The 67,176-nt window shown below is 48.1% G+C and overlaps 8 protein-coding genes and 1 pseudogene across 40 annotated transcripts in view; 4 read left to right on the forward strand and 5 right to left on the reverse strand.

Annotated features, from left to right (window-relative positions):
* Nucleotides 1-105, forward strand: part of LOC120708951 (integrin-linked protein kinase 1-like) — a 3,544-nt gene extending 3,439 nt beyond the window's left edge. For both annotated transcript variants that reach the window (XM_039994404.1, XM_039994405.1), the window contains one exon: nt 1-105. This exon is cut by the window's left edge. The gene's annotated coding sequence lies outside the window, so the exon portion shown is untranslated.
* A 1,684-nt stretch (nt 106-1,789) lies between these two features.
* LOC120708952 (BTB/POZ and TAZ domain-containing protein 3-like) lies at nt 1,790-5,382 on the forward strand. The gene is made up of 6 exons (XM_039994406.1): nt 1,790-1,991; nt 2,625-2,990; nt 3,095-3,225; nt 3,767-4,073; nt 4,480-4,796; nt 4,945-5,382. The coding sequence occupies exons 2-6, from the start codon at nt 2,649-2,651 to the stop codon at nt 5,123-5,125; spliced, it is 1,278 nt and encodes a 425-aa protein (XP_039850340.1). The 5' UTR covers nt 1,790-1,991; nt 2,625-2,648; the 3' UTR covers nt 5,126-5,382.
* A 13,102-nt stretch (nt 5,383-18,484) lies between these two features.
* LOC120708953 lies at nt 18,485-20,531 on the reverse strand. Its single transcript, XM_039994407.1, has 5 exons — nt 19,669-20,531; nt 19,290-19,454; nt 19,062-19,166; nt 18,873-18,945; nt 18,485-18,775 (listed from the first exon to the last, which is right to left on the reverse strand). The coding sequence occupies exons 1-4, from the start codon at nt 19,696-19,698 to the stop codon at nt 18,895-18,897; spliced, it is 351 nt and encodes a 116-aa protein (XP_039850341.1). The 5' UTR covers nt 19,699-20,531; the 3' UTR covers nt 18,485-18,775; nt 18,873-18,894.
* Nucleotides 20,532-21,098: 567 nt separating this feature from the next.
* LOC120710345 (putative metallophosphoesterase At3g03305) lies at nt 21,099-25,201 on the forward strand. Its single transcript, XM_039995971.1, has 4 exons — nt 21,099-21,455; nt 22,561-22,802; nt 22,976-24,559; nt 24,637-25,201. Exons 1-4 carry the CDS (start codon nt 21,194-21,196, stop codon nt 24,751-24,753), a joined length of 2,205 nt encoding a protein of 734 aa, XP_039851905.1. The 5' UTR covers nt 21,099-21,193; the 3' UTR covers nt 24,754-25,201.
* A 2,844-nt stretch (nt 25,202-28,045) lies between these two features.
* On the reverse strand, nt 28,046-30,823 carry LOC120710346 (fructokinase-1-like). Its single transcript, XM_039995972.1, has 4 exons — nt 30,332-30,823; nt 28,986-29,318; nt 28,633-28,749; nt 28,046-28,520 (listed from the first exon to the last, which is right to left on the reverse strand). Exons 1-4 carry the CDS (start codon nt 30,722-30,724, stop codon nt 28,392-28,394), a joined length of 972 nt encoding a protein of 323 aa, XP_039851906.1. The 5' UTR covers nt 30,725-30,823; the 3' UTR covers nt 28,046-28,391.
* Nucleotides 30,824-38,369: 7,546 nt separating this feature from the next.
* Nucleotides 38,370-41,305, forward strand: LOC120710348 (annotated as a pseudogene).
* Nucleotides 41,306-41,426: 121 nt separating this feature from the next.
* On the reverse strand, nt 41,427-47,092 carry LOC120710349. 25 transcript variants are annotated; one of them, XR_005689845.1, is made up of 10 exons: nt 46,858-47,092; nt 46,540-46,600; nt 46,363-46,426; nt 46,144-46,217; nt 44,068-44,153; nt 43,865-43,941; nt 43,050-43,126; nt 42,135-42,194; nt 41,740-42,002; nt 41,427-41,647 (listed from the first exon to the last, which is right to left on the reverse strand). XR_005689845.1 is itself a non-coding variant. In XM_039995974.1 (5 exons), exons 1-4 carry the CDS (start codon nt 47,009-47,011, stop codon nt 43,867-43,869), a joined length of 384 nt encoding a protein of 127 aa, XP_039851908.1. In that variant the 5' UTR covers nt 47,012-47,092; the 3' UTR covers nt 41,427-42,002; nt 42,135-43,866. The 25 variants fall into 25 exon arrangements, 2 of the variants coding, with proteins under 2 accessions (XP_039851908.1, XP_039851907.1); XR_005689862.1 differs by adding an exon at nt 42,573-42,666 and having other exon boundaries at nt 41,427-42,002; XR_005689843.1 differs by having other exon boundaries at nt 41,427-42,002.
* A 2,940-nt stretch (nt 47,093-50,032) lies between these two features.
* Nucleotides 50,033-53,554, reverse strand: LOC120710352. Of its 4 annotated transcripts, none has more exons than XR_005689865.1 (8): nt 53,170-53,554; nt 52,334-52,405; nt 51,928-51,995; nt 51,526-51,676; nt 51,361-51,444; nt 50,867-50,953; nt 50,447-50,523; nt 50,033-50,341 (listed from the first exon to the last, which is right to left on the reverse strand). XR_005689865.1 is itself a non-coding variant. In XM_039995982.1 (7 exons), the coding sequence occupies exons 1-7, from the start codon at nt 53,341-53,343 to the stop codon at nt 50,330-50,332; spliced, it is 648 nt and encodes a 215-aa protein (XP_039851916.1). In that variant the 5' UTR covers nt 53,344-53,552; the 3' UTR covers nt 50,033-50,329. The 4 variants fall into 4 exon arrangements, 2 of the variants coding, with proteins under 2 accessions (XP_039851916.1, XP_039851917.1); XR_005689864.1 differs by having other exon boundaries at nt 50,033-50,347; XM_039995982.1 differs by lacking the exon at nt 50,447-50,523 and having other exon boundaries at nt 53,170-53,552.
* Nucleotides 53,555-55,646: 2,092 nt separating this feature from the next.
* On the reverse strand, nt 55,647-57,665 carry LOC120710351. 5 transcript variants are annotated; one of them, XM_039995976.1, is made up of 8 exons: nt 57,438-57,665; nt 57,280-57,347; nt 57,130-57,197; nt 56,943-57,040; nt 56,741-56,849; nt 56,562-56,575; nt 56,063-56,164; nt 55,647-55,969 (listed from the first exon to the last, which is right to left on the reverse strand). In XM_039995976.1, the coding sequence occupies exons 1-8, from the start codon at nt 57,639-57,641 to the stop codon at nt 55,808-55,810; spliced, it is 825 nt and encodes a 274-aa protein (XP_039851910.1). In that variant the 5' UTR covers nt 57,642-57,665; the 3' UTR covers nt 55,647-55,807. The 5 variants fall into 5 exon arrangements, with proteins under 5 accessions (XP_039851910.1, XP_039851912.1, XP_039851914.1 ...); XM_039995978.1 differs by having other exon boundaries at nt 56,533-56,575; XM_039995980.1 differs by having other exon boundaries at nt 57,467-57,659.
* Nucleotides 57,666-67,176: the final 9,511 nt, after the last annotated feature.

Below are 67,176 nucleotides of genomic sequence, written 5' to 3' on the forward strand. Positions count from 1 at the left end.
CAGTGTCAAACAAGATGCACATGTTGTTGCTAGTCTCGTAGATTCGTAGTATATAAACTCGTCATATAAAGTAATAAGATATCATGAAAGTGCAGCTATCCTTTATACACCAAAATGAAGTAGATATTTTTTATTATTTTTGATGATATTATTATCACCAACTTGACGTCTTGGGCCGTACGGCCGACAGCGCCATCTATGTGGGCCGACAGGCTGGCCACCCTGTCCATCGTCTCCCTCCACGCCCCCGCCGCCTCGTGGTCAAATCGCTTCCTCCGGCCGACAGCGCCGCGGCGTCGAGCTCTCCGCGCTCCGCTCGCCAATTCGCCATGTCAGAAGCCTGTGAACTGTGGAGAGCAGGCTGTCTCCACCTACCGATCGACTGATCGTGTGAAGAGCGCACGAGTTTACTCTGCTGCAGCGCAACTCGTGGTGGAGTGGAGGGCCGCAACGGCGTCGCTGCCGTCGGCCAGACCGCTGTGGTCGGAAAATGAAGTAGCATTACCGACCGCCCCAACGGCCCGGCGCCGGCGTGGCCGGCGAACGGAACGGTGACCGGCTGACCGCATCGCAGCAGGAAGACGCAGGGCGCATCCCTTCTGGTCTCTGCGTTCCGCAATGCCTGTCATCATCAGCCATTGACATGGTAGTTGCCCTCTGAACTAGCAGTATAGTTTTTCAAAAAAGAACTAGCAGTATCAGAACGGTTCAGTTCTCGCCTTCTCGGATGTGGTAGCTGCTCCAGCTCGTGGCACATGAATCGTGGCTCTGAAACTTTTTAGCATCTAGTATTTCTGATGTCTAGTGAACACGATCGATCCTGCCTGTCTGGCTGGACAAATGCGACCTGTTGGTATGGTGCCTACCTTCCGCAACTGTCTTCTGAAAGCTTCTCTTGTGTTTGTGTTTTGTCTTTGCCGGCCTGGACATGAACACCGGGCGTCGTGACAAACCTTCTGTCAAAAGTGCGGTGGAGCTGTAGCGGCCCCATGTCGCGGATGACACCAGCGGCGCCGGGTGCCGCCGCTGTCGTGGTGGAAGATGACAAGGGGAGCGTCGGCACCCTCTTGCATTGCATGGAAGAAACAAAACCAGAGATCTCCAGAACACCAACGGAAAATAAAACGTGAGGTAGGAAATGAAAGCCGCCAAGGTGCGGTGGCAGACACTTCGAGTATTCCATGAAACAATTTTTTTTTTAACCACTGAACGTAGGGTTGAGATAATGCGCAGCGCTGTTTTGACTGGCTCACTTCATCCCCTGCCTCCGGTGCTGCAGAGCATAGCAGAGGATCTTCTTGTGGAAGCACTTCATCCCCTCCACTGAAAGAGGATCTTCATCCCCTTCTCCTGCTGGACACAGGCTCGCGCAGACACAGGCTTGCTGGCCGGCGCCGGCCAGCGCCTCGACACGTGGCGCGCGGCTACTGGCTCGGCGTCGCCTCCTTTCCGCGTGAGGACACGGGAGTCGGCGGCCCAGTCCGGCTACTTGCCGATTCCGCCGCGAGGGACCCCGCCCGCCACTTCTCCGTGGCAGTGGCTCACGTCTCCCCCGGTCTCGCCGAAGCCTTGGGTGGGTGGGTGGCCCCGCAGTCCTGCACCCGCGCCGGCGCCTCGACACGTGGCGCGCGGCTACTGGCTCGGCGTCGCCTCCTTTCCGCGTGAGGACACGGGAGTCGGCGGCCCAGTCCGGCTACTTGCCGATTCCGCCGCGAGGGACCCCGCCCGCCTCTTCTCCGTGGCAGTGGCTCACGTCTCCCCCGGTCTCGCCGAAGCCTTGGGTGGGTGGGTGGCCCCGCAGTCCTGCACCCTCGTTGTTACACGGCACTGACATGTGGGGCATCCCATTGTGGGGAACACTTGTCAGGCGCATTGGCGCAAGGAAAGGCTTTAAAAGCTTCCGAGCACTGACGACTGACGAGGACGCGCCGCGCGGGGGGGAGCTTCGTTTCCTTCTCGTCCTCGCTCTCTTTTCAGAGAAGGCTTTTCAGGTGAGCAAGCTGCTGCGAGCCTGCGACTTCTGAATACGAAGTTTCTCTTCGATAGTTTCTTCCCTATGCTATCGTATTCGAATCTGTTCTGCCGATGGTCCAATCGATTGGATTTCGATAGTTCAAAGCAGAATCCCTCTGATTTTCTTGTTCGCCGGGCTTCCGGTGAAGGTTTTCTGAATGGAATTCTCAGTTTTTTTGAGAAAGAACCTGAATCCCCCACCCACCCCCTAGATGCGATGCGGAGAAAGCATGAACGATATTCTTCTTCAATCTAGCAGAGATTATCACAATCATTTCCTTTAGGCTTGGAGAAAAAAAAAGAAAAATCATATGCTCGCTGATTTGCTGTTGTTTTTTTTTGAAGAAATTGATTTGCTGCTTCTTCTTCTTTTTTGTTGAAGAAATTGATTTGGTTCTTTAAAGAACAGCGCCACAATCAGCACACATGAATACCAAGTATTTAGTGACAAATTGAATTGCCTCTGCCTTTGCTTTCTGTCGCTTGTGGCAGTTATTTATTACTACCTGTTCTCTCTGAACCTGCTTTGAACAATTAAATTACTCCTATCTGCAGTACAGTTTCATTAAGATCAGTAGTAATTTTCAGCTAGCATTTTCCCCCTTCCACAGTCAAAGCAGGGGGGCGCATAGTTCATGGAATGTCTCAAGTTGGATTCCTCAGATTTCTTCGTGGAGGGCGATGCAATCGATAGCCCATTGGATATCCATCTCGAGTCCGATAGCTTGGCAGCCACCAAAGCTGTGCCGGATCATCGCCGGTATGCTCAGCTTCATTGCAGTAATGCCCCGGATCCGCCTCCGCTGCCCGGAACTTCGTATGGCGCGCGGAGGAGTTCTAGGAAGGCGAAGACTTGCAGCCGTGTCCCTGAAGAGGTCCTGGATTCCTGGGACAAGCTATTTTTAGAGGGATACCAGGCTGATCTCCGTGTTTCCATAGATGATGGCACTGAAATTCTGTCGCACTCTTGTGTTCTTGTGAGTACACTTCTCTGAATCTTTTCATGTGACAGGGCCTCGCACACCTGCAGCATATCAGGTTCCGTGCTGTTTAAGAGTTTTATGTGTTTCCTCTTCTGTAGGGTGTCAAATCTCCTGTTCTGAGAGCTATGTTGGAAGACGCTAAACTGAAACATGGTTTTCGGTGCATCCGAATTTCTGGTGCGCCTTCAGATGCAGTCCATGTTTTCATCAGATTTCTTTACTCTTCACGGTATGGAATGTTTCAGATTTGCTTAGGGCGCGTTTAGTTCCCCGTTCAAAAATTTTTGGATGTCAAATCAGCACTTTGACCGGATGTCGGGAGGATTTTTCGGACACTAATTAAAAAACTAATTTCAGAACTCACTTGGAAACCACGAGACGAATCTTTTGAGGCCTTTGACCGCGTCATTAGCACATGTGGGTTACTGTAGCACTTATGGCTAATCATGCACTAATTAGGCTTAAAAGATTCGTCTCGTCATGTACATCCAAACTGTGTAATTAGTTTTGTTATTTAATTACATTTAGTGCTTCATACATGTGTTTAAAGGGGAGGTGAAAATTTTTGGGTGAAAATTTTTGGGAACTAAATGCGCCCTTAGTTAGTTCACTGATCTCTAAAAATCAGCTTTGGGCCCAAACAGTTTTCATTTGCTGAAGCTGATAATAGTGAATGTTGTTGATCCTGATATGTCCCGCTTTTTTCAGTATGATCAGCATTTTTCAGTAAGCAAACAACGTTTTGATTTATGTTGTGTTCTCTGGTGAAGTTTTGAGCAGGAACAGATGAAGAAGCATGTTCTGCACTTGCTTGTACTCTCCCATGTTTTCTCGGTTTCATCTATGAAGACGGTTTGCATCGACCAGCTTGAGAGGAATTTCCTTGCACCTGACAACGTTGTAGACATCCTGCAACTTGCCGGATTATGTGACGCGCCCCGGCTCTCCCTCGTCTGTACCCGTATGATCGTTGGGGATTTCAAGACTGTCTCTCTGACAGATGGGTGGAAAGTAATGAGACGGGTCAACCCGAGCCTGGAACAGGAGTTGCTCGAGTCTCTTGTCGAAGCTGATACAGTGAGTTCTCGGTAACTATCATCTTAGTATGGCTCGATCGTTTCATGCTTTTCCTTGCTAGATCTAATCATTCAGAAACTTAAAAAAACTTATTCATTCAGAGTTTCAGTCTGTTAAGTTCAGAGTTTCACACTGTCGATTTCCATGCAACCCTGTCTGAGTTTTCAGGGTTTTTATATGATGTTCTCAACCCAATTCTTTAGGTGCACATCTTTGATGTTTTGCTGCATTGCATCTACTAATTCTTATTATTTGTCCACGGCTGCTCTCGATGTCTGAACTTGCATAGGCACAAATAATCCAGACATTCGGCACTTGTGCATGTCCACAGTACCACTACTTGCACTACTGGTTTGAATTTTTTCTTCCCCTGTCCCTGATAATCTGAAACTCTGAAATGATGCAGAAAAGGCAGGAAAGAGCTAAAAGGATTGAAGAAAAGAAGGTCTATCTGCAACTGTACGAAGCAATGGAGGCTCTAATCCACATATGCCGAGACGGATGCAGGACGATCGGGCCCCGAGACCAAGCGCTCAAGGGCAGCCGAGCAGCCGTCTGCAAGTTCCCAGCCTGTAAGGGCATCGAGCTGCTCGTGCGCCACTTCTCAACCTGCAGCGTTCGGGTGCCTGGTGGCTGTGCAAACTGCAAGCGCATGTGGCAGCTCCTTGAGCTGCATTCTCGCATGTGTTTCACTCCAGACACCTGCAAGGTTCCCCTCTGCAGGTGAGCACATCCCTTGGCTGTCCTGTCTTGCCAAGCAGTTGCAATTCAATGATACAAAATACTGGAGACAAAATGCCGTAATCTTCCATTGTTGTAAAAGGAAAAAAAAAGAACACTGTTTAAATAACTACTACTTGATACGCCGCAGGCATTTCAAGGAGAAAATGCAGCATCTGGGCCGGAAGGAGGAGACCAAATGGAACCTTTTGGTGTGCAAGGTGCTGGAGAGCAGAGGAACCATGGGTTTTATATCTGCAAGGACAAAGTTCTCAACCCTAAAGCCTGATGGGAGAAGCCACGCGGCTCCTCGCCTTGTGGGACCCGTTTGAGACATAGGAAGAGGTTGTGTGCAGAGGAGTTCAGTTTCAACAGGAACGGGGGATTCTCACTCAGGCCAAAAAGGTAGGGCGCACCAATGCAATTAAGAAGAAACGCAGGTCGCAGAGTTGTAAATTGTAATGTGATAATAAGAACTCTTGACAATTTGAGAGCGTCCATGAAGACTGGCTATGGAACGAGAAGAAAACATCAGACCTGAAACATCAAAGTAACCCTGAATATGTCCAGTACAGCAGTTCTAAACTCAGTACAAGCGAGTCAATCCAAGTTGATACGTCGTCAACTTAGTACAAGAGATTCAATAGGAAACACCCAGCAAGGAGCGCCGTGAACAGCAATGCTACGATAGGCAAAAATATCAGCACCATGATGGGATTTGGAGTCGACTGGAGAGCCATGCTCAGGACGAGCTCGGTTAGCAATATGAACCCGATGGTGATCGCAAAGGCCTGCGAGGCAGATCGAGGTGTGAGCAGGGTTCACCAAACCGGTGGGAACCGGTCCGGTTTGACCGGACCGGTCCGGCCCGGTTTCGGTTTGGTCCGGTACCAAATCGGCCCAAATTTAAAATTCAAATTTGAATTTAAAAAAATAAAAAATTCCTAAAAATACTTTAAGGTGCGACGAATCTAATGGTGTCAAATTTTCTTAAAAATTCGTTCATTTAGTATAGTTTGCGGGGATTTGAAGTTAAACAAAAAAACGTGCATATAAAAGTATACAAATATAATGTAAAAGTAGTACAAAAGAGGGTTGGAGCGTTCATTTAGGTTAAAATATGTTATACAAATATTTATTTAGTATACTTTGCGGGCATTTGAATTTAAATCAAAAAAAAATTTGAATTTGGTCGGTTACCAGTCAAACCGACCGGTAAGCCGGTCCGAACGGATTGCACGGCGACTTTTGAATTCAAATTTGAATTTGACCGGTTCCGACCGGTTTTCGGCCAAACCGGACCGGTATACCGGAACCGGGCGGTTTAGCCGGACCGGTCGGTAAGTTAAACCCTGGGTGTGAGACGCTGCCGGCTGAATTCTCGGAGCGTTAGCATGAAAACACTAGTGAAAAAACACCCATCTGAATTCACTGAACGTAAAATAACGGCAATTATAGAGCATTAAAACCCAAACGTAGGTAAAATACTCTAATGCATGTCACGCTGCTCACCGCTATGAACATAGGGCAGGGGGAGCAGCACCGGGGCGAGGAGTCGTCGAAGCGACGAGGCGCTTGATGCGGTGGCCCATCGACCGGCGGCGGGCTACAACCGAGGTCCGAGGGGCGCCTGCCTCCCGTTGCTGCCGCCGCCGCCGCCGCCTACGATCAGCGGGTAGCCCACGGCCACCGCGTGGCCGCCTTCCTCCATGCCGTCGTTGTCGTGGTCGTCGCTGAGGCCGTGCCGTGGGCTGGGGCCATACATATATACTCCTCGGGGATTTACAGGGTTTTTGTTCGTGATGGATACGGAAACCGAAGCGTACGCGCAATGGAAAGGCTAGCCGTTTAACAACCAGATTTGAACTGACTATGTGATTGAATTGAACAGACTTTAGTTGCAGAGGAAAAAAAGAAGTTGCTGGCGTACAGGAAATTTGGAACGGAGGAGCACGTGCCATGTGATTAGGGTGAATATTTGTCTAAAAAAATTGTGAATACGGTGCAACCTTTGAACTAAAAAAAATTCTGTATAGCAAAAACTAGATGCATAATTTTTTTAAATGAACCAAAAATTGCCGATTATATTAAAAAAAAGAAACAAAGTCCAGACTGGGCACCAGAACAACCAGCACCACCACCGACCAACATGACCACTCTAAACTCGACTCAAACAACAACCAGTTGGATTGGGACATCAACACGGTTGTGCAACTCAACTCGACGCCATACAAAACCACTACACCGCGCCACCACAACCCAAGAAAAAGCCGAGAAGCAGCCCACCTCGCAAGCACCGTCATCCCCGACGATGTCCCACACCAACCAGCCGCTGCCACGTAGAACTGGCCGCCGCAGTCCGCTGCAAGCCAAATAGCCACCACGACTCCCCAACCATGCCGCCATCATCTTCATATCACGGAGACACACGCCGATCTCCCAACTCCGTCCATACGCTGGCAGAAGTCAACAGAGGAGCCCGCCGCACCACACCGAAAGAGCCACCGCCATGCAGGACCCCTCGCCGAAGTATCGTTGTAGTACCAAACATCCTAAACACCGAAAATCTGCACCGGATCCTGGAACTCTGAGACAACCCCTCACCCAAGTCGGATTGGAACATCGACCCAGGCCTCAACTCAACGCGTGGGAGCCTCACCACATCCACCACGACACACGACTCCTCGGACACCACCTTAAAGCGCACGGGGTCTTGCCGCTCCCGCCGCTGGACTGGCCAAGGATCCGGGCTTGCTTCGCCGTCGAGGGTGACATAGTGCCACTGAACCACTTAAAAACCTCACCTTCATCGTGCCGCCGCTGGAAGCTTCGCTGCACCTGCACAGACAGAAAGCCTCCGGAGACATGGCTCAACCCCGCCGCACACCTGCCCGTCAAGTTCATGACCTGGTATCCACCCACTCTGCCACATGCCACGGGGTACCAAGGTTGGAGTATAGCACTGACACGGCCGACGTTAAGCGTCGCCGAACGCCGCCAGACCAACCAGTGAAGCAAGATAACACACTGCACAGAAGGGGAGCTCCATAGGCGGCGTCTTCAGGAAGAGCACGATGCTAGGGTGCGCTGCCGCCGTTCACCCGAAGAGGGGCAAAGGTTTCACCTAGAGATTCCACCATCGAAGCAACGAGGGTGCAATATAACGTCCCCAACAGGAGCACGACGCCCAAGGCGTCGCCGTTGTTGGCTCGGTGAACTGCCAAGCAAGGATTTCTCCCGTGACCCACCTGCCGCAGCCACCCTAAACTCACTGCCAACCATGGCTGCCACCACCACCGACCTCACCTCCCAGAACATTTGCCATTCCCTTGGCGGGCAACGCCGTGCAGCCCACCCACCGCTACCGCGCGGCCATCACCGCGCCTTGCGCGCCACTGTCGAAACGCTGCTCATCCCTGCGCCGCAGCCGTCGGAGCACCTTCACTACTGAAGGTAGCCCAAAGCCGCCAGCCGTGCCACCATGGCGCAGCTGGCACGTTCCACCATGCGACACAACACCTTGCGCGCCTGCAGGACTGCCTTCGGGGCCACAAAGGTCCTCAAGGCCGCTGGCGCATCTCCCGCGCACTTGTTGCCGTCGCCGAAGACTGAGTGCCGCCTCGCCCCATCACCTCCCAGATCTGCACGAGCGCAGCTCACTCGCGAAGAGACCACCCCGCCGCCGCCGTCCTAGCAGGCCAGCAGACTTCCGAGGCGCAGCTCAGGCTGTGACGAGGCCTAGGGGAGGTTGGGGAGGGGCGGTGAAAGCCCTTGTTTGGTTTTGGTAATTGAGTGACAACTTAGGTGGACTAATAAGCGTTTATGTTGAGATACACAGGAGATTAGTCCACACAAAGACACTAGTATGAGCAACGTGTGCCATGGAGGAGAAATGGCTAAAGGTTGATGCTATGCTCATATAGTGTGATCGAGGAGCTCATTGCATATGAGACATGACATGGAGTTATGTGACCAAAGTGGAGAAGATCAAGACAAGGCTTGGCTTGATGGACCGGTTGCAATGGAGAAGGGCAAGTCAAGGCTTTGAAGCGAGGGACCGCGAGGCGGTGAAGCTTGGGCAAGATTTGGCGCCGATGGACCAAGGCAACGGTGAAGAGCGAGCAAGGGCAAGATCGATGGACCAAAGAGGTCATGTAATGATATGGAGTGGATCATATCATTCAAGAAAGATCAAGCCAAGTGTTGACTCATGAAGATGATCAAAAGTCTTGATGGAGTTTGGTGCTTGAGTGGCATCAATATTTGGGAAGATGAAATGGAATGCGCAAGGCAAAGGTATGACTTGTAGGGCATTTCATTTCACCGGTCAAAGGTTGTGTAGAGAAGTGCATGATCGGATTTAGGATAGATGGCCGTACTATCAAGAGGGGCAAACTTGTATGCATATCGGTCATCTAGTGCCACTTGAGCGATCTAACATTGCGATGTTGCTAGGATCGAGTGGCATGGTGAGATCAAATGAAAATCCTTTGGAAATGATTGTGAAATGCTAACACACATGCACATGGTGTTGTTCACGTGGTGGTGTTGGCACATTTGCAAAGGAGAAAGAGTTGGAGTTGATGTTGATCAACTTTGGGAAGCAAGAAAGGTTTTTCGATTTTCTCCGGAAATTAGGTTGTCCCTTGGAGTGGAATACTGCTTTGATCCATTGTGTTTTGGATCAAGTATTCAGTTGGGTTGTGTAGCCCTCTGAATTAGCTTTCCATAGAGTCCAAGATCACCTAATTTGGACATCGGAGCTAAGAGTTATGGCCGTTTTACCGAGGTACATTTCTGCTGAAATTATACCTGCGGACGGTCCGCTCAAAGGGGGCGGACGGTCCGCCGTTATCTCGGATGAGCTCTAACAGAGTCGTTTTTGGCTCTGTTGGTGGTCCAAAATGAACTGCGGACCGTCCGGTCCATGGGGGCGGACGGTCCGCCTTTAAAAGTTGAAACAGGCGCAGAAACTTGGTAGTTCTGTCTTGGGTGTCCAAAATGAACTGCGGACCGTCCGGTCCTTGGGGGCGGACGGTCCGCCTCCTACTGAAAATTCTGGGACAGAAACACTGCGGGTTCTGTGTGTGCTCACCTTTTGAACTGCGGACAGTCCGCCCCTGGGGAGCGGACAGTCCGCCGGTAACTTCCAGATTTAGTCAGAGACGTTTGCAAATCGATTGGTTCGAAGTTTTGAACCGCGGACAGTCCACCCCATGGGCGCGGACAGTCCGCCCGGGGCTCTAACGGTCGACTCTGACACATAATCATTGCAGTTCTAGCCGTTGGTTTTGAATGGCGGACGGTCCGGTTTTTGTGAGGCGGACAGTCCGCGAAAACTCTGTTTTCGTGGGATCTGAGTGTAACGGCTAGTTTGGGGCCTCCCTCTATAAATAGAGGGTGTGGCCGGCCTTTTGTGAGTGCTGAGCACCTTGGGGACTTGGTGTCCATGTGTGAGAGTGCTTGAGAGCCCTCTACTCACTCTAACTTGATAGTAATCATCCGATCGAGTGAGAGAGCGATTCTAGTGCGATTGCTTTGAGAGATTGCATCGAGTGGCACTAGGTGATCGTGTTGCAAGCCGGTGTGCTTGTTACTCTTGGAGGTTGCCACCTCCTAGACGGCTTGGTGGCAAGAGGCTCCGTTGAAGCCCGCAAGAAGATTGTGCGGTGCTCCGGAGAAGAGATTGTGAGGGGTATTGTGCTCACCCCGCGGGAGCCGCGAATAGCAACTCTAGTTGAGCGAGACGTGAAGAGCAACAAGTGGTTCGACCGGATCATGTGTTAGAGCTCGGTGTGAGCACTCCACGTGGGAGAGTGTGACTTGAGAGTCACCACTAGCAAGAGGATCGGCGGCAACCTTGGAGCTTGTCTCAACGGGGATTAGCTTGGTGGCAACCAAGTGAACCTCGGGATAAAAATCACCGTGTCATTTTTGTCTACTCTTCTCGGTGGTTTGCATTCTCCAAATCACAAGCATTGTATTTACATTCATCTATATCTTATGCTTGTGTAGTTGCTTTCTAGTGATTAGTTAGCTTGTGTAGCTTGGTAATCATCTTCTTGCTTGTGTAGCTAGAAGTAGAGATCCTAGTGTAACTAGTTAGCTTGTGTAGCTTAATTAGTTGCTCTTGCTTAGATTGTGTAGCTAAGCAAGTTGAGCTCTTGGATTTGAATTGTGTATCCTTGTCTTTGAGCATCTAGTGAGTTTAGGTTTGGCTTTGTGCTTTTGCTCATTAGAATTGTGTAGGAGCTCCCACGGTTTGTGAAGTACTAGTGCTTAGGCTTGTATGACTTGGCATTAGAATTGTTAGGAGAGCTCTTACTAGCTTGGCACTCCATTTGCTTTGTGTAGAATCTTTTTGGAGGTGCCTTAGAGTCATAGTTAGAGGGGTGAAGTCTTGGCTAAGCGAATAGTTTCAATTCCGCATAAGTTTCGGTTAGCCGGCGCAATTAGTTTTAGAAAGGACTATTCACCCCCCCTCTAGTCCGTCATCTCGACCCTACAGGCGGGCGGCGGCAGGCTTGGGCGCCGCCCGTGTCGCCCTGGGAGGAGAGCGACGCGGGGGCCATTTGCGCGTTGCTATTCTATTGTTGCATAAGATTGTGGATCTCTCCTAGATGTATAATTTTTATTCGTATCTAAACATAATGTTTATCTAGATGCATAGGAAAAATAATGTATCTATATTTGCCAAAACGACCTATAATTTGGAGCGCAGTACGCTCTTTGACTACCACTACTACATAATAATCGACAATGAATCACCAGTACGGGCAGTACAAATCAATGATGCCAGAAAACATGCCTATAGAATGAATGCGTCGCGAATTCCTATGGAATGAATAATCTGATGCCGTAGTGAATTCCTGAAGCAGGCGGCCCGGCCTCCGCGTCGCCCTCCGCACGGGGTGACTCGGCGGCGCCCCTCGCCTCCGCCGCCGCGTAGCCACCATCTCCCCCTCTCTGCTCGCCGCCGTCGGAGGTGTCCACCCGGAAACCCGCGCGACCCCTAGGAAGACGGCGGCGAGGACTTTGCTCAGGCTGGCCACGTGCTCCGCTGTGCGGGGGTGGCGCATGGTCGGCCGGCGCCAAGCCGCGGGGCGCCGGCGGCGTGCCGGATCCGTGGCGCCAGTGGCCAAATCCGAGCCCTCCACGGCCGGATATGGCGGGGAGCGTCGGCGGCGAGGCCAATTGGGCTGCGGTGGCGGAGTCAAGGTGGCGGGAGTCTGCGCGCGGTGGAGGCGGCGACCTCGGCGCAGCCCGCGGTGGCGACCAACGTTACCTGCGGTGGCAGCGACGGTGCGAGGCGCAGGGCCGCGCGCGTTGGTGGCGTCAGCGTGGAGCGAGCTACCCGCGTGGCGTGGGCCATTGCAGCCCTCGCGCAACAACGGCCTCGACATGGGGACGGGTCGGCGGCACGGCGTCCGCACGGTGTGGGCGTGCGGCACGGAGTCTGCGCATTTGCGGACCGGCGACTTGGCAGCGTCCACGAGGATGTGGCCCATCGCGGTGCCCGTGCGGCAGCAGGCTGGCGCCGCGGCGGTCCATGGTGGTCGCAGTGACGTACGACCTGCGCGTGGCCACGGTGAGTTGCGCCCGCAGGGAAGAGCTGATGTGCGGGTGTGGAGCTGCCGACAGGGTGGCGAGGCTGCGGCCAGCGGCGATGTGCGGCGGGCTAGGGGACGTCGGCAATTTGGCCTGCGTCTGCCCGACTGCGGGTGGCGCGGCGCATGCTGGCGTGTGTTCGCCGTGACGCGTGGTGGCTTGGTGGCGTCACCGGCCCCTGGAAGACTTTCGTGGTTTTGCCGGTCGGTGGGCGTGCAGCTAGGGATGGGATTCTCCGGGCGAAAGCCTCACCGGCTTCCTGCTGGTGGCGAAGACGACGATGCCTGAGGGTGTCGTTCTTCCCGTTGGGGGCGTCATCCCTTATGCGCGGTTTTCTCTGGGTGAAAACCCTGTCCACTTGTTGGACGGGCGACGGCGGCGCCATTTGCGTCGTTACCTACTTGGAGGCGTCGCCGATGGAGACCCATCTCGGCCTGACGGTGGAGGTCTTGCCGGTGGCTTGGCGGGGAAGCTTGGTGCTGGTGGCGAGCTGGAAGGGGTTGCCGATCTCGTGCGGCGGCAACCAAAATCATGTTGGTGGCCGGGGGTCATCACACGGATGTTGGTTTTGGCTGCTTGCAGCGGACTGCGTCGGAGGGCGGCGCTTGCGGCACTAACATCGTGGAACGACTTGGCTTGCAGCGGACTGCGGCGGGTTGCTCAGCCTTGCTCGGCGACTCCGGTGTGGTACATCGTCGAATGGCGGCGCAAGCAACAACTTGGCTTGCTAGCATGGCAGCGGTGGCTGCTACGTGGGTGGCGCAACGCGATGCGGTCGCCTGGCGGGCGTGGTTCGGCTGTTTGATGGGGATCTTGGAATACGGGGCAACACCATTAATCGTTCTGACAGCGATATAAGAAATGGATTCGCGACACAGAGTACTGTGGAGGACGTGGTGAGGCCCCGCGTGCGGTGTCTTCTGTGTGGCGACGAGAGCGAGGAGGAGGTCCCACGTTGGGTGTGGCGAGGCCCCCGCGCGTTGTGTCATCGCGGTGGTGACGGCGAAGGCAGCCTGCGAGAGGTCCGGATTCGGTGGTTTCATTCTGTCGGATGGTGTATGGTGGGGCAGCGGCACTATGGCGGCAGGTCCTGCATGGCGGTGGCCTCCTCGGTGTGGTGCAGTCTAGGTTTTCTCGACTTCTTATTGATGCGGGATCGTGTTTCGACGGCGACTTCCTGGGCAGGAGAAGGTTGGTAGCCGCGGCATCTTGGCTTGCTCGGCCGCTGTGGCCTGCAGTCTTTGAGTTTTTATCCGTGTTGATGCCCCAGTCCAACTGGGTGAGAGTTGAGGTGGGTTGTTGTCACACCCTGAAATTTTTGAATTTTAGGATGTGATTAAAATTAAAAAAATTCCACAATTTTCTCATAATTTTAAAATTTTGCCAACATTTACTTTTCTTCACAGGGAATTTAGTAAAAATAAATAATGATTGGTTGTTTTTATAAAAGTAAACGAAGATGTTTTGTTTGTTGTGCACTCATGCCGCTTTTGCATTGTTTTAATGTTTGTGGTTCAATTTGAATTCAAATTCGTTGAGTTTGAATTTGATTTGAATTTGTTTGAATCAGTTTGGAAAAAAAAGAACTCTTTTGGCCTAGTCTTTCAGCCCAACCAGCAGCCCGGCCCGTTTTTCCTTCCCCCTCTCTTTTCCTTTTCACGCGGCCCGCGTCGGCCCAGCAAGCGCGCGCCTCTCCTCCCCTTTCCGGCTCAGCCCGCTCCCGTTTCCCTCTCTCGCGCGCCGCTGACAGGTGGGGCCCACTTGTCAGGTCGTCTTCCACATCCCGCTTGAGCCTCTGCTCGCTGAACCGCCGGCCGCGCCGTGCTCCGCCGCTGCCCGTGGGCCCCCGCTCGACTTGGCTAGCCCCGAGGCCTCCCCTGCAGCCTCGCCCCGTGCGCGCACCGACTGAATCACTGGACCCTCATCCCCCACGAGTGCGTAACCGACCGGGACTCGGACCCGAGTCCGGCCGAGGCACGCCTCCCCGCGGCCGCCCTGGACCCGCACGTCAAGGCAACCTCGCGCCCCTATAAAAGCGCCACCCCCGTGCCCCAGGGACCCCATCGAGCCGCAGCCGCCAATCCCCGCGCTAACCCTAGCTAGCTGCGCGCCACCGCCCCCGAAGCTTCGCCCGCCGCCGCGTAGCTGCTACGCCGCCACTGCTCTGCTGGAATCTCGCCAGTCCAGAGTCCCGCGTTGTGGTGAGTTTTCCTCCCGGGCCGTTTCCCCTGCGTTTTCCCTCTCTGCACCACGGGTAATCACTCACCAGAGCCGTAGTGTGCAGACGCACCGCCGTGCACCGCCGTGCATCCACGCCCGGTTCCCAGCTTGTCTCGCAGAGCCCGCAATCGGTCTCCCCGCGTCGCGCACTGCCTCCCTGTCCAATTCCAGTGTCGAATCGAGCCCGGGAACATGCCTACGCATTTCTCTGGCGAGTCACCGCCGCGGCAACGCAGCACCGCCGCTCGCCGTCGCGCCAGCGCCGCCGCCGCCCGCCCCTTTTCATCTCAGCCGCCTGATCCGTTGCTAACGGTATAGATTAGATCGGTTTCCCGGATCAGCCTCAACCGTTAGATCTAGATCCGACGCTCCTAAACCCTAGATACCGGTTCGCGTGGTTCTTTTGCTAAAGAGACCCTCGGTTTAGTCAAAATCAACCCGCCGTCCTGCTCTCTTCAAAAATAATTCTGTTTAAGTCCTTTTATTTGCAGAAAGAACCCTGTTCTTCTACAAAATTGAACCCGCCGTCCAAAGCTTAGGTTTTTGCTTGCTAGCCCCTGTAGTTTAGGTTTAATTTTGTTTTAGCCCCTGGTTTCTTCAGATCTAGCCCCTGGAAGCTCTGTTTCTTCACAAATAAGCCCCTAGAATCCTGTTTTAGCCATAACTTCTTCGTTTTAGCTCCGTTTTTATCGATTCTCGCGCTCACGTGATCCTTGCAACGTGTGCGATAGCTTTATGACCTTGTTATCCTCTGTGAGCACAGTTTTATGTGTCTTACAAATCTTTTCTGTTAGTCCTTAACCCTTTGGTTAATTGTGACTAATAAATTCCTGACTCACCGTTTAACCCATAGAATCGCCGTTTTAGCTCCGTTTTTCGCGTTTCTTGCGCTCTCGTAACCGTAGCAGTGACCCCTATCCTTTAGTACGCCCTTTTAAATTCTTTCTTTTGTTTTGGTGTATTGTTCTTAGATGCATCTTCTTGTTTGCTTTGTATGTTAGCCCGATGATTGTTCCGAGTAGAAGGATCATTGTTTGAAGATTGAAGATCAAGAGTTCCAAGTGAGCAAAAGCTGAAGAGCAGTAAGAGTAGCTTTTCATTGGAGAAAGACAAGTGACCCTAACCATCTTTCTGTCTATGCTTATTTACAAGAGTATTATGATGATTTAATTGTAACATGGAGAACCACCCAAGAAAACCGTACAACCACAATACTATATAGCTCTGGTCTTGGCTAAGTAATTAGATGAACTATATGTTGTGTTGGGGTTGTTTCGCTTGGTGGTTATGAGTTTGTGTTGTGGAGCGGGTGAAGGAAGCTGTGTCTTCTGAGGGACCGCAATGGCAGGGACCAACACATACATATAGGGATTCTTTGTAAAGGCCTCGTAGCGTCCCTATGCAATCACACCTCGAAAGTGTGGTATTGTGCCTGATCAGCACATATGCGTGGTTGGGTTCAAAGTTCTTCGGAAACTTTTACGCGAATTGTGGTGAAAGTGTACAACCTCTGCAGAGTTAAAACTAACCGGTTAGCCGTGCTCACGGTCAGGAGCGGCTTGGACCCTCACATGATTAATAAACTTAAAGATGGATTGAAATCATATTCTGGTTATTTCTTGTGGCCTTGCTGAGTACCAACCATAAGTGTACTCACCCTTGCTTACTGCTGCTCAGAAGGAGAAGGTGTATAAAGATTTTGAAGATGATGCTGAGTTCTAGGCGTACGCAACCCCCAGTCGATTGCCTGTGAAGTTTGGAGCCTTCGTTCCAGGTTAAGCTGTATAACTCTGATAATCTTCTATTTGTTGTTGTAAGTATCTAGGCCCTCAAGGTATGTTTCGGTGATTAATGACAACCATTATTGTGACTAATGAGTTTGTGCAGCTTAATGAATCATTACCGCTCATTTGGTCATATGTCACAAGAGGCCCCTCATTTTCGTTATTCAAAAAGGCGATCTCGGTAATCAACTCAAATATATAACAAGACTAAGGATCTTTCTAGTCATAAGTGTCGTAAGGTTGAGAAGGATACTTAGGTTAGTATAGGTTTTATAGTTTTGTAGTGATCGCACTATTAAGAGGGGTTAAGGTCAAGTAACTTGAGCATGGACATGATCAATAAAAAATGGATGCACACTATGGTCACTCAGGTTCTAAAGAAGTTCAAATAAGTGGTTTTCAATTTATATCTCAAGAATATTTGAATTTCACTCAAGACTCAAATCAGAAAAGGCAAAATCAGAAAAAGTCTATACACCGGTTTAACCGACGCTTCCATTTTTCTATACGTCGGTTAAACGAAGTCAGCAGAGTCTGGACAAGTCAATACACCGGTTAAACCGACGTGTTTGAATTTAACGTCGGTGCATTAGTCCAGAGTTGGTTTTTCCAGGGTGTTTCAAGGTCTATACACCGGTTAAACCGACGATGTTTGAAATCAAACGTCGGTGCAATTGACCAGTGAGATGGTTTTTCCAAGGATTTCAGAAGTTGTACTCACCGGTTAAACCGACGATAGGTTTGAGTTAACGTCGGTGCAGTTGTCCAGAGACTTGGTTTTTCAGTTGATCAGTGGACAACTACACTCACCGGTTAAACCGATGATACGTCGGTTAATCTGCCCAAGTTGTAACGGCTATTTTTCAGAAGGGGCAGTTTACATTCATCGGTTAAACCGACGCTGGCTATTGGAGGATCGTCGGATTAACCGGCGCTACGCAGTTTTCTGGCAGCTTTTCTCCAACGGCTCTATTCGTGTGAGCTGCCTATATATACCCCTCCAATGGGTCATTTTGCACTCTCTTGACACCAGGCAACATTTAATACACTCATATATTGTTGAGAGCCACCTTGAGCTTCATCATTCACACATTTGTTCATTCAATCATTCAAGAAGCAAGACTAAGGACTTGAGTAGAGAGAAGCTTGTGTGCATCCGTTCTTGGTGATCGGTTCTTGCTCAAGTGAAGACCCTAACTTGTTACTCTTGGTGATTGGCAGCACCTAGGCGATCTTGGTGATTGAAGTTGTTTCTTCCGGAGCTTGCCAAGGATTGTGGGAGCCCGAAGAAGGTTGTACGTGGCTTGAGCTCCACCACGCCGGGATGGTGAACGGAGACTCTTAGTGAGCGCCCAAGTCTCGGTGACATGGGAGGTGACAAGACTCTTAGTGAGTGTCACAACGTGGATTAGGGGTGTGTGCCAACACATCGACACCACGGGAAAAAATCCGGTTGTCTCTTGCCCACTCTTTCTTTTCAAGCACTTACTTTCTTGCAATTATTCATGTGCTTGACCTTAGAGATCATAACTTAGCTCTACCTTGCTTAGTTTGTTATCTGTTTATATCTTTGATAGCTTGTGTAGTTTGCTTAGTTAGCCGGTTGGTGAATTGAGCCTTACTAGTATTGCATAGGTTAAGGTTGCTTTAATTGTTTTAGATTTTTGAAAAGGTCCAATTCACCCTCCCCTCTTGGTCCATCGATCCTTACAGTTGTAGTTCTCTTTTACGTGATACTGTTACTGATTATTCACTTATAATGTCTCTATATGTATGAAACTTGATCATGGCATACATATAGCTATGCATTCGGTTTTCTTCTTAAAACCGGGTGTGACAGTTGTTCCCCGTGTTGATGCCCAATCCAACCGGGGGAGTAGAGTTGCGGAGTTCTCTGTGTTGATGTCACAATCCGACCGGGCGAGCTCTCTTTTTTCGTTTCTTTTTTGTTTTCCTGCCTATGGTCTCACAGGACTGTAGTTTTGTATTTTTCTGCTATATCAATAGAAACCCACACTATCTTGTGTGGTTCGTTAAAAAAAAAAAGAAAACATGCCATGCGCAGCAACGCTACTATAGTTCATCCATGAAATTGCTTTGTGCTCATTTACTGGCGTTGCCTTTGTTAAAGCGTAGAAGTGTGCATGACAGTGTCACCAAGGGTGAAAAGGTAAGCAGGGAGACTCTCGGCCTTGTCCTTGCGCAAGCAAGCAAAAAAAGGGAAAAACAGAGGACGGAAGGAGTTGAGATCCTGCGGTATTCTGCTCAAGTCACATTCCAGCTAACACCTCTGGTCAACAAAAGAGCTCCCCCTGTTGAGTCAGCAATATCCACTCGTATTCGCTGTACACATTTCAGGTCAAGATTTATCTGCAAATTCAGATCATGTGCGAGTATCCTACCATTAGTGATTTAGTGTAAATAAGGAAAATGTTTTGAGTATGAACATTTGGACTGTAACACATACCAGAATCCGAAGTTTCAGCATCTCAGGAGCGTTCCTGTGCTGGCTTCCTCTCAGTCTCACCATAAATCCCGCTCTGCGCCATATAGAATAATCAAAATCCAAGTAATTTAGCGTGCGGCAACTGCGCAATATATAATCATCCAAATCCAAGAAACTGTAGACGAAAAGAAATAAGAAAACTACACTTACCAAAACCCATGAAAGAGCATGACCGATCGTGGCAAAAGCTATCAAGAACACAGTACCCACGGCAGACCAAACGTTAATAGCAACACCATCTTCTCTCCAAAAATTCTGAGGTAGCGATCAGATGATGTGAAAAAGCATCAGAATCGTGATGCCAAACAAAGCCAGCCTCGTGCCATGTTGAGAGAATAGACGATCTAATCTTGTCCTAGCCGACATTGTCACACCAACCGTAATGGATGCCATGGCCCAGATGAAGCCAATGCCGACAAACACGAGCACCTGAAGATTGGGGCAGAAGTCCTTGACTAGTCCTTGTGTGCTCCCGAAGAGTGACACGATCCCGTAAAGTGAGAACCCACACACAGCAACCCTCAACTGAACAACACCATCAGGCTGCAACGAAACCCAGAAATCAAGAAAGAAGTGACTGGCAAGCTAAGGTAGCTAAATGAAGTGACAACTGACACGCAGACACACAATGATACAAGTGTAGAACAATAGGACTTGCGAAAAGAAATTGTGCATTAGGAACTTGTGCGTTGAACTTGTGCATTAGGAAACAGGGGAGTGTTCAGAAAAGCAGAGCAGTTATTGGGTTGAAACTCACCAGTACATCGCCCATGCCGGACTCGTACATTCCTTGAAACTTCGGCCGTTCTCGTGGTTGGGTCGATTTGAAACCGGAAGAAGAGGGTTGTTGCGGCTGCCGACAGCATGTGTGCTCGTATGGGGTTGGTCACGATCCTCCCGTCGGCCTCAGGGCTTGAACCCGCGGCAGGCAGCATCCTCGTCGCCGTCGGGGAGGCGTTGAATCCGTTGGTGGCCGCAGGGTCCCTGGTGCGGCTCCTGCCTCGAAATTGTCTCGGCTAATGTCATGGTCGCCCCCTCCACTCGTCCCCTCTGATTTGCTGCTCGGAACCGCGGTAGGCGCCTGCGGCCGAGAATAGGGCTGCGGCGGAGCTAGCGCCTGGTCCCGGCCGCGGGGCTCCACGCTGTCGCTGAGGTCCCCGGTGGTGCCGGTGCGCCCTCCGCTCTCTTGCTCGACGTTGCTTCTCGTCGACGGAGAAGCGGGCTGCTGTGGCCAGAGCGGGGGCGTGGGCTTGTACCGCGCAGACGCCAGAGGGGGAGAAGGCGACGTCTCCGGCGGGGGCTTGTACCGCGCAGACGCGGGCGGGGGAGAAGGCGACGTCTCCGTCGGCGGCGGGGGCCTGTACGGCGCAGACGCGGGTGGGGGAGAAGGCGACGTCTCCGTCGGCGGCGGGGGCTTGTAGGGCTTGTTTGCTTGGTACCCTGGCAAAGCTGCCTGGCCCAGGCAGCGAGCTCAGACGTCCGATTTTGGTGGCCTGGGTCAGGATCGCTGCCTGGGCGGCGTGCTGCCTGGCAGGGCTGCATCCAAACAAGCCCGTACTGCGCAGACGCGGGCGGGGGAGAAGGCGACGTCTCCGGGCGGCGGGTGCGTGAGCAGCGGCCGCTTGTCGATGGTCTCCGATGAAGGATGAAGACGAAGGTGCACAATAGTTTGATATGAACCGGTAGTCAAAGGATGCTAACCCAGTTGATTAGTCATTCCGATGGCATTCTTCAGCTTTTGAGTTCGATTTTCTGTGGGAGTGAATTTTAAGTTGAGGATAAAAAAATCCCCTCACTGGCTCCGTGTGCCAAAGCACTAGTTGTGAGACGGCCTAGGTCGGCCTGAGGATCCTTACATGGCCCAGGCACAGTTTCCAGGGGTTACGTTTCCTAGTGTCAGGACGGGGTCAGGGTTCGGGGATTTTCTCGGTCGGAAAAGCCAAGACTTCTTCTTAAGTTAATATCGATGGGACGGTCTTTTCTCACCCGACCGAGTTTTTTTTAAGAAGAGCAGGGTTCGAGAGAAATTTTGGGAGGGGCGGGGGATTGGGGGAGATTTGACTCGAGTCGTCGGACCGTGGCGGGTGCTTAAGTCTGCAAACGAATTACGTTTAATGTCTAGGAAACGCGTAAATCTCTGCGTCTCTGTCGAGAAAGCAAAAGACGGATTCGGACGCGTAACTAGTTTAGTGTTGAAAGCGTAAAGTTGAGATGCGTTTTGCCGGGGAGGGGACAACATAATCGTTCACTTCCCGGTCCTGCTCCCGGTCTGCGCCTTCGCCATGGGGACGCGCGGCCCCCGGCTCCTCACCGTCCTCCTGACCCTCGTCGCCGCGGCGGCCGCTCCGTCCGCGGTGTCCCGCGACGAGCGGGAGGTGGTGGAGGTGTCCGGCGCTCCGGATGGGGTGGTGTGGGTGGCCCAGCTCTCGGATCTCCACTTCAGCGTGCACCACCCGGAGCGCGCCTACGACTTCCGGCGGTACGTGGGCCCGGCGCTCGCCATGGTCAACCCGGACCTCGTGCTCATCACCGGGGACCTCACTGGTATGTACTAGATCCCTATCCCTCCCTCCGGGCTCCGGCCATCGTCCCCGTCCTCTGTTTGATTCCCTTCGTTTTATGGAGTGATCCAATGTGAGATGAAATTACTAAGTTGGCGAATGAGCCGGTGTTTTCGGTAGTTCTCGATTTGAGTGGAAATCAGATAGTTCAGAACATTCGTTATGAAATCCACAATAGTAAGGCTGCACAAGCACTTGTAAATCATTGCGTGTAGTTCCGTCTCTGTGATATTGTTGACGCACAGGCACAGGACTATCCATAGTCACAGGATTCGGGGTCGATGCCTCGTCCCTCGACCCGGGAACGTCGTTCCGATTCGAGGGTCGGGGTCGAAGAGGGTCAGTGTCTCATTCAAGGTTGGATCGTGTCCCGGTTTGAAAGGGGTCGCAGCCCCATTGCTAGCAGATTTAATTGGGATAAGGAGGTTAAGGACAGTGGATTGGTGTGGTTTTTGTTAGACAATGAGCTGAGTACGTGTAGCATGGTCTAAATGTACTTTTTTATATGTTTCTTATATGCTTGTGCAGATTAGTTTCTTCATTAGTAGCACATATATAGTTTTTGTCTTTATCGACCCGAAGATATCGACCCCGATGAATCAGGGTCGCGTCCCACATAATAATTTATCGTTCCATAGATGTATACCCCCTTCGTACCACAATTTTATAAAATGACGACCCTCGACCCTCAACCCCGTTCCTCGACCCGGTCGACCCAGGAACTTTGTGACTATGGGACTATCACTCGCTGTACTTGGCGTGTTACTAATAGGCAGGATGTGTTTTCTTCCATTTAAAAATAATTTGATATGAACTGATAGCCAAATCAACAAATTTGAATTTCAGAATCCTACACAAATGCAAAATTGAGCTAAATGAACATACGATCTTCTATTACATGTATCGGCATTGGAAAATGATAGTCACATATAAGTTTTAATATTAATTAGCATCACACGAATTGCTCTAACCAGCACAAAAGAACATAGCTAAAACCCTCTAAGAAACAAGAAAATTTTCATTTTATGAAATATTATTACCAAGGGGATTTATCTCAGTTTTAATTTATATCTTGGTTTTTGTTGCAGATGGGAAAAGCAAAGATCTACTAACAATGAAGCAGAATGAGGTTGAATGGGTAGAATATGAAAGTACTATAAATGATATCATTCAAATCAGCAAGCTTCCAAGAAGAATTTTCTTTGATCTGAGGGGAAACCATGATAGCTTTGGTGTTTCAGCATCTGGTGATGACTATGACTTCTATCAGAAGTACAGCATCAATGCCAAGTTAAGACGCCAAGGGCGTGTCCAAAGCATTACTTTGGAGGTCAGTGGTTTCTCTATATATGATTGACACTTCTTCTGCAGGAAGAAAGATGTGCTGCCTCTTATTTCAATGCCATCTTGTAGTTCAAGTGTATGTCATTTGGTATATATAATTGTGTTTACAATCGCTTTTTTTAGAATGCCCTTGACGTTGTATTTATGAATGCTTTGCAGAATAGCGGTCGGAAGCATCTATTTGTTGGCTTTGATAGCACAATGGAGATTGGTCTTAGGGGCCCAACCAATCTTTTTGGCCATCCAACTGACAAGCAGCTTATCGAATTGGATCAGGCGTTATCGCAGTGGGATACTGACTTTGAAAAGGTTCCATTGACAAAAATTGTATTTGGACACTTCCCTTTGTCTTTCTTAGCATTAACAGAGTCAGGAAAAAGTATCAAGGATGTTTTCCTAAAGCAATCATTGGCGGCATACTTGTGTGGGCATCTTCATACAAGATTTGGGAAGAACTTGAAGCGATACTACCACCGAGCAGTCCAGGAACCATCATTATCAGAACATTATTACCAATTTAACATGCACCAAGGATATGCAATCCAGAGTAATAAGGAAAACTGTTCTGAAGAAGCTGCTCATGTTGAAGAGTTCTGGGAATGGGAAATGGGTGATTGGAGAAAGAGCAGAAGTATGAGGATACTGGCAATCGATGATGGTCATGTCTCCTATACTGATATAGATTTCAGATTAGGCTCAAAGAGCATAATTATACTGCCTACTTTTCCCCTTGATTCAAGATTCATGCAAAGAGCTTCTGCTTCTTGTGATTTCAAGTGTCATACCAAGGGGGCGTCTACTTTTGATACAGTGAGGGCTCTTGTATTCTCTAAACAAGAGATAGTATCTGTTTCTGTAAAGATATATGACTCGAGACCAGGAACTCTTGAAGTAGTTTTGGACTCCGAAATGAAAAGGGTGAATTCCAATGATACTAGGGGACATATGTATTTAGCACCATGGAACTGGAGGGCATTTGAAGATCCCTCTCCCAGCCGATATTGGCTCCAAATTGAAGTGATGGATATAACAGGTGATACAAGTGTCAGCCAGTTGAGGCCATTCTCTATCAATGGCTTGACTGCAAGAGTGAACTGGACATGGAAGGAATTTTTTGTGATTGGTATTCAGTGGGCTTCAATATATCATCCTGCACTGTGGTGTGCTATTTCTCTGATATTTTCATTGCTTCTTGCACCACAAGTTTCAGCTGTGGTATTCAAAGATCAGTTCACATATAAGTCTCTATACACAAATGGTAATCAGAGGACATTGTTAAAGTCTCTAGTTGGTGGTTTTGTCTGGCTCTTTGTTGAACTTGCCAGGGTGATCCCCGTATGGTTTTTGCTCTTGGTGTACACTATTTATTTAGTTTTCTTACCTTGGCTGTTTGGTCACCCTATTACTGAGGATGGTAGCCTCACATACATGACACATAGAGGCTGGATTCTTAAAAGACCCAACAGTGGCAACGAAGTAGTCCATGCTGGGATTCCAGATGTAATGGTCATTGTTCTACCTCACCTTTATTTTGTGTTATTACCCACAATTGTGATTTTAGCTGCCATGGCTGCTGAGAGAACGGCATATAGAGAGCATTATCTTTCTCGATCGGGAAAGAAGAAAGATGATTACTACCAAAAGAGCAGGAGGCAGATAGAACACGAAATTTTTTGGAATGGTCGCTGGATTAGAAAATTTCTGTGTCTATTTTGCCTAGTGGTTCTATGGAAACATTGGAAGGTATAAAAACGACGTGCAAGTTTCTGTGCTTGCAATTGTCTCTGTTTCTAGCAATTCTGACCCTTCTCTTTATGCAGCTTTGCAGAGCTCTTGTGAAGGCTTATGCTATGAACCCTTTGCTCCACTCCCCCGTGCTTTTCTTCTTCATTCCTGCAGTCATGGGGTTTTCCATTTACAAGACATCGGCCATTTAGCTGGTTGGGAGCTCTGAAGCCTGAAGGTGTACTATACTAGATTGTCCTAGAAATGGGTTAAGATGTCCTGGATAGCCATCGCAAATGTTGCTGTTTCTTGTGAAGACTGAAGACTAAAAACTCGCAACTGAAGGTGTGCCACCTCCAATTTCTCTCTCTTTGAGAGAGCAGATTCTTAGGTTCTCTAACATACATAAAGATGTTGTCAGCATTGCGCTGCATATAAATGAGCTACTGAAGGACATTTCATTAGAATGAACAGTTAGGACTAAGCCAAGTTCTTTCGAGAATTTTTTTTCCTTTCTTGACCTGTCATTTTTTTTCATATCATTTATCCTAGTGGGACTGTTCCAGAAAAAAAAATCCTTTGTGAGACTTTGGTGATGCACACCTCTTCAAAATATTAGCATTCTCTTGTGAGGAATGGATATTACACTACCATATGCAATCCTGGCTGCTTTTCATCCTGGAATGACTGGCTTTGTCTTGTCCTGGAGATTCAAGAGTTCTTGTCAGATTTTGAAATGAACTGATAACGATGTTCGAATTTTGAAACGAACAGATAACGATGTCTCGCAGGCTCTTAACACACAACTTTGCTAAAACTGCAACACGACTTCTTGGAGAATGGAGATGGAAGCTGCAATGACCCAAATGCAGATGATGGCTGATCCACATGCCGCTGCGCTCGTCCTCGGTTCACGAATGCAGACGATTGCACGGCTGGCGCGACGCCGACATGCGCGGATATCTGGTGGAGGAAGCGGATATCTGGTGGAGGAAGGCCGGCGTCTCTAGATGGAGTAGAGGGTGCGTGCGGCAGCGGGATATCTGGTGGAGGGGAGAGGAGTTGGTGTCCATTCACCACGACGGCGGAGCCGGAGACAGCGGGGAGGACGTAGGGGGTTGTAAATATTTGCATCTAAATTAGAAGTTTTTTTAAAATATTCATCCAAATATTACATAAAGCCCCCTATTTCGGATCACGATTAATAATCACGAGCCGAAATAGAGGATTTTGTGTAAATTTATGGGGGGCTTTATGAGAAATTCTTGGATCGCGATCAATCCAACTCGGTGAAGGATCGGGAATTGAGGAGGCCACCAAGAATATGTGCTTAGCTGAAGAAGATAGCATTCCCATCAGTGATGAACACACCACTCTATAGTCACCAGAGCTTGCAGATGACCACTCTGTGTCAAATGGTCAGAGTGTCATCTGTGAGAGCAAGAGTAATGGCTGCGCCGGCTGCTGGGGGTAACTAGTGGCGGGCCCTACACATATTTAATGCAGAGCAGCGAGGCTAGCCTATGGGAGCTGCGGTAGGAGCTCTTCGCCCACTCAAGCGAGCGTCTCAGGACTCAGGAGTCGCTGGCATCACTCTCTCTCTCTTACTTTCTCGCTCCGCCACCTAGGATTTTGCCAGCTTCCCACACCCTTATAATACTTGCTCTGAGGCTGGTTGTGCTTAGGTCTGCATTTGAGTTATGCCGGTAACATTAGTGTCCTTGCTAGCTTATTCAAAATTCCTGATTCCTGGTACTTGTAATTCGTTCAGTGAAATTGATAAATTGTCTTTTTTTTTTCTTTCTCAGAAAGTCATAAGGAAGGGAAGGGGCATGGTGTGTGGTGTGTGGATTACCCGTCAGCCATGATAGCAAGCTACCGGAGCATTGCTTGATATCCTCTTTCCTATTTATTACCAAAGAAGTTAGACAGCCCCTTGCACAGATAAGTTTTCCACGTTGGGAGATGATTACTTCCAAAAGATTACAGGAGACAAAAAAACATGAATATTTCTGGTCTCGTCGTTGGATAAGGAAACTAGAAAATTTATATCTACGAACTGCAATAGGAGCTGTGCTGTGCAGACGTGCAGTGCTGGGGAAGAAGACGACGGTGCCAGATGGGCCTGGCCGTTGATGGGCCAAGTGAGGCTTCTGTGTGAGCCCATCAGCCGTATCCGTATTCTGACAAGCGGGCTCCGAGATGAGTTGGGTCCACGGGCGGTCCATCGCGGTGTCGCGTTTTGCTGCGGCAAAATGCCATGGCCCTTTACTCAAAAAAAAAAAGCCATGGCCCACCTGCCTGCCTCACGACAGGAGCTTAAAATTCTCGTCACGAGCCTAACCTAGATGCACAGAAACGGATTCGCGGCCATGGACCCATGGTTCCGGAAAGTGACGTGGACTCCGCGCCGAATGATAAGGCTATCCCCACGGCTCTGGACAGGGATGCTCGCTGACATGTCACTTCTTGCCACTGACGAGACGGCAGCGGCACCGTGCGCACTGCGCTGCATTGCTAACACCCAACGTCCCAACATGTGTCTTGAAAAGAAAGCAGCAGATGATTAGAATTCTACTGATCATTCGCGTGACAGCGACCATTCGGGCTTGCCGATGCTGTACGTGTGTGGTGGTGGATGGATATACACTGACGGAGATGCGGACACCGTCCTGCAGGAATTCCTTTTCTCACTCTGTTCGCTTCATCTCACTCTGTTGGCTTCATGTTTGCTGCATCCAGTCGTATTTCTCTCACATAAAAAATCAACACCAGCTACCAACACCAAACAACCAACAGTATTTTTCTCTCAAAAAATTCAGCACCAGCCATCAGCACCAGCCAGCCGAACACAGTAAATAAACGGGCTTCAGAATGTTTTTAACCTTGGATAAGATCTTTGTGGTGCTAGAAGTAGTTGTCAGCTCCTGTGTCACAAAGGTAGCTCTGCTATTAATATTATTAATCACAAGCGGAGCAAGACTAAGCAGGCTTGGGCGCACTTTTAAGTAATGGCACAACCATCTTCTTCGCTGATACCGACTGAAAGATGCCTAGATGCATGACAATTGGGCGTTTCATCAAACAGAACATCGGAGTATATAAGAGCCATATTTTAACAACGGAAAAGCTACCTCTGCTTGTTGCACATCATAATTTTTTGGCAGATTCTTTAAGCTACGTTTAAGGCTATTTACAGCACACAGTTCGCATAAACAAAATGAGCAAAGCGCAAAGTGGGTTGCCTTGAGCAAACAGCAATCATATGGGACACCCTTGCAAATGCAGGGTATATTCCACAGATGACAGATAGGTCATACCACAACCAAAAAACTCAGGCCTCCAGTTGATCACATGTTATGATAATTTCTAAGCCCCAAAGGCGCACATCAAACAACACGTCAGTTACATACAGATCTATTACAAACAAAGCTGATCAATGAAGCCCCAGCTACATAATAACCATTCGGCAGATGCCAGTGTCCTCTGTCTGAGCTATCTATCTATCAATAAAAATTAAAACATCTCTTTACCGGAGCAGATATCACATTGCACATGGAACCCCGAAGGCAATTCATACACCACTGGAATAAGAATTCAACGAAATTTTGAAGGAAAAAAATTCTACAATTATGAATTGATTACTTGACCGTATCAAATGCACTGAGATATAAAAGGCTCTGCTTATTGCAAGTAGAATTCTAGAAACAAAACACCCTTTCAAGAAGGGAAGTAGGGCAAGCAAAAAGGGCTGGTGTCATGGAGCACCCGCTTTTCTTCCGATCCAGATCAGCATACAATACAATTTGCAGAAGTCGAACCTAGTGAAAACCATAGCAAACAGGGTGATCTATGCCTTCGCTATTAGCTGCAAGACCTCAGTTTCAGTGGGCAGCGACGGGATCGCCCCTTTCTTCGTGGCAGTGATTGCTCCACAAGCATTGGCGAATTTAATCGCCTCCTCAAGCTTCTTCTGATCCTGCACAATCAGCAGGCATCGAAATTTCAGTGACATGGTAAAACTGAAGGACCAACTTGACATGTAGAACCGGCAATCTTTTGGATCAATAAACAAATTTCTGGCAACTTACTTGTAGAGAGGATGGATCTTGGACGATCTTTCGGAGCAGAGCACCAACGAATGCATCACCTGCACCTGTTGTATCAACTTGCTGTACTTTTAAGGAAGGGACAGCTCCACGGAAATCCTGCAGTCAGGTATAGCAAAACTGTCAATATCAGGATTATCAGCACCAGAAGAAATCCTCAAGTCACCATGTGCAAGCTATATACTAACAAAAATGTACACTTTGCCTTTTGGATCTACCTTTGGCAAAGACAGGACATAATGAAGTTGGATGTGAGATTGTGAGAAGTCCATGAATATTCAGCACAAACAACCATTTTCATAGGGTGGTAGCTAGCAGAAAGTTAGAAGGCATACCCTGGCATAGTACTTGCATCCTTGATCTCCAAGAGTCACTAGGAGCAGCTTCATGGTAGGCCGCCACAGCTTCATGACAACATCATCCTCCACTGAGTCTATGCCTGTCAAGAACTCAAGCTCGACCTCGCTGACCTTGACAATGTCCGCCTGGTCCCAGATACTCAAGATCATGGTGCGGGCCTCCTCACGGGATGGCCACAATGCCTCCCTCAGGTTTGGGTCATAAGAGAGCAGTACACCAGCCTCTTTGGCAATCTCCATCGCACGGAGATGTGCTGACCGGCAAGGCTCGGCAATCAAGCTTATTGATCCGTAGTGAAAGACTGCAGCCTGAACAAATTACACCTTATGAGAATTTACCCAAATGGGGGTGAGGAATGGACACTGTGATTATGCAAGTTCGATACAAGTTAAAACTGGGATACTAAGAGTAAGATAGAATGGATGCAGATATTTCCCAGTAAATTCTGCAAAAGGAGCACATTTTTAGCCATATTTGAAATAAGCATGAATGCATTGAACTATCTAACAGCACCTCCTGAATCCTGATACGTGATAGTTCTCCGTTTAATTCAAGCTTGGATAAAAAAAATTGGAATTCTGTTTAGCAAATTGCCATATGAAACAAGCTGTCTGGCAACGTACGCTTCTGCATTTATGTCTTAGTACGATCGCACGATGCACACAAATGTTTTCAAAAGGTTCAATGAATACGGGCAAAAGGTGGAGTACGTGACATCAGTTGGGATGCCCACAATTATTGACCCACTAGAAAGAAACAAAATTCCAAGTAGATTCCATTAATACACGGCAAGGCCGATGATTTCTACAAGGCCAGCTCACGCCGATGGATCCAAGAACCACGGGTTTGACTAGTTTCATAACGGCTCTCCTTTGGGCGGCTACTTAATTGTCTCCCCCAATTTTTAGGATGAATCACAGAAGCCACATGACCAGATCCAGAAAAGAACAATTCGCCAACTAGAACGCACAACAAGATCCGACCAAAACCAGCAAAGAGGGCTCCCACTTTCGCCCAGGAATCTTTGGATTCACCGAGAAGATTCAACATCAAAGCGCCCGAATTAGACGACGGGAAAAAGGGTTTGCCTTTAACGTGATAAGCAAGAAGAGGGTCAGGAAAAATTAGAGGCGCCGCAACCTAAGCCGCACGCGAAATCAGAGCAAGAAACCTATCGGTCGCGTCCCAGATCCGAGGATCGAAATCGAGGAATGGGCGGAAAGATTCAACCATGCTCGACGGGATCGATCAGGTTGTCCGCGGATCACGGAGGGAGCGAAGGCACGGGATCGGCAGGAGAGGAGGGGCGAGGCCAACTCACCCTCTTGATGAGCTCGACGTTGAGCTCGTCGGCGGTGAGGAGCATGTCGGCGCTGGGGTTGCGGTAGAACATGAACTCGCGCTCCCCGTCGGCGCGCAGGGTGACGAAGGCGAGCGCGGTGCGCGCGCCCGCGTCGAAGACGACGCCGCCGGCGTCGACGCCGTTGTCGCGGAGGATGGCCGCGAGCATGCGGCCGAACTCGTCGTCGCCGAGCTTGCCGACGAAGGCGGCCCCGCCGCCGAGGCGCGAGACGGCGATGGCGACGTTGGCGGGCGCGCCGCCGGGGGCCTTGAGGAAGGCCGGCGCCTCCGCCAGCGACACCCCCGCCACCGTCGGCACGAAGTCTATCAGCATCTCCCCGAAACTCACCACCAGCTCCCGCCCGCCCGCCATTGCCCCTGGCAGTTTGGCCCCCCAACACAGCGCACGGACGCAGAAAGAGAGAGAGGAGAGGGCGAGGAGGGTGGGCGCGTGTGGGGAATTTTCTGGTGAGGTGGCGAGGCGGCGTGTTATATAGAGGGAGGGGGGGGGGGGGGTTGGTTGCTCGGCTCGGGGTCGGGGGTGGAGGCGGAACTGGAGAGAGGAGAGGAGATGCTGGTGTGGTTCGCGGCCGCAGCCGTGTTGGGCTCTGCAGGGGTGGTGTCGACGGCTGCTCTGCTTCGATGGCTTAATTTAGGGCTCCTCCCCGGCTTTTCTTGTAAAGTGTAGATGGAGGCCATTCCTTGCCGTAGGAATAGAATGGAATGCTATTTTTTTCTATATATGAAGTATAGGATGGAGTCATGGAGATCCCCGCTCCATATCGAGTCGAGAAGACATCCCAAATAGTATATATGTGACTAAAGCGTGCGAGGTTGATTTTCAATAGTTACATCAAAATCACATCACATTGATATGAAATGCTTTTATGATCGTCTCTATATCTATCACCATATTTTGTGTTTTGATTTGATTCTATGTGTCCCTAACTATATAGCAGTATGATTAGTGATTCAACTATTTCATAATTCATCATCATACAGAACTCTGTACGAAAACAATTATAGGTACCATAGCGTATAAGAGTGTGAAAAATCATGTTTTCATAACCTTACTTTAGTTGGTTTCCATCTTTTGCCGTTTACAAAGCAACTAGGCTCCAGCTCACCGTGGAGTCCAATCTAGCTGGATTTGACGTGTTGCTATCATCGAACTACTAGTGCAAGTCGAAGAGAAAACCTGTGCATCTATGCCCACCCACCGCGACTTAGGACAAAAGATTAGGGGAAACCACCAAGGCCTCGTCACGCCCCCATCCACGAGAGTCTCTTAAGTTGTTTCGCAATAGAAAAAAGTTCAAGTTACTCCCTCCAACTATTGCTGAAGTCTATATAATCCCTGGACAATAAAACCATTTACTTACCCCCGGGTTTCTGAAGCAAGCCTATTTTCACCTTTGGTACCCACAGAAACTGGTTTTGGCTACGTGAATAGTGAATTAGATTGTTTTGACAACAAGGATGGCCTGATGGTTACATCATTAACCATTGTCCACTTATGCCACCAACGCAACACGCTCGCCTTGCTGCACAGATCTAGCCATCCAGGCCAAGGTCGTTCAGAGGTAATATAGTGTTCATATAGCCAAAAAGGGAATAAAGGTGAAAAATGAGTTGGTTTTGAAAAGGGAAAAGTCCAATTTTCACCCTCGAACTATCGCAAAAGTCTTATTTTCAACCTTTAACTATAAAACCGGACAACATAGGCCATCCAACTGTCAAAACCAGACAAATTTGGCCCTTGGGGTGGTTTTGAAGGTGGTTTTGCATTTTCTAAAAAAATTAAATAAATCTAATTAGATCTAAAAAATCAAAACTAATTCATTTTAAATCAGAAAAATATGAAACTAGTACCAAATTTTTTCTAAAAATGTAACATATCTATTATTGCTCCATTTGAATCTTAGTTATTAAAAATAATAGTCATAACTGCAAGCAACTAAATATTATGAACATAAAAAAAATTAGATCTGAATTGCTCACAAGTCATTTGACAATAGATATGTTACATTTTTAGAAAACTTTTGATAACTATTTCATAATTTTTTGACTTAAAATGAATTACTTATAAATTTTTTAGTGTAAAATTGAATATTTTTAATTCTCAAAAAATAGAAAACCACCTTCAAAACCACCCCAGGGGCTAAATTTGCCCGGTTTTGACAGTTGGATGGCCTATATTGTCCGGTTTCGTAGTTGAAGGTTGAAAATCGGACTTTTGCGATAGTTGGAGGGTGTAAACCGGACTTTTCCCTTTGAAAACTCAAGGGGCAAAGTAAACGATTTTATAGTTTAGGGGGTTACGTGAACTTCGGTCATAGTTGGAGGGACTAATTTGGACTTTTTCCTTTTGCAATTGAACCAAGCTGAGGGATTTCAATTAGATCAACTAAAGATGATTCCGTATATATACTCTTTTTTGTCAAGTATGCTTCCACAAAGATACACGCAATATATACGGACTTCTTGGTTTTCCCATTAATGTTGGCATTGCACATACACAGGCCATCTGCAACAACAATGCTGCCTAGCATGAGACCATTAGCCGTTAAACGTTGGATGGATCATCAGCAACCATTGGTTTGGACATGTTAAACATGAGATTATGATGCAAATGAAAAGAAAGCTGGCATACGTAGCTCTAGCTAGATGGTACTACTGTATAATTCAAGTGGATCCGGTGATGTGCTCTGTTTTTATTGAAAATCTAGACATTACCCCCACAGATTACAACGACAACTTTCAGAAAATCTAGAGAAGAAATTCCAATATTCAACTCCGCCCAACTTTGCCTAGCCAGAGGGCCTGTGTCCAGTGGTCGGTGGTCAGTGATTCAACCCTCACAGGCCGTTCAGAACGTGCTCAAAGGCAAGCAGTGGATCCAGCCCCATCCGAGCAAAAGTGCAAAGGGGCAGCCGGTATTACCCTGGCAAAGAGGGAAGAAGCTGCCCTGCATGCATGTGGTGCTGCTTGGCAATCTAGTATGATTCTGTTCTCACCTCGTCACACCCATGGTGCTGCCAATTGTAAAGCAGCATTAGTACCAAGAAACAACAGGCCATTACCGTTTGTTTAAACTGAAGAACGCGGGGGGGGGGGGGGGGGGGGGGGGGGGAGGGGGTGATACGTGAGACCATGTGCAAGTGCCTCTGCGCAGTGAAACACATAAGCTAGTGCCAAATTCACTTTGCGTTTGTCTTCTCTACGCTCTAGCTAAGTGCATATATGTTTTTAGGAAAGCTGTATACTCTCTTTTCTATCCATTCAGAGTTCAGGTTGTGCTCTTCCGCCCGTGCATGGAATGGAACATGCCGTGCTGGGCCAAGCACTGCTGCTTTTCTGCAGGAACTTATCCTTTATTCCCTTGTGGGCGGTGACGCTGACCGCCGAGAGCACGGGTTAGGATTTAGGACTTCCGTTCCAAGCGAGCCAGCCAAGTTGGGCACCCACCGATATATGCAGGAGCTGCTTTTCTATGGTCCATCCACGGATAGGATTATGCCATTCTGGTCATATGGTTCGATTTTATCCGCTCCAGCTTTTTCCAACTAATAGTGAGGTTTCAACTTTCAGAAACTAGGGCTACATCCATATCATGATCGCAGCAGCATCCACCATCTCTTCTGTATATGAAAGGTCAGTTACCTGATCTTTCAGAAAAGAAAGGTCACAGTTACCTGAATCTGACATGCTGTGGTGGGTATGGGCTGAAGCCTGAGAACTGTGAGGACATACAGGCGCCGGCTGCCAAATCGCTGATCCGTCCGATCCTACTGCGAGCCAACTGCTAGGGATTCCGGAGAATAAACATATCATCTGGAAGGATCAAAACGTCGTGTTCAAGGGGGGAGCCGAGCAGGCGTGCATGAACTTGCTTCTTCGTGTTTTCAGCCTGACCGACGGCGGCTTCGTTTCGTCACTTTCTTTGACGAACCGGCGGCGCGCGGGTGACGCTGTTTCCAGGGCTGATTTGCCTGACGACGATACCAGGAAAATAAATTCAAACAGCTAGCGGCGGCTTAAAAAAGTAGCTAGGGCGCTGAATCTTGCGAGGAGAGCTTTAGAGATCTTTGAGCCGGGAACTCTGACTTGGCCTGCATGCACCGACACATGAAAGCGAGAGCTCAAATTCCCTGCTGTTCTAGGGCTACCGTCATCATCATGAGACTGAGATGCAATCACCGGCAATAATCGATGGTCACCCGACATGATTAAACTAATTAAGATGCGTGCGTGCGTAAAGCCACCGCCGACCGGCAATATTTTAGTTCTAGCCGTCCTGCGCCTCGGCTCCTGCATCACCGGCCCGCATGTTCCCCGAAACGGCGGAGTATTTCTGACGGTTTTTTTATTTTTTTATTTTTCAATTTCGTTTTTTATAAAAATATATTTTTGTTTTCGAAATTTACAGAAATATACCCCGGCCGCCCCGCTGCCGGGCGGCAGGGGCTTTTCTGCAAAAAGTTTTGCAGAAAATTTACGCCCGGGTCCCTGGAGGACCGGTCGTCCGCGAAATTTACAGAAATATACCCCGGCCGGCCCGCTGCCGGGCGGTAGAGGTTTTTCTGCAAAAAGTTTCGCAGAAAATTTGCGCCCAGGTCCCTGGAGGACCGGTCGCTCGGCAACGGAGCGGCCGGCCCCCCAGGCCGCCCGGCTGCGGGGCGACCGCCTCCCCTCCACTATATAAGGGTTTGGCTGCCACCCCACCCCTCATTTGCCTCACTAAAAATCCAGAAAAAAAGAAAAAAGAGGAGGGAGGGAGAGGAGGGGTGAGGGAGAGAGGAGAAACGGCGAAGTCCTGCCGGATTTTCAAGCCGGCGATTGCAGGTAACTAAAATTTTCTACACTTTACAAATAGATTATATTGTAATTATTTTTGTTGACACAGTAGATTAGCAATCATTTTAATTATTATTAGGAGTGATTGGTGGTACATTAAGGATTTAGTGGTACTATAGTGGTTAAGGTAAAAATATAGTTTTGAAGTTTAGGTGTAGTTACTTGTAGTGATTAGCGTTGATATAGTACATTAGGAATCTGATTAATTAATGTTAGTAGTGATTAGTATTAGATTAAGGATTTAGTTACGGTTATGTATGAATATGTATTTGAACCAGATGGTAGCATGTAACAATATAATTTTATTATGTATGTATGTGTAATTGAACCAGATGGTAGCATGTAACAATATAATTTTATTATGTATGGACATATAGTGTTGTACGATGGTACTATTTAATTTAGATGTGTGTGATTCTATTGCATTGTTTTGATCTTACGTGGTAGGTATGGCCGGGTTACTCATGCGTTGCTGGACCCAATAATAGACTCGGGTCACCGGTCCTTCCTTGCTGTGGTTCAGCACCAACAACTCAACGTGCTGCGTCCACATCCACCTGCAGAGTTGGTTCCTGTAGACCCACGATGGGTGACTAGGTGATATGTCGTCTATTTTCTATTTTTATCCGTTATACATTTCGTTACATAATGTACTAACGTTTGTGCACTATATGATGCAGACAGAGTGAGGCAGGTCTTCTCACTGTGGCTCGTCTTGCTGAGAGTGACTTGGTGAAGCTAGACAGGTCTCTACTTTCAGCTATCGTTGACAGATGGAGACCTGAGACACACACGTTCCACCTCCCTTGTGGGGAGATGGCACCGACTCTGCAGGACGTTGCGATGCTACTTGGTCTTCCTATCACCGGAGACGCTGTCGGGCCCCGCGTGGTACCTTCTACGTGGCTGGAGGATCTTGAGCAACGTTTTGTAGGTGTTGCCACCACGATTGATCCTGAAGATTTCAATGAGCACCCACAGTCGAAAGGCCCTTCCAAGTCATGGCTCCAACAGTTTCAGGTACAACTTCCTACAAAACGATGTGTTGATGCATTTTATGGCTTTGAAATATCTCATGTGTTTCTTATTCTCAATGTTCGTACTTCATTGCAGCCGGATCTATTGGTAGTCGATGCTGATGAGTACAGCGTGACTAGATCACTCGAGGCATACCTGTTGTGGTTGTTTGGGTACATCATGTTCAACAACTCACACGGCAGAACTACGATGAGCATGCCGGCGCAACTCGAGGCCTGGACCACTCAACGTGATAGAGCCCGAGGCATCCTTCAGGCCTTTGGTACGCGGACGGAGTACGAGGATTTCTATGGATCGTCGCAAGCGTCGACGTCGGTTCCTTGTGGTCCCGCATGGCAGCAGCCTCCCTCATACCACCGACAGTACGAATGTATGGTGTGACATTTACCGATCCGTATGTTTGTAGGTAGTATTTAAATATGACTCCACACAGGATACGGCTACCCCGGTTCTCAGCCCTATGGAGGGCTAGGTGCCTCGCAAGGAGCTCCATTTTAATGAACCCAGTTTACCTCTATGACACCAGCTGCAGGGACTTTAAGTAAATATGTGGTGCATAATTTTATTTACTTATGTTTTATGGTCGAATGCTCATATGTTATTATTTACACTCAGGATCACAACAGTTCACCGGAGCGGGGCCTTCTTCGTATCACCCTATGCCGCCACCAGGAGAATATGAAGGAGCTTCTTCCTATCCACCACAACCACCACCACCTCCAACACAAGGTACTTACAATAATTTGTACGAAATTGCATTCACCTATTGAACGTTGGTTAATTTTTTTTTTGTGATATGTAGGGTGGTCTCAAGACAACGACGGGCAAACTTCGACGACTTTACACGGTTGTTTGCTACGCATGCCCAGGACGATGATCCCAGCTTGCATACACCTATGTCTCTATTACGCCATCCTACCAGAGACGTGAGGCCACCGGACCGTCATAGCTATCCTACAGATCACGTACACGCACAACGTAAGAGAGGTCGGCATGGCAGGGGTGGTTAGTTGTTGCCACTTGTTTCTCTATTATCATTATGGACCTATCGTCTTGGTTTTCATATTTTGTACTCAAACTTCGTCTATGCTACCTTGCAATACAAGCACACTTTTGCAGTACTAATGAACTGTTAGACTATGATATGGTGTATAAATAGTGTTACGACGAACGAGTATTTTTTCCTGGAATTTTTGAACCAAATGAGGGGGGCAGCCCTTTTAGAAGGGAATGAGAGGTGGTCGCCCTGCAGCCGGGCGGCCAGATCCAGCCGCCCCACTGCCGGACGGCCTGGGGGGGCCGGCCGCTCCGCTGCCGGGCGACCGGTCCTCCAGGGATCCGGATGCAAATTTTTTGCAGAAAAGCCCCTGCTGCCCGGCAGCGGGGCGGCCAGGTGCCGGCCGCCCGGCAGTTCTATAAATTTCAAAAACAAAAATATATTTTTGTAAAAAACGAAATTGAAAAATATAAAAATAGAAAAACCGCGTATTTCTGTATCCAAGGTTGCAAACCAGTGGGCCTTGCCATTCAGAATCCGGCCGGGCCTCTGCTGCTCTGCCTCCTTGGAGGAGTAGATCGAGCAGGTGGTTTTCAGAGTTGAGGAATCAGGAGGAAGAGGATGGTGCCTGCCGACCCCGAGGGGGCCTTGGCTTCACCTGCCGCTGCCGGGTCAAGGCAGTATCAGGTTTCTAACTTGTTCAGATTTGCCCAATACACACGCAAATTTTGGAGAGCGCTGACAGAAGATGGCTTGGTTCAGGCTTCAGAGTTCCAGACTTCAGAAATACTGTACTACTCCGGGGGCTGTTGGGGTTCACACGGGTGACTCCCAGCAGACTTATCACACACTCCAGATTTTATGTTTTTGGGTTTAAATCGGTCCAACAAACAGGTATTTTGTTCCGGAATAATTTTTTAATTGTTCTAGCAATATAAAAAAAAATTGTTCGGGAACAAAAAATTTTTTGTTCCGGAACAAAAATCTTTTTATTCCCGAACAAAAAAATAATTATTGGGCTTGAGCGATGGTTTGACTGCCAGTAGCCCGACCTCCGAACTGCAATTACTTTGGCTGGGCTATGTGGGCCAATCCAGATTGCTGCATCTTGCAGAAACGGCCCATATAGGCGGCCCGCGACCGGGCCTCTTTCGGAAAATTGGGGGTCGTCGTCGTCGTCGTCGTCGACTCATCGCGGTGGCGGTGGTGGTGCTTGCGGCAGCCAGGGGCGGATCCAGCGTGGTCGACTCATCGCGGTGGCGGTGGTGGTGCTTGCGGCAGCCAGGGGCGGATCCAGCGTGGGGGCTGGGGGTGCGCCAGCCCCCCTACATGCTTGCACATTAAGGAAAAATAGAGGAGGAATGAGGGGAAGAAGAAGAGAAAAAAAAGGAGAGGGGGGGCTGGAGGAGGAAGAAGGATGTCAGCCCCCCTGTCCATGAATTCTGGATCCGCCACTGGCGGCAGCAGGTCCAGGCCATACGTTGGTGGGGAGCGACCAAGGCGGGAGGTGAGACGACAGATGGATCGATCTCTCTCCGTGGCGGCGGCCGTCGTCGCTGTGGCGCTCCTCTGCTTCTCCGGCCTCTGCCACGGGGAGCGGCTCGGGGCGCGGGAGTGCGAGGACCTGGGCTTCACCGGCCTCGCCCTCTGCTCCGACTGCAACGCCCTCTCCGAGTTCGTCAAGGACCAAGGTACGGCCGAGCCGTCCTCTGCCCTGCGCCTGCTTTTTATGCGCTACGGATGAGATTCGCGATCTGAACCGGGAAGGCGTAAGAGTGATCGGGGAGCTATTCGGATGTGAATTTATCCCAGTTTCGCATATTTGGAGCGTCAAATCTGCTGCAGTGATCTGGATCTGCGTTGCTTGCAGCCAGGAGCGCTAATACAGGGAAACTTTTTTTTTTAGAAATACAGGGAAACTTAATTAGGATTTAGGTTTAGGACGGCAAGATAGGACTTTGATTTTAGACCAATGGCACTTCAATTAGAAATCTGAAAGCAGGAGAAGGTATTATTATGTGTAATGCGTATTGTACATGCCAGATATCCACATGATCATTAATTCGTCGAATATGAGGATAAATTTACTTTATTAAGCCTGCAACTGGTTATAAAACTAACTGGAGAAATCATTCATGTCCTAATTGGACTGGAAAAACCTGAAACTTGCCCTTAGCTCAGCATTTGTAGCTCCCTGTGGTATTTGGTAAGGAAGCCTCACTGTTTGGGTCTGCTCTTTTCATTGGTCTCTCTATGAGCATTTGATCCGGTTTTACTCAGATACTGGTGAACCATAGTTTACTTTCTACAAAATACTGCCTATGTTTGATCATATTTTCCTTAAACTAGCTGGACTTGAAAGAACATTCATTTTCCTTAACTTGGAGGGTTATACTTTATCAAGTTTGTCCATTGCTTCCATGGATGAAATCTGTTGTTCAGTTGAGGATTTACGTCACCTTATATTGGAAAGGCTATAAAGGGTGGATTTCTTTCTTCACACGTGTTATGCCATGTGACTGTTTTCAATCTGAACAGCATTTTGTTTGTCTACAGAACTAGTGGAGGATTGCCGTAAATGTTGCACTGAGGATTCAGATGATTCAATCAGCAAGGTATAAACTATGGATTCCATAAATCTCTGTAAGGAAGACAATCATTTTACCTTTAGTCTGCTATGCTGGCCTTAGTCTTGGATTTATAGCTCTCTTTGTGCATACTTTCTTACAGTTGATTCACTGTAAGGAACAGCTGTTTTTACAAAGTCTGCTTTGGTGGCCTTTTTAAGTCTTTGGATCTATAGTTCTCTTTGTGCTTAATTTCTTACAGTTGACTTATGTGAATAACAGTTATATCTTATAGGATGGCTAGTTATGTAGCATTTTTTAAAAAGGGCTATATCTATTTATGCTAGAATCATGAGACATATCAAGGCAACTTGAAGGTTAGAGGCCCAGAATGTCTGGTAACCATGACTTCATAGATGGTTTTAGGACGAGCATGAGTGTTAGAAGTTCCATAAGTACTAGTTCTTTATTTCCATAAGTACTAGTTCTTCATTTTCCCCTGACATAGCATCTAACTGGTGTTTGCTATTGCCAGCTCACATTCTCTGGTGCAATTATTGAGGTGTGCATGAGAAAGCTGGTGTTTTATCCAGAAGTTGTTGGCTTCCTCGAAGAGGATAAAGATGACTTCCCTTATGTGGAAGCCCGTTAATCGTATGGTTCTCCACCAAAGCTCATAATGCTTGATGACAAGGGAGAACAAAAGGAGACCATAAGGCAAGTTCTACTTAACTAAAGACTAAACCTCTAGTTATCTGGAAAAGTGATGAAGATTCTTGGATTTTTCTTACAAATGCTACAATAACTGTCTGACTGGATTTTTTTTTTTGAAACTGTGACTGGACTACTTTGTATATATAAATTCGTGGACAGAAAAATGCTTACTTCACTGGTATTTGAGTGCTTTATGGGGCTGCTGTAGTATGCTGAGGTCATTGCTAACATAGCCTGAATTTTCCCTCGTCACACCATTGATCCAAAGATGATAATAGATGTTTGCTATTGTACTGATTAATTTGGCATATTTGTTCATGTATATCGAGCATATATAATGTATGGTAGAAACATCCCATTTGTTCATTGGATCATTTACTAGAAATCTAAGATGAACTGAAATTTGCAGGATCGACAACTGGAAGCGGGAGCACATTCGGCAGTTTCTCAAGGAGAAAGTGAAGCCAGTGAAATCAGACAGCTGAGTTCCTGCCATAAATGCCTGAACATTTCCATGTTGACGTTTCAGTAACCCTATGGAATTTGGTACTTTGCAAGCAAAAGCAGCTGATATGAGATGTGCATCAAATTCTGTGTGACATCTGTACACCAATGTTTGTACAAGAAGCTTCTGTAGTGTTATTTCTGGCATACTTGTATCCAGTTCCAATTATAGTCAGGTAGCTGGGCAACTGGCACCGTGATTCATGAAAATTAGTTGTAGTACTAGTTGTTACCCGGAGCTTTATAACTCAACGAGTACTTTGCGCGCGCCAAGCTATCGTTGTGTGTTTTCTTTTTTTGTATGATATATGGGAGATAATAAGTTTATTTATGGTAAGTATTATTGCAGGTTGGTATGATTTATGCAGAACAGTCTGTATTTTGTGTAGACAATAGGATAATGATAGGGTAGTATAATTTAATAATATGCACAATATTTTCATAGGCTAGCGAGTTCAGATGTAGATATCTAGTTATATTATATATAAGCCCATAATTTTATAAACATACATAAGTAAAGACATAGAAATAGGAGATAAGTTGGGGTCTTGGGAATGATTTTGCTTTTTTCCACTTGCTTCAGATGGGAAGGTCTCGATGTCTTGTGCTTTTGGAGGGGCTGCGAATTAAGAAGTCAGTATTAGTTTCCTTTTTTAAAAGAAAAAGCAAAACAAAAAAAAGGGACTATAAGGTTGTAGAATGAATATGCACCTGGTATGTTAGATTACCAATTTTTTGGTTCACGGAGTCTGTAATTTTGGAAAAGCATATAATTCACAAATCAATATGTATAGTTTTGTTATAAAGTATATGTTATAAAGTAGTTTTGTTATTTCAGGCTAGTAAAAGAAATGTATGCTAAACTGCATAATAGTAGGTGTCATTGAGGTCTTCCTCATCTGAAGTTTCTCCAGAGTATGCAAAGCCATGAAAAGTGGGTGGATTATTGTTTCTTCTTTCATCTTCTACTTGAGCTGTAATAAACATAAATAATAAATTTGATTAGCATGTCTAACTAAGCTATGGTATATGTGGATATAGTCGATCAGAGGGAAGTATATCTTTCTTTGTATTTTTGTAGGAATTATGAAAAATGCGCAACTAACCTTCAAATATAGCTCTATCGCATTGTCTGACCATGTCGGAGTCTTCTTGTTGTTCCCGTTCTACTAGGGAAGAGCCATGGTTGAAATTATAAATATAATAACATACGTGGTAGTATTGCTATAAGAGAGAAGTGCTTTGTGCGCGCCTTGGCGCACCCGGATATTTTAAGCTAAACTACTGATTATCCTTATTATCTATATCTAATAGATTATGTAATAATAGACTACTTAACAAAGTATTATTTTGATGTCTGATCCAGGGAAAGTAAGGTAGAAGCACATAAAGCTATGTACATATCTCATTGATAATTATTTTATAGCTACAGAGTAGTTAGATATATAATTGTTTAAGGGACAGTAAAGTACATAGAATTTGTATTTTTTTTGGTGTTTCTTGGCAGTTGCACAATTTTTTTATTTGAATGGTAGCAGATATACTTTTTATCAGAAAAAAATTCCTGGCAGCAGTTGAGTTAAGAAGCTCCAACAATGTTCCCAAGGCCCATCTACCACCCCGTGGCTCATTCACTGACTAAAACAACATTAGAACAGAATAGTGACACAACAATTTGGCTGAATTACATGTCGCATCACCAGTAAAATAGGCAAAGTACCCAATCCTGAAAGTAGATGTTTTGGATGCATATATACATATCTTATTTTGAACATGAATAGACGATTCTATAGTAGCCATCTAATTTACTAAAAGAAAGTACTGGCAAACACAAAAAAACTGCTAGTATAATTTGTGAAGCGGTTCTCTGTCATTGTCAGTTTCAGCAAGTACTATCAGGTTACCACAATAGACTGAGGCAAAAATGTCTAGGAAACAGGTGCATCTTTCATGCATGCAGCATAAACTATTAGCCCAACAAAAAAACAGTAACACTCCATATATGTCGGGATAAATCTTACCAGTCTTCGAATAACATCATCAACCAACTCTTGAGGCAGAACAACACCATCCAACTCTTGAGGTTTATCAGTAGCCCCTAGACAAAGAATTGCCATCAAACAAAAATATAAGTACAGGATATTGAACCCTAAACAGCAGTGAATCAAGCAACATCAATTACCAAACTAAAAGTTACTGTCCTTTTGAAAGAAAAGCTTCAGCATGGGATTTCAAAATTAATATCATAAATATTGCACTGTAGGGCAAACACAAGGTAAAACAAAGCATAATTAAACAATTGGTTCGATGACACCCGATCAAATGAATAAGGAATTCAAATTTCAATCGCATGCTAGTGTCATTCTCATGATGTAGCTTTGTAGACATGATGCTATCAATCTGCAGAATAAAAACCAGCCAACGATAAAGAAGCTGCAGATTCCAATACCACAGTAGAGTTGTAAGCAAATCAAATTTTCTTTCACCTGGCAGAACTTGTATCATGAAAATTTATACCTAAAGTTAAACTTGGCCATGAAAGGCGAATCAATCAATACATGAATCTTCAGGTTTTCATTGTATCTTTAGACACACAGAGTGTATGTGGAAGCATAATAGAGGTGGAATACTGGGCGGTATACATAAATGCAAAGCAATCAAATGAAGTTAGATCTACAAGCAAGAAAATGAATCCTTGGATGTTAATGTTAAAAGGGTAAATAAAAAGGAAGAGTATAAGCTATAAAGAAAACATAGGCAGAACGGCAAACAAAACAACTAAGATGAAATTAGGCCGGCAACCATATTAAACCAGAAGGTACATAGAAGGTTGTACCGCTAATTGGCAGAAGCGAGGATTAAGTGGATAAAGACTCTTGCTTTGCTTGGAAAGTAGTGTTTCATCATTGGTTCCTGCATGGACAAAGAATGTACTTCGAAATTAACATGAATCAACACTAAATGTCATGATTATAGGGTCATGTTTAATTGTGGGATGAGTGTTATAAGCAATTGGTGTAACTGATTGCATGGTGTTACCTTGGTTAGTGATTATTTTTTAGGCTCAATTTAGTTGAGACATTGGCTGCCTCCGGAAAGAAAAAATACCGTCAGGAAAATGTAAGCTGCAATCAAAATATATGCCAAAAAAAAGAATGTATTATCTTTCGTGGTTCAATTGGGCACTTTTTTAAATATATTGTGTTTAGTGAAAATGGTTGGTGATATGTAAACTATAGATGCATTAAGTGAGCTACTATATATTTTTCATAATTTATGGACTAACAGGGCAGCAGTAAATAATTAAACCATCTTAAGCTTAAATTAAATTCTAAAAAGGACATTAGAGAAGCATTAATATTGTTCCTCTGTAGTTCTAGGTCTAATTTAGTAGTTACTATATTAGACTTACAATACAGTAACCATGTGGTAACTTTGCTTTTATCAAAATTTATTTTAGCACAGCAAAATCAATGTATAGAGCTTAGGGTTTAGATTTTAAAATTTTGGGTTTAGGGTTCAGGATTTCTTAGCAAACCAAATTCAATGTATGCAGCAACCTAGCATTAAACATTCATTTTTCTTTCTTGGCAATTGGGAAAAAAATAAGAACCAAATAATAAAGGGGTTTTTTTATTCATGCCATTACAATTTTCGAAGTTTTGAGATATGCCACTATAATTCACCTATTTCGAAATTTGCCATTACAATTTTCCCATTCTTTGAACCGTGCCATTTTATACGTCTTTGATGCTCTTGGACCCACTTGCAGACCTCCGTATTTTCGTATGGTCCACAATGCCCCTGCTGCCTCTCTTCTCTCCACTGGCTGACACTTGGGCCCCACGCCATCTTCTTCCTCCCTTCCTCCCACGCCAGCAGCTCCACAACTCCATCGTGGCCGCACGCCTCGCCGGCGCCCCTGCACGCCGCCCCGGCGCCTAATGCCGAGCGTCTGGCCGCACCACTCCTTCCTCCCTTCCCCTCATGCGCCTATTAAAGGCCAGCTCAAGCCCCTGCGCGAGCGCCAAGCTCGCCCCCCGGCCACCATTGCCGCCGCCGAGCCCTGTGCACGCCGATGACCCCCCTTCGGCTTCCCTATGCCCCCATCAACCCATAGCTAGCTCGCACCCGACCTCCTGAAGCTCGTCCACCCAATCACTGCCGCTTCCCCTCGCCGGAGTGCCGTCGCCGCCGCACAGCACCGCCGCCGAGCCTTGGCCACCGCCAACGACCCCCTTCCCGGCCACCCCAGCATCCACCGAAGCCACCGAAAGGTAGCGCTCGCCGCCCTGGTGCTCCCCAACCTGACCTCGCCGCCAGCCAACCCTTCCCCTCGCCGGATTTCGTCTCGTCCCCAACTAGCCAGTCAAGATGCTACACGAGGCTGGGACTGCGTCCTGCACCTGCGGGCTAATCTACGGGACCTACGGCTACCGCCGCCTTCCCCTCTCCATGCCTCGGCGCGGGTCTTCTCCTGCCGCGCGTCCTACGACCTCGTCGTCCTCCTCGGCATCCTCTGCTCCGCCGCCGCCGTCGCCGCGAGCCCTGCAGGCCGCGGGCGCTCGGGGGCGCGGGCCGCTACACTGCTGTCGCCGCGAGCCCTGCAGGCCACGGGCGCTCGGCCTCGCGGGCCGCCGCCGCATGACCCCGGCCGCCACGCCATCTTCGCGCAGAACGCGGACCCGTGCGGCGCCTCCACCTCCACCATGAGCAGCAGTTCGCCGGGAAGGATTCCTGGGTGGGCGGGCGGCCACCAGAGGAGTCCTGTGCGGGCGGGCCACCAGTCCCGGTGTTGGGGGTAGAAGGAAGAAGAAGCACCGGAGGTTGAAGGAGAAGCTGACGTGTGGGCCCCACACTGTCATTGAGTGAAGGAGAGAAGCACCAGGGGGTATTTTGGACCATACGAAAATACACGGGTCTGCGAGTGGGTCCAAGAGCATCAAAGACGTATAAAATGGCACGGTTCAAAGAATGAGAGAATTGTAATGGCAAGTTTCGAAATAGGTGAATGGTAATGGCATATCTCAGAACTTCGAAAATTGTAATGGCATGAATCCAAAAAACCCAAGTTTAAATAGGAAGAAGGAATAAGAGCAGTACTATTTTTGTTACCAGGTATGATGAAGTCAATCTAACAGAGATTTGTATCTCCGATTTGGAACTCGCAGGAGTACGAATCTCCAACTCTGAAGCAAGTAGAGCAAAACCATAAATGGTTCGTGAACTAACAGAATGAGTTCTCAGAACACAGCAATAACGGGCAAAGAACTGAACCAGTAACTCTATTTTTTTTAAGAGAATGACATTGGAGTTTATGGCAAACCTGCTTACCTCAAATGCTGGCGGACCGTGCTTAATTGTCAGATCTGCAAGCAAGCAGAGCAGCTACGACAACCTGCAGAGAAGGAAAGCAAAAGAAGAAAATCTATTTGCGAACGATGGTACACCATGAAACCCAGTAAAAGAAGTAGAAGGGAGGGGAAGGGGAGGGGCAATTACTGTTCTCACCAGTAAAGATGTGGAGCCATACTTGTGTAGATCCGTTAGGACTGGCAGCAAATATGGTGATCTGTTTATTAAAAAAAATAGTTGAAGTTGAGAACGAAGCATAAACCAGATCTTGAAAAAGAGCGAGATTAATAAATTTTTAAACGCAAGGAGTTGCAGAGTTATATCTTATATGGAATGCAGCAGGGGCGTTCAGGAGTCAATCAAAGTACGTGGCAAGATGTAAGAATCAAAAGAAAGGAGAGGATTTGAGGCTGATGTACTGGGAAATCCAGGGGGGATGTAGAAACGCAAATACCATGCAATAGAGTAAAATACCAGGCCTCAGCTGGAAAGGCTGCTGGACGCTGTTAAGGTCGCCTCCACGGCCGTAGGCCATGTGGCCGTGGAGTGACTGGGCGTCATACTGCGACTCATTGCCGTCCCAGTTGAACTCGTACTCCAGGTCCGTCGACGCCATCCTCTTCCTCATCCCCGGGCACGCGCACGCAACCTGCAAATTAGAAATTCAGTGAGGTAATCCAAGCTAAACATAGGGGGATTTGCAACAGGGGAGAAGGGCATGTTTTTTCTGAGTTAAATACACCAGCGGCCTATCAACTCGCAAAATCGAAATCTAATATTCTAAATGTTGGGATCTTTGCTTCTTAGATGCACAAACAGAGAGCATGAATAGTAAGATGAAAGTGAAAGTATGTGTCGAACTCTCCAATAATAATCAGAAAATTCAACCCTTTACACTGTGGAGAGATGGGGCTATTTATACCCCTAGCCCTCGGCCAGGATTACCTAAATTGCCCCCTCCCAGCTCATTTACAGCCCACTCTCAGCCGGTTTCGGGGTAAAATTACAATGTGAGAGGTTTACAAATCCGACCTTCTCACGTATTCGGAAGGTGTACAACTCCGACCTTCTTTCATATTCACGTTTTACTCACATGTCTTCAGTCGATGAAGGTTGCTATAACCTTCGGGTTCCTCCGAGGGTTTGGGCCATGAAGATTCCATCAACGAAGGTCTTGATCTTCGAGTTTATGTTTCTGGGTGGCCGTTCGTCACCTTCGGCGCGGTGAAGGTGGTAGGTATCCTTCGGACCGAAGGCCTTGGTGTTTGCGCTTGCGCTTCAGGGCAGCCTTCCGTTACCTTCGGCCTTCAGAACGTGATATCTTTCGGCCCGAAGGTCATGGTCTTCGAGCTTGCGCTCCTTAGTGTTCATCCGATATCTTCGGGTACGCTTGGCTCCATTTCGTTGTGGCCCTGCAAACAGGTTAGGGAGCATTTCCGAGGGTGAGGGCTTGACCCGAAGGTCCAATCCCCAACACTGAACTTGTTAAGTTGTGCCACTTAAATCCATACCCCTTGACGTAGCGCCACGTGGCATGACTATATGAAAAAAAAACCCTTCAAATTAGTCATCTTCTACCTTCACATCCCAACACGGGTAGGCAGCACCCAGCGTCACGCACGCACACGAGGACGGGAACCTTGAGCGCCATGGCCCACACGCGGTCGCCGCCCTGCGCCCCCGCGGCGTCGGCCCCGCACAGGCGGCGGCAGCGGCGGCATGCACGAGCAGCAGCAGCGTCGCCGCGGCTTCGGACCCGCGGCCCAGCGCCGGCGTCCTCCGCCAAGGCCCCTACCACAGCCTCATCTACGGCGCCTTCCAGGACCGCGCCACCTTCGTCTCCCACGCCCGAACAGCCGGGCGCACTGCGCGCAACAGCGACGCCTGCCTCGCCAAGATCTGCGGCATCATCGCGGCCGACGAGTGCCATGAGGCCGCCTACACGATAGCATCCGCCAGGGCCTTCGAGACAGGTCCGGACGGCATGGTCACCATGCCCCGCGAGCTCATGACCGACGGCCGCGACGAGCACCTCTTCGATCACTTCTCGGTGGTTGCGCCACGAGCGCCCTGCGGCGACGCCCGTCCTCGTCCTCCATGGCCTGCCGCCGCCACGCCTTCCATGCCCCGACCCCGACATCCACCTTCGCTGGCGACACCGCCGCGGCCTCGACTCGCCGCCGCCATCATCGTCGGCATGCGCGGCAAGCGCGAGCAGCGGCATTAGCGCCGCGGCGGCCTCGGACCCCGCCGCCTGGCTCCGGCGCCCTCCCTGCGGGCGGCGAAGCTCGAGCCGCCGAACCTCCATGGGCTGCGGCGTGGCCGCCGCGCCGCCATGGCCACGCGCACTGGAGGCTCCTTGCCACGCGCAGGCCCTGGCCGCGCTGCGCGCAGGCCACGGCCGTTGTCGTGTCACTCGAGGTGGGGCGGCGGCGACGAGGGCCCCGGCGGAGCTCGAGGCATGGGGGACGGGAAGGTCGCGTGCGGCCCTTGTCGCCCGTATTCGCCGTCGAAGAGGAGAGAGGCGCGGCGGAGAGGGGGGTCCCGCCCGGCCGCCGGTCCTGCGCAGGCCGCTCGCGCCCGCCGCCGCCGCACGCAGATCAGCACGCCGGCCGCCGCTCCAGCCACGTGCTCCCGCCACCCACATGGATCCGACGTGGTGTGGCTGCGGGCGGGGCCGGCGGATGGCAGTGAGCGGCGGAGCAGAGCCGGACCCGCCGCCACTGCCGTGAGAAAGGGGAGGGAGCGAGGCCCCGCCGCCGCTCCGCGCAGGGTACCGAGCAAGGGAGGAGGGCGCAGTGGGGAAAAGGAAGCGTGGAGGGCCGGCGCGGCGAGGCGGGGAGGAGGGGTGCGCGCCAGCCAATCGCCGGCGGTGGGGTGGAGGGGGCGCGCCGGCGTGTGGCCGATGGGGGAGGAGGCGTGGTGAGAGGAGGGAAAAAAAGAAGGGGTTTTTTGTATATATTCATACCCCTTGAAGAGTTATGGACCTAAGTGGCACAACTTAACAAGTTTATGGTGTCAGATTTCGATTTTGTGAGTTCGTGGACCTAAGTGGCACCTGAGGACAAGTTCGAGGGCCGCTGGTGTATTTAACTCTTTTGTTTTCTATCGGAGAAATCGGCTAGAGCGTCAGGTCTGCTCGAGGTTTCGCGAAGGAAGATTTTTTTACAGCGGATGGGTGAAACAGCGGACAGAGTGGTCACCGCATGATGAAGATCAAACGGTTGAAAGCATTTTTAACCGACTTGGTGCGCAAATGACATATAGAAATGAAGAGTGTAAAAGAATCCAAAAATTCTTTTGGCATATGCATTTCCACATTTGGCCCAGTGACCTCTTCCTCTATTTTAATGGAAAGGCACACAATCTCGTGCCCAAAACTGGACCATTTCAGGACAATCTGCACATGGAATCTATTGTTTCCAATTTGAACAGTATTTTGCTTCCAATCCGAGCCGTTTTAGGAACCGCTGGACTTGTATAACATCTTAACTGTCTGCAGCATGGAAATTGTGAGCCATCATAAACTGTCTGTGAACAGTACAAGCATAAACTGTCTGCAACAGAGTAGAGAAGCGCCCCTACGTTTTCGATTCCGCTCGGCTGAGAAGAGAAGTGCTCCTACGTTTTCAATTCTACTCGTCTGAACTGGTGGGCGGTCATTCCTTGTTCTTTATTTGCAATAGAAATGTGTGAGGTTACATGTTTTGCAGCTGTAAAAAGGCCTTGTTCTCGTATGTACAGTTGAGCTTTACGAGGGCTGTTTTCGCTACATCGTGTCCTACACCGCCTACATTTTCAGGGGAGAAACCAAATGCTTCGCAGTGGCTCCAATCCAAGTAACGGGAAGCGTTACTTTACAGGCTCTCATCTTGGTTACTTGGTAGCCTGGTGCCAAGATGGAGTTTCAGACTTTCAGTTGGTATGTCTTGGTGTTCTTCAAGGTTCAGATAAGTCCCTATACCTGTAGAGAGAACCAGAACAAGAAGTTAGTCAGCTTTCTTTTGGGGATATATTGCCCATGTATTTCTACAAATAAACAGTAACATGCATCTCCACGTACAGCAGAAAGCAGATACTGGATTTTTAATGGAACCAGAGGTGTTCAATCGAGCAACACTGGGTTTAAGTGAACAATACCTAAGGAATATTAGAAGGCTGTTTTTAGCGAGGGTTACAGGTAAAACTCAGAGAACAAAATTTTCATGCAAATAGATCTAACTGATAGAATAATGCTGCTGAAGGTAACTTGATAAATACAATGCAGTTCCTGCTTTCTCAGATTTCTATTCTGGAACATTTTCTGATGACGTATATAAGATGGCTTCATGTAGCATGGAAGAATATGGCTCACATTCCAGATATGCAAATGTCCATATACCCACTACCCTAAGTCATAAAAGCCCAAGTTCAAAAATCCAGCAGCTTTCACTCGATTTGGAATAGATTGGTCATAAATTTCTCTTGTATCTGGGAAGTATACCTGTCTTCGTCTCCGGTGTTGCAAAGCATAGCAAGAACGTGCTATCACATAACAGGGAAGAAAGAATCCCGCAAACTGAAGCGTTGCCTGAAATAAGGAAAAGATTTAATGTCCTGCATAAATGGTGTACATGGAAAATGAAAAAAATGAAAATCCAATCCCACTATGGACTGAGCAACGAATGCAGAAGTGGAATGCGATCAGTTATGAGCAAATCAAGCTGACTCAGACTTCCAACAAATGATTAATCAAACCCTTGCTAATGAAATTTATCTCGAGAATTTGCTATACTCAGTAGTGCAATTTATGTCAAGTATAATGCTGCATTATGCTATTTCAGCATTATACTACAATAAAACAGATCGCAGAAACTTAGCAGACCATGTTAACAGCAAATGCATCACTATATGATACTTCAAAAGAAGCCGACCGAATCATCTTAACAGGACATGTTAATATCAAATGTAATAATGAGATAGGTCTGTCGAACTCACACTGAACAGCACTGTTGCATCTTGTAGCATGCTAACATCCCTCACAATGACAATTACATGGCGCACAAGCAGAAGGAACATCAACTGCAATAAATTCAATATTAGATTCCATCTTCCACAACAACTAAGAAAAAAAAATTATGAACAGAAGCTTCTTTGACATACAATTAAAGCAATGGTTCGGCAGCATGTAACACCACTAGAACTTGTGGATACACAATCCTCAAATTCAGCTTGCAGCAGCTGCTGCTCTGCGATGGCAATGGCTAAAAAATGAGAATCATCATGAGTATCGATTCTTCCAACCCAGTTTTGCCTGTTAATATAAAAGCCGTGGATTCAGAATAACCACAATAATATCCAGAAACTGGACTGCAAACATCTGCTCCTCTATTGAAAAATTGGGGGGAAACAACTACTCTGCTTTAACTGCGGATGAAATGATAGGATCACATTCTGCAATCTGCTCCAAAGAAATAGCTGATTTCAACATTTTCTTTTTATTTTGAAAGAATTGATTCATGCAAACTGATCAAAGCATAAAGAATTGTTGTATCCCATGAGTACCTAGGATCGATATCCATTTCATCTGAACAACATTTGGGTGGAGGGAGGACATAATTTGGTGAGTAGACCTGCAGGCAGATTAAAAGAACAAATATGAAAACTTCTTCAGCAATTACAGCAACAATAAGAAACGTATAATTTCCCCCATTTTCCTTATTTCTTCTGCAAAGCAGATGCCCTGAAATTGGATCGCTCATAAACATACTAGATCTACTCATCTAGGCCTACCAAAATCAAGTAGCAGATAGACTGAAAAGGCTGCAAAAGTCAAAGTCGCATGGCATTATCTAGAAAAGATATGCCACATGGCATTTTTTTTGTTGAGAAGGGAAGTTTTGCTACACGGCATTAATAGAAAAGAAAATTTGAAAGTTAGGTTTTGTAACAGAATAACAGAAACACTGACCTGGTTGCAGATTTCACATGTAATGTTCCCCTTCTTGTTGCACCATCTCTGTATGCATTTCCTGTGGGCGAACTGCATACAACCAACAACAATAGGTTAACATAACATTAGCATTTCCTTCAACAAGTACACCTAAGTCACGTGTAGAACAACATCAAGGAGAAAAAAGTTTATTGGACAGCTGAAAATGGGGGGCTATATAGAAGATGCTAATGTTATGTTGTTCTAGAAGATGCTATATAGCCCCCCATTTTCTAGAGATTGACAATTTGGATGAGGAGAGAATAATATAATGTTTCCAACAACAAAAACACTCTTTCTAGAATTCATTCAATCATGAGGATACTGTTTAGACAACCTAAACATTGTCAGAGCATCTTGCAAATACGAAGGCCAAATGAACAGATGAAATACTGTAACATAACACTGTTCAACTTTGGTTGACGCGATAAAACAATCCACTTAATAGAACTTCGGTGCTCCTAGATTGCAGCCAACCCTAGAGCTATCAGAGATGTCCACAATAAAGAACACTAAGATAATTCAATAAACAAGGAAGCAGGATGAGCATAGCATCAAGCCATCAACATAAACAAAATAAATTTTCCAAATAAAAACGTAGTGACCAGAAGAAATGGTAAATAAAACTTCAAGCATAGCAGAAGTTTCATCTTAAAATCTACCCAGGTCCATGAAGAATATAGCAAACAATCACCATAATTTTACTACGAAATTACCAACCACTACTACTTTTTAACTCACCTCGGTTCCTCGACATCCAGGCAAAAGAAGGAAAACTTGCAAAGAGGGAGGGATAAACAGAGCAGAGGGCTCACCTTGAGCGTGCCAGCGCAGGCGCAGGGTGAGTCCATGGCGCCCTCGTCGCCCTCCTCCTGACATATCCGGCACTCAATCACCCCCTTGCCGTCCATCCCCACGCCGACCTCCACCTCTACGTGGCCTTCGCCGCCGGAGCAGCCATCACCGGCAATCTTCTCGGTGCGCGCCATCTCCCGGGAAGCTTTTCTTGGAGCAGGTGGTGAGTCTGAGAACGAGCCAAAAGGCGGGGCCTTTTAGCTCCTCCGGGGAGACCAACAACTCCAAGAACAAGAAGAGGGAAGAGGGGAGAAGAAATATATTAAAATGAGATGGCCTTTCCCCTTTTTTATTATACTAATATTACAAGCTATTTTACCATTTCCGCAGTTCTTTCTGCTCCATGCTTTGCAGTTCGTTTGTTTATTTATGGGGTCCAATGATGAGTGAGTGATTGGGTTTGTGGGGTTAGTGGACAATGGATAGCTTCCACTCATGGCTCTTGCTAGTGGGTATGAGTTGATACTGACACGCTAATACTGAAAAATCTTCTTCTTTAATACTGAAAATTATTTTTCTTCTTTATTCCGAAGAGAATACTGATACGGCATTGTGTTGATTGTAAGCATTACGGCCTCTCTTGTCTGAGTTGGGCTCTAGGTAACTGTGTTAACTCTGGGCAGGCGCTAGGCAGTGGTGTGATTAAAACTCCTTTTGCTTTGTTCTTCCTGATGTCATGATTGTACAGTTTGTTTTGCCTTTCTGTTTTTTTTTTCTTTTTTTTTTTGACTGGTTTCTTCATCCATGCCGTGTGGTTAGGTGAGGAAGGGGTCGCTGTGTTGCTTGTGAGCTGCATATAAATGTAAACTTTATTAGAAGCAATCATACTTTTTGTTTATTGAAAATTTGAAATTGTTTTTTTGTTGGAACAATGGGGTGAAAATTGTAAATATAACGGTACAAATGCTTGTAAAGTATGGTAGCTTGATACCTGAAGCAATATAATTGGTACTTGCTTTGCTAACCAAAATGTCCATCAGTATAATGGTGCTTAAGACATGTCGTGTTGCATATTAAGTACAGCAACGAATGAGTGTACTCATTGGCTACCTTTGTCGTGGAAACATATGGTTCTATCGTACTAATGGGTCACTTTTGAATTTTGATCATGTTGAAAAGCTTGCTTTTCTTTTTTCCTTTTTAAATATTAAATAAAAAATTACACTCGAAGATATATTGGATCAATTCACAATGAAATCACCCTTCAAGGAATTTTTTTTTTCAAAAAGGAATCCAGAAAAAATGCAATCAACTGCCTCTAAAAAGGCTACTCCTATGTACTAAAATTAATCATAGTCAATGGTAGTGCATGCCTTCTTTTGTGGGAGCCTTAACTTTTGTGGTGGCAAGATTTGATGTGTGTACTTGGGTGGTTAAACCACCACCGTGTTCGATTTCAACGAGAGGTTGCTGCACCTTTGAGGACCGCGACTGGTCACCCTCTACAACTAAACACCATTGTCACTGACTCTAGGCCAGCGTGTATGTCACAATTTTGTGCAGATATTTCGGCACCCACTTCTTTATCTGTATAATGATTCGTCTGAATCGATGATGATTTCTAGTAAGCTGGTACCTAATCTGCCTCGGCTAATTTGTCTCCCAAATCATCGATACAATTCTTTGCATAAAAAATGATATAAACAAGAAGAAAGAGCACAGGTTAGGGGGTTGAGAACCCAATGCATGCTAGAACCATTCTCTAACAAGCAGAGTGTCTGCATTCGCAATGCTTCAAAAATTGTACTATATAAGATTCCTGACAGCTGGGTTGCTGTGGCTCTAAGCCCTGCTCAGACAAAAAAGGAAATATGGTTACATGCTGACATGTATTTCTAAACTTCATAGTAACTATTTATGATTTAGCAATTCTGTTGGTTGGGAGATTGAAGGGTCACTATTCAGTAAAGTAATTGTACTGGAAGCGTGACAGGAATATTGGTGGTAGTCCAAATCATCCCAGGTCCTGAGTCCAATCATGTCTCTTAGTGAACTGACTTCTTTCTGGTATAATGATGTGGCTACTATCCATGAGGTGAACATTTCAGCACTGAAATATTTGTGTCAGGAAGTTGCGAAACACTGTGAAGACAGGGAATTCTTATGGATCATGGAATCAGAGTTGCAGATGTTTTAGGGTCTTTTTCTTCACCCAGAATATGCAGCTGATTTTCTCTGAAAAAAATGAAGGAATAATATGTGCAGTTGGCAGGTCACTGCTGATGTGGGGGAGTGTGAACCTTGGGAGGCGGGGGGTGGCACCCCGAATGATTGATCGGGTAGTTGGAAGCCAAGGTGTCAACGGATGATACTCCAGACAAAGTGGATAAGATTTCGTTATAGCGTGCTACAAGCTGGAGCTGCAGTGTCTCATTGTTGGCATGGGCCTCCCCATGCACAGTTTGCTAATGATATCTGCAACAGGTTCTGAAGCATGTGTTCTCTGTGTGTTCATGTTCAGTGCGGCTATTCATATCTTCAGAAATGTTTCAGTTGCAACTTGCAAGATCAAAACAGTTGCTACGACTTTCCAATTAATACATTCATAAGAGATAGCACATGGGGTGATAAATGTATGCAGGGGATAGCCAGTTCTTTCTACTCTGAAGATTCAGATTGCTCCTCTGAATCCTCATCAGAGTCGGACTTTTCTAGCTGCAGGACAACATTGAACACGAATGCCGAACCCGGCGTGAACACCGACTCCATCTCGCTTTCGGTCTGGGTCGTCCTGATCTCTGGGTTCACCTTGAGGTTTTCCTGAATCAGTAGCAAGTCAGTGTTATACCTACCAGGCTACCAATATACTACACAGGATTAATTTTGCAAAGTGTTATCTATATTGGCATTCACCTTCTTGATAAATTCTTCGATGGTGATGGTGAGTATCTCCTGAAGGACGAACTTGGTGACCCGGCTTTTGCCGAGCATCTGCAGGAGGATGCTGCTGGGTATCTGAAGGCAGCAACATCATTAGCTGTGTTCAGTGGTTGCTGAAGGACTAGAGACAACAAGATTATGCTGTGCAAGCTTGGGATTGCACTTTTTGTCAGGCCGTACCAGTAGTTGATCTCAATTAGTAGCCGACACTAGCGGTTGAAATCTAGTTGCCAACAGCTGCTTGTACTCGTTTTTGATTGAGAAGTTGATTGAAACAATAGTGTGTACTTTTGTTTCAGAAAAAGAGTATGGGTTATCTTAAAGAGCATCTCATGTTTTGAAGGTTGATAAAACGCTGTTGAATGGTTTTGCACTTGGGATCTTCAAGTGAATGCATATGCGTGAAACAAAAGGGAAACCGTGCAATCAAAAGGGTGACGTACAGGAAAAACTGAGGTTTGCAGGCACTTACATTTGATGTTTTCCCTACAAACAGCCAACGAATGTCCATGCAAAGGAAGCAGAAAAAATATCAGAAGTTTGAATTACTTCGTGAAAGCAAATATGAAATGATCCTTGTAAGAAAACATGAACGCAAATGTCAAGCAAGAATGTCATCATATGAAGAGAGATTATGAGGCGCTTCAGTACCTCCCTTGGACTTTCTGAAACCAGGAACCGGCGGTGCATCACGAGCCAAGAATGTTAGGGCTTCATCAAAAATCTTTTGCGTTGCCTTCCCAGGCAACTGTACTCGTACCTGCATACAAATTGACATGGCCAGATCAAATTGAAAGATTCAGGTGCAGGTATGGGCGGCTTTAACATGCCTGAACCGAGTTGGCGAGCTCACATTGATCATTTCATCGTCGCGCGACACGATGGACGTCTTGACGTTCTCCAGCGACAGGTCGCTCTTCCTCTCGGCCTCAGTGATCGACGAGTCCCGGCCTGCGTGCATTTCTTGAGGACATTAGCAATGTCTGAAACTGTGAACAGTAAGGCCGGCCCTGTACGCAGTAGCAGAAATCGCATATCACCTGATCCAACTGCAGACACCGGATGGAATGTGTGCCTCAAACCCGTTCCTCCACTGGAAACAAGCAACCTGTGAAAGCAAGCCTGAACACTGAAGACCGAGACTCTGAAAGTGACAAGCTGCAAAGGGGGAGGGAAGAAGTTCAGTTTACCCCCGCGCGGGTATCCGGCCCTTGCAGGCACCGCATACGTTGATGCGCGCACGAACTGGGTCGATCACCTGAGGGTTGAAAATGCCGAGATGAGTGCCGGCGGCCTAGGGCTAGTGCAATTGCTGGAAGTAATCAACAGGGCAACCGATGAACTGAACCTTCACTAGGGAGAGTGCGAGAGCGGGACCTGAAAGTAGCTGCGGCATCCTCGCCTCGACTGAAGAAGCTTGGGGAGGGTTGCGGCCGAGGCCATGGAGGTGGCTCCCGCAGTCCCGCTGCCCGTCCAGTTTCAGCCGGTCGGAGCTGAGGAGGCTGCAGAGCTGGAGGAAGACGTCGGAGAAATTGGAGCCATAAAATGCCATCCAAAATTATCTGCAACTGCAAGCTTCTCCTTGTCACGTTGTGCCTGTCTATTTGGGCCGGGCCGCATTTACTGCTTTAAATGGGCCTCCTATGAGCGATTGTTTTGCTAGGCTAGATTCCAGAACCCGATGCATCTACATCACTGAGCCTCGTGTCGGCCCATCGCCGAAGGCTCCCTGCCACCGTCTCTCCAGTCTACACTGCTCGATACTACGTCATATAAAGAGTATACAATTATACCGTCAGCAGCTTGGCTGCAGCTGCCCAACAAACTATGTGACATTGCGCTGGCTTGCTGTAGCTGCAGGCAGCTTTTTTTTACCGACTAGTAGTATTGTAAAATGACGTTAGCACCCTTATTGAATCGTGATGTGTTTTTTTTCCGGTGCTCGCAAGCATATTAACCATCATGCATTGTAATTAAGGATAATAAATGAATTTTACCACTTTGCCATGTAGTGATGTGAAACATCAGACATGCATGTAATTAAGAATTACAGAGTCTGACTTGGCCAAAACTTACAGAGTCTGAATTTTTCAAATTCTGGTACGCCCTACTTCTTATTCTACTACTACTACACACACACACACCCAGAGAGAGAAAGAGAGTACTAGTAGCTAGCTAGCCTGCTTGTCTAAATGTCATATGTTTAGATATGGGCATAGTATGTAATAATAGAGGCAAGGTTTGTTGTGTAACTGCATTTGCCTGTGTAACTGGATGATTCAAGAGGCGTACCAGCAAAAAAGAGCCAGAGTGGACCAATGAGGCAACAAACAGCAAACAATAGAGGCAAGGTTTGTTGTGGATCCCCAGAGCCAGGTACACGAAGACGATGGTTAAACCATTCACGCCTGCAAGAACAACATAGAGGAGATCCTCAAAATGACCAACACCGAGAGATAGTGCTGAATTGGAATGCATGGCCAAGCAAACAGAAACCGTACCTAGCAAGCCGAGCCGGCAGATGATCTGTGCACACCGAAGCTCTAGAAGAGATCGTGCGTAGGCACTAACCGTCTGTTTGGTTGAGTGGATGGCTCCAACCAGGTCGGAGCGAACCTTCTTTTCAAGCGTTTGGATGGAGACTGGAGGAGTTTGGAGCCGTTCTGAGATGGAATATTCGCAACATATGCGGGTTGGCCCCGTCCGCCAAAATCTGGCGGACGAGTTCGACCTGCGCGGGTTCCGTCCGAGCAGAGACGGGCGCCGTCTTCTTCCTCGCGTGAGGGCGACGTCGACGCCGCGCACGACGACGTCGACAGCGGGGGCGGCCCAGGGCGAGGCGCGCGAGCTCGACCTCGGCAGCGGCCGCACGGTCGATCGTGGCGGGCCAGGGCGCGGGCTCCCCCGCGGCGGCGCGGGAGCGGGAGAGGAGGCCCGGCTCCACCCGCAGCTCCGTCGGGTCCGCCGCCAGCCACGGCCGCAGCGCGGCCAGCAGCCGCGCGCGCAGGGCCTCCGCGAGGACCATCGGGGCGACTGGCGAGTGGTCACGCTAGGGCTCCATGGGTTTTGGGTGGCGCGAGCGGGGAGGGGGAGGTGGGAGCAGCAAGCCGGCGGTGGGGCGCGCGTAGGTCGGGGCGTCGGGACGAGGCGGAGGGTCGGGGCGAGGCGGCGAGCTCTGCCGCCACGGTCGGAGGAGGCGAGCTCGGCCGGCAAGGGCCGCGCAGCCCGGCCGGCGGCGGGGGGCCGGGCGCTGGCGGCCGGCTTCGGCGGGGGCCGTGCAGCTCGGCTGGCGGCGGGGGGTCGGGCGCAGGCCGTCGGAGGGGGGCCGGCCGGGGGCAGGGGGCACGGCGCGGTGCCCCCCTGAGGAAGAAGATAAGGGTTAGAAAAAAAGAAAAAGAAAAAGGTGAGAGATTGACAGGTGGGGTCCATTGGTGGCAAGTGGGACCCTCATTAACGGTGTTATCATGCCATTCAACCCCGTATTCCCAATTCCTTCAACCAAATATGAAATGTGTTCACTCTATCCCAAAATCAGAAGTGCAACCAAACAATGGATGGGTCAGCTCCGTCCCTAAAATCCGGATTGGATCCAACCCAATCCATTGATCCCGCAACCAAACACACGGTAAAGGGGATTGGATCCAACCCAATCCATTGATCCCGCAACCAAACACATGGTAAAGGGCACGCCGGCGGCTTGCAATGTCCACCATAAGCAGAAGCCAATGTGGAAATAGACTTGGTAGGATGGCGGTAAAATCTTCACCCTCTTCGCAACAGTCTCCGGTCCCAGGTACGTGATCAACGTCAACGATCCGCAAAGCGCGAGCCCGACCATATCTGACCTCCTGTCCTCCCCCTGGTAAGGGGAACACTTTCACTTCTCACCCCTGCCACAGGCCACCCATGAACACGCAATCCGGCAAAGAGAACCAGGCATACCTGACCAAGACCGGGCTGGACCGCCGCTGCCGCACCGTCCTCGAGCACATCCACCCTCTGCTCACCGCGACGACGGCGCTTTCCCCGGAGGTATGACCACCAGGAGCCAGCAACGCGTCGCTCCCTCAGCTCCGCCGCGGCGCGCTGCACCCGGACCATCGCCTCGGCCGCCTGCTTCAGCTCCCGGCACGCGCGCGCCAGTTCCGCCGCGCGGTTGCGAACAGCCTTAAGCGGAGCGCTATCAGCCGCCTCATCGCGGTGGCCGCGGCGCCGAGGGCCACGACGCAGTTCAGACGTGCCGCGGGGTCGCCCGCCTGCTCCATCGCGTCGGTGGCCACCAGCAGCTCGCCATGGGGCACGCGGGCGCCAACCGCGGCGGCGATGACATCGCGGGCCCGCGCCAGCATCTCGCTGCCTCTCTCCTCGAAATCACGGCGACCCGGACGTCAACCCCGTCACCGGTTCCTGCAGCCAGGAATTGTTAGATAATACTGCCGACGAACGAACCCACGCGAACCCGAACACGAACTACACCTCGACTGCCCGAGCTCGCCGCCTCCAATTCCTACCTTGGGTTGAGCAGCTGCTTCCACATCGTCGAGGAGATTTTGTCGAACGCCTTGCTGACGTCCGCGGATTCTCCAAAGTGACGACCACCAGCTGCCAGCAGCCTGGCCCGCGGGCTCCTCCTTGGCGGGCAGGATCTTCTCCATGGCATTGACGGTGTCGCGGTAGTCCGAGCACGAACGCGACAGCTTCTCCGCGGCGCGATGGATAGCGTCCAGCTGCGCGCGGACTGCTCCCTCTAGGGCGGCGGACGCGTCGCGGAGGTTGACGACCGCGAGGAGCCTCCCCTCACCCCCCGCCTCCTCCAACTGTCGCGAAGCCAGGTTGAGATCGGTGCGGTCCATACGGGCGACATGTGCGGCTTCCTCCGCGCCGCGAGCCTGCGCCACGAGCTCCCTGCACTTTGCCTCGAGGATCGAGGCGCCGAGGTAGTTGGTGACGGTGGCCGCGGCCTCCACCGTCTCCTCCATCTCTGCCTCGACAGCTCGACTCCCTTCGGGGGCGGCCTCCACCGTCTCCTCCATCTCGGGCTTGCTGGCTTCCGGGGCGGCGGGGCCAAGGCCTTTGCCCTTCGGGGAGGTTGAGCTCGCATCGCACGGAACGGTCCGCGGGGGCGCCGCCGCCTCCCTGTCCAGGCCAGGCCGCGCCACCGGAGCCTCGCAAACGGTGATGGCAGAACAAGGAGCTCAGCGTGGACCTATTATTCATCTCTTCCGTTACCTCCATGGTGCAGCTGTGCCTCGAGATCCTGCCGTTTCTACCATGTTTAACCCCGGAGCATTGGAGCAAGGTCGCGCGCGGCGCGCCCACGATGACGCCGTCGCCGACGGCGGTGGCGTCATCTAGTCGGCTTCGGCCTCGGCCCGCCTCATGCGTCAAGCCGTGAAGGCATGGGAGAAAGGCAATGCCTCGTATTTCCTCCAGAGCGTCCTCGTCGCTCGCGACGGCCTCTCCTTGAACATCTTCGCAGTCGGCGCCGACCACTGGGTCTACGCCGCGGGGTCGGACGGCGGGCAGGTCGTCGGCTGCAACCGCCTTGGTAGCCAGCAGCAGGAGCGCTGCGCGGTTGAGCATCGCGTGCGACGTCAAGGCGCACGACATGGCCCGCCAGTGCATCGTCAGGAACCTGGTGTGCACCGGCTCTGCAGGCAAGACCATCGGCTAGTAGTGCCACCAGCAGAGCAGCGGCGAGCTCGCCACGGTGGGCACCATCGAAAGGCCACAAAGGCCCGGTCAAAATCCTGCAGGCTTCCTGTTGCAGGATGAGCATTGAGCAATGGCTGCATGGTGTACAGCCGGAGCCTTGACAAGAGCATCAGAGTTTGGTGAGTCAGCCCGGGTTTGGACGGCAATGACCAACAGCCATAACAAGACAAGTGTTGGCATGGCCTCTCTGTTCTCGAGATGAATGTGTTTGCTCCAGAATTCGAATCGAATTGTTTTATATTGCTCTTGTCAAGTCTGTAGTTCAGACATTGCGTTTCTGCATCGAATGTAGTTGCAGAGCTCCCAATTCACCTGATCCTGCAGACAGACACCGCCATCGGAAGGAAACTTCTTCATCTTTACATAAAAAAAAAAAACTTCCTCTTCAAGGAAACAAGCAGGCTGTGAATGTGAAGGCAAACTTGGAAACTGAATTTCTTAAAGTGACAAGCCAAACAGGAAAAAAAAAGTGTTCAGATTACCCCTGGGCAGGCATCAGGCACTTGCAAACACTGCAAATCTCGACGTGGATAACTGAATCGATCACGCACGGACGGATACAGTATGCAGAGATGTGTGAGCGAGTGGCCACTGGTAAGTGGTAAGGCAAACTGAACATTCACGAATAGAGAGAGCGTGTTCGTGCAATAACGGGAACCTGAAAGTAGCTGTGGGCTGTGCCATCCTGGACTGAACTGAAAGCTTGGGGACGGTTGCAGACTTGCAGCTGACGCCATTAGAAGCGGCTCCCGCTACCCTTGGAGTTTCAGCCAGGATTATGAGTTGGGGTGGCGGCAGAGCTCAGGGAAAGGTTGGGGAAATCGGAGCCATAAATGCCATCCACAACTATCTGCATCTGGCCCAAACACTCTCTACGGCGAAGGCCATGCATCTGCTGGTACCCGGGCGGGCATCACTGGTTATTAGATTGGCAAATTCCAGTCCCCTGCAAACGTTGTCAAACTAAAAGTAAGCCCACTACTGGCGGTCTGGTGCTCCTTATTTTTTGAGTTAAGAGTAGCGTTCTAGCCTTTTCAATCGTCCAATGCATAAGGCTACTACTGTTGTTTAGCTATTACACTGACATGTTTATCATGTCGCAATGGAGGAAGGAGCAGAGCAAAATAAAGTAATGGGACTATGTACGTCGTGAGGACATTTGCAGTGTTCTAGACACAAACAAGTCGAGAAAGCCTAGTGGCCTAGCATTGACAAAGCTCGTACCCTAAGAACATACGGAAGGCCGGGGTAATGGTATATCTCTTAGGCCGTGGCTCATCGTCTATACAGAACTAGGCGTATAGCTCGCGAATTTGCACGGCTAGTATTGAAAATTCAAAAATTTACATGTCGTTGTATTCTTATTTAAAGATTATACTATTTTTTACCATACATCATCATGTTCATTATCGTAAATTATGTCTTATTGTTGATTAAAACAATTCAAATATGATCTACCTATAATAATAATTTGATTTGTTGAGCTTTAATAATATTATGCAGATAATTATTCTTATTTTATTTTGATTGATTGTTGTTAGCTTTAGATTTTACTAATAGTATATATTTATAACTGATACATAGCTAAATGGTATTCTATATCTAATTTTTCATAATGGCATTAGTGGGTGATTTTTAATTAGGCACAGGGGTATTTTAGGCTATTTTTTATCATAATGATAGTGGTGGGTAATTTTTATTTTTCTATTTTTCTCCGATTAACGTGGGAATTTCTAGATTTTGAGAGCGAACGTGAAAGTTCCGTTTGTTGGCCAAATAATAAGATAATAGATTGGATGGGATTCCCGGCAATGGGAACAGATATACGAGTACCTCTACACTCCTACTTCTTTTCAGAATTCGTGTGTCAAAAATTGGTGTTAAGATTATGGGCGCCGATTTCTCAAGAGTATGCACAGAAAGTGAACACTAGTGTAGCGTTTAGGACACTCAGCCAGCATAAATGCCTGACGGCTAGGCGCTCCTACTCCATCTGTCCATACTGGTTTAGGATTATACCACATCTTGCTAAAATCCATACAACGATGCCCACGCCAATGACGACAGTCTAGCCATTCGGGAATAGATGCAGGCCACCTGCCGATGTGAGCACCGGCACTAGTCCAGTGAGAGCCACTATGTAAAGTACATGACGCTTCCCAATCAGATTCGCCTGAATCCAGAATAGAGTATGAGCATTAGTGAACTGCACATGTTCAGACATGACATGTTCCAAGAAATCACATATCTAGTCAATCAGAGCCGCTCCATCCATGAATGCCTTTAACAAGCAACCGACCCCATGGACCAAGTTTATGAACCACAAAGCCGGACTATGGTGAACCAAGTCCACACCAGTCTGCAGGCTTGCACAAGCGCAACCAGGACACATAGGGTGACTTGTGGGACCAGGAACTGATGGGTAAACCCACAAGAACTGGACCCATGATTGACCCACGGTTGACTTGTTCAATGTTCTCCAAGTCAGCGATGACATTGCTTTCACGTGACCAAATAGAAAATTAGAAAGTTTATAAATATTTAGATATTACACCTACTACTAGAATGCTTATTAAAAAAGGCTAGATCTAGCAGCATGTGGTGGATAATGCAGCGCATCTGTCGAGGCCACAAATGTGTACCACACCACATATATCATTACGACAACGCCTGCTATCTTCACACTGATGTATTTTTCTGAAGTAATAGTTCTTATAGCTATCATGATGGCGCGTGTAATAACAAAACCCTTAGCAGAGAAGGTGCCTAAGTCAGCGCAAAAAATTAAAAAAAAACTTGCGGGGTGAGACCGCTCCCACGACATTGTTTGAGAGGTAGAATGACCTTCTCTGCCCCACCCGTACACGGGGGCCCGTCGCCTTGTGAGTTAAGCCAGGCTCCACAGTGCTTTGGACGTGGGACAAGCGAGGGAGTTTTTTTTAACCCCAGAGCTGAAATTCGCCCCCGAGGGGGATCGAACCCAGGGCCTCTGGGGAGTGCCTCCAGCGATGCTACCACTACGATAGCAGGCCTTTGGCAGCGCAAAAAATTACTGAAACATGTAAATAAGCTAGATAAGTACAGTGTGGAATGAACTGCTAACCTCCTTCTAATGGTCACGAACAAGCCAACCTCCTTCTAATGGTCATGAATAAGTTGTACTCCCTCCATTTAAAATCGCTGGTTTTGCTGTCAAAGTCGGAGAACAACACCATCTGAGCATGGTATGTCAATTTCATGGCGATGACAGCGAGGCCGGCCTCCGAAGAAGGCACACTCTGAGCAACCGAGAACAAAAGCCATCGCAGATTTGCTCAACTCCGACTCTGTTACTCTCTTCTTGCCAATTCCGCCAGCGAAGTGTCCCGCAGCTTGGCAGAAGGCGTCAGCTGCGTCGGCCATCGAAGAGTCGATTGTGGATTTGGCAAATACCCCGGCTTGCTCTGGCAGTTCTTGGTTTCCGATCAGAAGAAGCACTTCCACCGATTTCTTGACATCAGAAGCACTAGTGTTCTTGTCTTCGTTTCTTGGCTGTCTCAGATTATTTCCTAATTCTTGCCGGACCAATGCCCAGCACATGGTACGACTACAAGTGCCGCCGGTTAGTCAATACAGAGATCACGCGTCAGTTGGCAACACGGAGATCGAGCATAGCTCAGCTAGCGGGGATCGTAGGTCAGTTATCAACATAGAGCTCATGCCATTCAGAACATCCTGCTGCCTATCGTCTTCATACATTCAGACCATCTTGCCGATGGTGCCCACCCCGTCTCCTGATCCTTTGGCGATGACATCATCCCCTCGAACACAGCTCTGCAATAGCAGCAATGGAACTATTTTGTTATTATTTTACAATTAATATCTAATTGTAGATTAATTATACTTAAAATATTAATCTCATATAAAACAGTTATACTATGTAATTAGTTATTTTTTCAACTGTATTTAATGCTCCATGCATGTGTTCGAAGATTCGTGTGACGAATACTATAAGAAATTTTTTGGGAACTAAACAATGCCTAAGGCCTCCTCCAAAGAGGTAGCTTAAAGCTATCAAAAATAGATTTTTTTTACTTCATGAACAGTAGCAAAAGTGAATAGCTAGCGAGAAGTTAGTAGTCAGTCTATAACGAGTCTATAACGTTTTTTCAATGTGCTTCTCTCTCACTACATGACATTCAATACTGACTTACATCTACGTGTTGGCTCTAAATTTACTTGCTTATAGCTACCTGCTAACTCTTATTGTTGGAGCAGGCCTAAGAATCTTGATTGAGAGCATGAGCTGAGACCTGAGAGTCAGCAATGCCTGTCTCCGCTGAATTTTCTTTCGCAGCCCGCAGCCGAGAGCCCGAGTCACACATGGTGACTCATGGGATCCGGAACTGACAAGTGGACCCATAAGAACTGGATCCACGGTTCAATATTCACCCAAGTCAGCAATGGCATTGCTTTCTCTTGACCAAATAGAAAACTTATATATGTCGAGATATTTGCGCCTACTACTAAAATGCTTATTAAAAACCATCAAAAATGCTTATTTAAAAAGGCTAGATTTAGCAGCATACGGTGGATAATCACACCATAGATTCATGTGGAGGACTCTCGATCCGCTGTGTCCTATACACAAGCGCATCTGCTGAGGCCAGAAATGTATACCACACCGCACATATCAATACGCCAACGCCTACTATCTTCACACTGATGTGTTCTTCTGAAGTAACAATTCCGGTAGCTATCATGATGGCGCAGGTAGTGACAAAACCCTGGACAGAGAAGGTGTCTAAGTCAGCGCAAAAACTATTGGAACATGTAAATAAGCTAGATAATAAGCACAATGAAATGAACCGCTAACCTCCTTCTAAGGCCAGACTCAGTGGGGAGTATCATCGACACAGTTATCTAGACTAGAATCTTAAGAACTGTGCCAGTGGAGTGTTATGATGATGACACTCCTCTCATTTTTCATGGCACTCCTCCGTTCTCTCTCCTCCCACTGAGATTGGCCTAATAATTACGAACAAGCCAAGTTCCTTCTAGTGGTCACGAATAAGTTGTACTCCTTTCGTTCCAAAATGTATGTCGTTTTGACATTTTTAGATTCATAGATTTTATTATGTACCTAAACGTATATTATATTTACATGCATAACAAACACTATGAATCTAGAAAAATCAAAACAAACTACATTTTGGTAGGGAGGGAGTAAACCTATTTATGATGGAGTATGTGAAATAAAACTAAATGAAGTGGATTGTAACATGTCAACCCGACATGTTTCTAGTTTAATACAGTATAGATGCGTAGATGTTCACATGAACATATATGCATACACATCCCTGGAATGGCCAGTGACTTAAGTATACACGATG

The sequence above is a fragment of the Panicum virgatum genome, chromosome 5K, assembly GCF_016808335.1.
Source record: "Panicum virgatum strain AP13 chromosome 5K, P.virgatum_v5, whole genome shotgun sequence".
Lineage (NCBI taxonomy): Eukaryota > Viridiplantae > Streptophyta > Magnoliopsida > Poales > Poaceae > Panicum > Panicum virgatum.

Coding starts and splice junctions, on each gene's coding strand:
- LOC120708952 (XM_039994406.1), top strand. CDS start 2,649: ATGGAATGTCTCAAGTTGGATTCCTCAGATTTCTTCGTGGAGGGCGAT. Junction 3,226..3,766: donor AGATTTCTTTACTCTTCACG/GTATGGAATGTT, acceptor TCTCTGGTGAAG/TTTTGAGCAGGAACAGATGA. Junction 4,797..4,944: donor TGCAAGGTTCCCCTCTGCAG/GTGAGCACATCC, acceptor GATACGCCGCAG/GCATTTCAAGGAGAAAATGC.
- LOC120708953 (XM_039994407.1), bottom strand. CDS start 19,698: ATGTACGAGTCCGGCATGGGCGATGTACTG. Junction 19,455..19,668: donor CCGGCATGGGCGATGTACTG/GTGAGTTTCAAC, acceptor GTTTCGTTGCAG/CCTGATGGTGTTGTTCAGTT. Junction 19,167..19,289: donor GGGCCATGGCATCCATTACG/GTTGGTGTGACA, acceptor TCGCTACCTCAG/AATTTTTGGAGAGAAGATGG.
- LOC120710345 (XM_039995971.1), top strand. CDS start 21,194: ATGGGGACGCGCGGCCCCCGGCTCCTCACCGTCCTCCTGACCCTCGTC. Junction 22,803..22,975: donor TCCAAAGCATTACTTTGGAG/GTCAGTGGTTTC, acceptor AATGCTTTGCAG/AATAGCGGTCGGAAGCATCT. Junction 24,560..24,636: donor TTCTATGGAAACATTGGAAG/GTATAAAAACGA, acceptor CTCTTTATGCAG/CTTTGCAGAGCTCTTGTGAA.
- LOC120710346 (XM_039995972.1), bottom strand. CDS start 30,724: ATGGCGGGCGGGCGGGAGCTGGTGGTGAGTTTCGGGGAGATGCTGATA. Junction 29,319..30,331: donor ACGTCGAGCTCATCAAGAGG/GTGAGTTGGCCT, acceptor TAATTTGTTCAG/GCTGCAGTCTTTCACTACGG. Junction 28,750..28,985: donor GATGCAAGTACTATGCCAGG/GTATGCCTTCTA, acceptor ACCTGACTGCAG/GATTTCCGTGGAGCTGTCCC.
- LOC120710349 (XM_039995973.1), bottom strand. CDS start 47,011: ATGAGGAAGAGGATGGCGTCGACGGACCTGGAGTACGAGTTCAACTGG. Junction 46,601..46,837: donor GTATTTTACTCTATTGCATG/GTATTTGCGTTT, acceptor TTTAATAAACAG/ATCACCATATTTGCTGCCAG. Junction 44,653..46,106: donor GCTCTTATTCCTTCTTCCTA/TTTAAACTTGGG, acceptor TAAAAAAACCCC/TTTATTATTTGGTTCTTATT.
- LOC120710352 (XM_039995982.1), bottom strand. CDS start 53,343: ATGGCGCGCACCGAGAAGATTGCCGGTGATGGCTGCTCCGGCGGCGAA. Junction 51,996..52,333: donor CATGTGAAATCTGCAACCAG/GTCAGTGTTTCT, acceptor ATCTGCCTGCAG/GTCTACTCACCAAATTATGT. Junction 51,445..51,525: donor GCCGAACCATTGCTTTAATT/GTATGTCAAAGA, acceptor AATTTATTGCAG/TTGATGTTCCTTCTGCTTGT.
- LOC120710351 (XM_039995976.1), bottom strand. CDS start 57,641: ATGGCATTTTATGGCTCCAATTTCTCCGACGTCTTCCTCCAGCTCTGC. Junction 57,348..57,437: donor TCGCACTCTCCCTAGTGAAG/GTTCAGTTCATC, acceptor TTCAACCCTCAG/GTGATCGACCCAGTTCGTGC. Junction 57,198..57,279: donor GGCCGGATACCCGCGCGGGG/GTAAACTGAACT, acceptor TTGCTTTCACAG/GTTGCTTGTTTCCAGTGGAG.